Genomic DNA, 72,089 nt, shown 5'->3' with positions numbered 1-72,089 from the left:
TAGCCTTCAGTCCAGCTGAGTATGTTTCTATAAATTGTATTTCAATTTGTGAGGATAAAGACTAAGCTACTGGTTCCCTGTTTTCTGCTCTGAATCCTGTAGTTTAAATTCAAGCTTAAAAAAGTTCACACTCCCCGAAAGTGTGATTACATCTATTAATTCTATTGCTGAGTCTTGCCATGCTTTGGTGACATGGTTTGCTACAATTCAAAGGTCATGTTCTACTCCTATTGGAGCTGCAGAATAAATATGATGTGGATAACAAAGGAAGTCTTATATTACAATTAATTTTAGAATATATATGTAGAAATAATAACGACTAAAGCATGATAATGAATTGTAGATCAGTTTTATCGCTTTGGGCTGAAACAAAAGAAGTCTAAATAAATAGATAGTGCACCCATGTGCTGAGCTGCATTTAGCCCTGTTTGTTATGTGATTAGAACTCCAGAGCCAGATTCTGATGTCTGCCTCGACCAGAGCCCATTGGCCTCTGAAGGGACATGTACCTTCCCACCACGTGGGCCATGGAGAAGGAAGGGACCTCCCGTCCTGCCCTAAACCATGCAAAGGGGTTCCAGTTTGAAATCACTTATCCTCACCAGAGCACTAAGTACAGTAATTCCCCTCCTTACTACCTTTGCCAGTTTACCCAAACTTTCTGTATCCCTGCTTAGCTTTTCTTCATGGCACTGCCATATTTTTCTCTTAAAACTGTGGTTAATGATTCTAATTTTACAGAGCTCAACTGTGGATCATTTTAGATTTAGACTGAACAGAATAGGGTTACATGGTGAAGCTGATTTCAGACACAAGGAAACCTTTTAGAAGGCAAGGCACGCACTCAGAAAATCTCATGTCTCCATCAAGTGTGTTGTTACTAACGTCTCCTCTTTAGGGGGGCTTGCCAGAGCCCTCTGTCTCCACCAGGATGTATTAGACTCCTCTCTGGATACACCTGGGACACTGCTGCCTCAGCGTGTTCACTATATACAAATCTACTGCACAAAGCAGGCTGCAAGAATGGAGGGGTGTCACAGGCCTGTAGGCTGCCCTTGAAGGATTGCAAAGGGTCAAGTGCAGCCCTGGCAGGAAGTTTACCCTTGCTGTTCACCTTTCTAACGCTCAGTCACAGTTTGGCTTTTGTTAGGTCAATATCTCACACTCAGGACTAATCTCAGTTTCATGACTCTAAAAAAATGGTCTTCTGATAACATACATCAACTGAAATACAAAGATTCACTTCAAATAAAAAAGTAGCACCTTTTGTATACGTACCCAGAGAGGTTTCATTTCCAGAACAGCTGTACTTCAAGCAAAATCCCCGTTTCTGTGAAGACGTTTCTCTTCAGTCATGTTCAAAGGCTCTATGGCAAGATGTTAGGAGAACAAGTTGAGCATAGAAACCTGTGATAAAATTGGAATATTTTGTGGATTAGTTCCAAAATAATTGTTTACAGTTACAGCTACTTATATTTTGTCACTATGAATTGCAAATATAATAAAACTATAGAGCAGCATATTCAGGTAGGTAAACCCTAAAGTATGGGGAAAATAAAAGAATTAAAAATAAAAATTTTATTTCCACAATTTATTTTTCAAAGACCTTTCCTAGAAAGATGAGCATCTCAGTGTGGAAATACTATGTCATAACGTTCAAAAATTAAATTTACTATTCAAGAAAAACCAACTTCCAATAACAAAATTGACAAATTAAAGGTCCTTATAAATATATTTAAATTATAACTGCTTGTCAGTGATTAATTTCTTTTTAACAGCCATAATTCTTTCTCAAATAAATATTGCCTTTATTAAAAAAAAATTATATGAGCCATGGAGTTTCTGAAGTATGTTACATATTTATCAAAGTTTGTTTATGTGTATGAACTTCAACTTCCTAGCTGAAATAGTTAAACCAAATTCTATGCTGTCACTGAAAAACCTTGTAAGCTTTTATGATTTTTACCTGCTTTTTAAAGTCTTTGCATATACCAGGGTTGACTTTGCCCTCATGTCTCTTTTCTCCCAGTGACTAAAGGGAGTCATATTGTGTCTCAGTGCCAGCTCTCTTCTCTATAATGCTATTTTCACTAGATAAAATATTGGCAAAGCATAAGGGAGTCCTTAGATATCAGATGTAATAACATCTTTCCAAAAGCTCCACCTCACATCACTTAATGCAGGTTTGGGTATAAGTGCCAAATCAATCCCAAGAACAGCATAGTAGCAATAATAGCAATGACATAATAAAATACTACACAGAACCTGTCCTGGTCTTTCCTAAAAAGGCAGACACACTTCTACACTGTTTTGACTGATCTCTTGTATTGCCCCACTTCTCTCCTTGCATATCCGTGGTTTAAGTATCCAGAAAGAGAGGAAAAGAAAAAGGAATGGACTTCTAATTTTGTTTTCTGCATGATAGAAGTCTTAACCCTGAAGGAACTGTCCTTTCCATCCTCTCCTACTATTTAGTTAATTCAGCAGCATGACCACTAGATTTTGGAAGGCTGTCACTTAGCATCAAAAGTGATTTCACACAAACACAGAGAAACTTACAGTCTGGATATTCATTTTTGATTATCATTTCTCCTTTTTCCTACACCTTTTGCCCAGAGATATAAATACACATTTGAAATATTTCCTCTGTATGTTATGCTATTGTATTAATATTAATATGAAATATAACATGAAAAGAAAAATTTAATGAAGAATCCTTTAGGTGATTAGTAAAAGACATGCTGAGAAAGGAGGCAATAGTAGACACTGAATATTTCTGCAGTGAAATAAAGGTAATGGGAAGAATTACTTTTCTTTTATCTTTTTTTTAACAGGATACAGAAATTTATGACCAAAGGTGAATAAAATTTTTGAAGGATTATCAGGAACAGCTGAAATGTGCCTAGTTAATATCATGCTTCCATCTCTCACATGGAAATCTGTCTTTTCTTTGGATAACTACCCTATTCCTACAGTAAAAGAATCACTGTGGAGGAACAGGGTGAGAAGGAGAAAAGTGGTCCATTGAAATTACCAATTTGATGACTTAAAAATCACATGCAAGTCAAATTAACACAAAATTTTCACCCTTAAAAACATTATGAGCTTTAAATTCATGAACAAATCCTAATCAAGAAGTCCATAGCCTATGGTGACAGAGCATCCCTGCTGTACAATACAGTGACTTGTATTTTTTCATCTTGCAGGAGTCACAGATCTCTATCCTTATCCTATCAGTGGTCCCTATTTCTCCCCACTGATGACTCACCCAAAAATAATTATTTGGAGGAGTGAATGTAGCCTCACTGCCATGATAGCTGATAAATGTCTTTAGATATGAATTTTAGTTACAATTCTGAAAGAAATATTCCTGTATAAACTCATGAACATCTTGTAGGAAAATAAGCATGAACCCGAAAACATTGTAGTAATCCCACTGCAGTAATCCCCAGAGTTACACTGCTTGAACCCCATTCCAGAAGTTGAGCAGGAAACTCCAGGATCAACTCTGATTTTATGTCCAAAAATGGTTGCTTTCAGAAAATGACAGACCAGTTTTCATGATATTTGAAGTAGGTTGAGGAGATTGATTATGAAAAATGAAAATGTTTATTGTAATTCTGGTAGGCTACTCTATTATAGTTCTGGTAGCCTAGTCAATTGATTTGGATGTTATTTGGTTTTGTTTTGTTTTTTTTTTTTTTTATATTGGAGAATTAAGACTGAAGACCCTTTCTTTCCTAATATTTTCAGAGAAAGTAGGTCCCCTATTTTTAGATAGTATCACGATATTATGTAATTAATTTAGATGTGAGGGCATATAAGCACATTTGAATGTCCATGTGGACATTTAACTGTTCACACTAAGGTTTTTCTTGCATGCAAAAACAGTTTTTTTCACTGTTTCACTTTGCTAGCGGCTTCTACAATGTGGTTTTTTTTGTTTGTTTGTTTGTTTTTAACTAGGCCCAAGTGAAAACAGGTTCTGCAAACTCCTTCTCCAAATGAGTTCTGTTGTTTCCATAAATGTCAGTATACATCCACTACATAGTATATGAAATACAATAATGTCAGAAAACTCTAAAAGAATACATTTTTCTGCTAAAAAACTAATTCTACTCTGTATCCCTTCTATCTGCTTAAATCAAGGCAAGTAGTGTGAAAAGTAACCTTTATAGAAAGAACCAGAAACTAGAAGTGAAAAACTGAAGTTGAAAATATTCGAAGAGGATTAAGAAAGGACCTTAGTAGACTATGGAAAATAAGCAGGGGCATTTAAGTAATCAGAAAAAAAACCCCAACAAAATCAAATAGAAGAAAAATCTATGCAAAAGAGTAACCTGAAAAAATTAAATAGGAAGATAGTGTCATATTTCAAAAATATGACATTCAGCAAGAGTAAAAATCAAATTTATTTTCCTCTGAGATAGCAACCATTTAGAAAAAACTCCAACTTGTTTTAAGTTGGTCCAGACATTTTTATTAAGAAGAGTTGGAAAGGGAGGTAATTGAATAGAAAGGCCAAATAGTGAGAAATCTTTGACAAGCCCTAGACTTCACAGTGAAAAGTATCAGAAACAGGCAGACAGAATTTTAAGATACTAAGCTTCAAATATAACACCTGCTCAACATTTATTCACAAATAGAGAGCAGATCTAGGGAAGGTATACATCTACAGCTGGACAGCAATTTCAAAATCTTTCTGCACACAGTGGTACTTATTGGAGTTGTCTGATGACTTTATGTATGACTAGTGAGAAAAAATATTGCTAAATTCACAGCAAAATTAGTAAACCTCATTAGGAAACCCACTTTCTATGGGATTTGTCTGTATTTAAAGCAATTCATTGTCATGAGCTAGCCAAGCTCCACTGTTAAACAAGGAATGAGAAAACAAAAAATTGTTTCAATCTGAGGAGACAAAGAATATAAAAAGTCGGCATATTCTGTATTAGTTTTCCATTGAACTTGCAAGAGAGCAAGCAGCAGATCTCCATCTGGGAGAGACTTGCTGTTACTGGGTAGAAAAGAGAGCAATTTTGAAAAGCCCTGGAATTCTCTGTTGAATTCTTCTGGTTCACAGGAGGAGATAAATGCTTTGTAAAATTAAAAAGACACAAACTGTTTCTTTGTTTTATGAGAAAATATGCAGATTAGCAAATTAGTTGTTAAAAAAAAACTAGAAGGTCTCTATGTACATCATTATTCACCACCTAACATATAGCTCTGCAAAAAGTAGAGCCGCAGCTGAACCTAAATTAGCACTACCAGTTTGCTGGGCTTGATATTAATTAAAACACACAAACAAACAGACAAACAAAAAAGGCAGTACATCAGTTTTGAGTTAAAAAATATTTCAATGAAACCTGTACTTCCAAGTAGGATCCAGATACACCTCAGTTTTGGTTGACTCAGTTTAGTCAACCAAAATATTAAGTATAGAAATATTTTACAAATTATTATGACAATTATATTTTGGGCTAAATTCTTGTAAGAATGTTTAACAGTTCAGATCATGGAAATTTTATCAGAAGTTACCCTAAAAGCAAATTTCCAGAGATGCAATTTTATTTTAATATAGCATGCAAAGCAAGTTATTGGAAGGGAAATATTGATAAAGAAATAGAACTTGTTTTCTTAACAAATAATAGTTTTGTAATTTTGTAATAGTCTTACTTGGCAGTAAGAATGGTAGTAGACAAGAAAATCTTGCACTTGTCACTGAAAAGTCCCTCTGTAGAACAGAGGGATAAATCATTTGACTGGCAAGGGATTGTGGAAAGGAGCTCTGGAAGACCTCTCATCCAACCGCACTTTAAGTCACCACTAATTCAGAGCAGCTTGCTCAAGACATTCCAATAAATTTTGGTTTCTTTCTCCAAGGATTGAGTTTTTACCCAAGGTAAAACGTTCCTCAATGTCTTTAGGCAATGTTTTCCAGCTTTTGAATGTACTCATTGTGTAAGAAAAAAAAATTCCTACTATTAATTGAAGTTGGCTAAATTTAAGCTTGTGTCTGTTACCTCCTATCCTACAACAATGCACCCTAAAAATATCTGGCTCCATCCTCTCTGCTCTGAATATGCATCAGAAAGCAATAAGATTTTTGTCTTCTGTTCTAAAGATTAAACAAATTCTGTTCCCTCAGTCTCTATTCTCATGTCCTGTGGTAAAATTTCTGATCTTACGGTAGCTTTCTGTCAGGCTTGCTCCAGGTTGTAAGTGTTTTCCTTGCATTGTTTTTCTTATTCATTACTTCTTCATTAGATATAAAAGAGCTTCTTGCACCAAAGGGTCTATTAACTTTACCACAGAAATATTTCAACAATAAATTACAAAGAATTCTAGCTTTTTAAATAAAAACTATCCTCACAAGATAAGTGATTCACAAAGGGAAGAAGAAGAGAGTGAAAGAAATTCCTCAGTGAGTGGATTTCTAATTTTTTTAGTTCTAATATTATGTGAGGCTGTAGTAGAGCTATAAAATTTATACTGACTGAGGACTTAACCCCAAGACAGATCTAATGAGCATCAGAAAACTACTTTTCAAAGCCAGAAAAGAATCTGGTAGCCAAGCAACCAATTCATTTTACACCACAGAAGAGATTTGTGGCCTTTGCAGGATGCTTCCATGATAGCCCTGTTACACATGCTTTAGTTCCTACTGAATACAGCTTTTTCTTTTTCTTTTTTTTTTTTTGTTTTCATCGTGGAAACTAAATCAGCACAACAAATTGAAAAATACAATATCTAGTTACAGAGATTCCAGTTTGAACTGAATCTCAAATACTGCTTGAACAGAAACTGCAAATAAACCAAACAAAAAACCACAAGTGATGTTTGCAGTAAAGTTGCTGACCAAACATTTTAGTGACACAAATATGATTTTATGATCATCTTGGTAAAAAAATCTGTTTTGATGATCTTATTTTAAAATTGGCAATCAGTAATAGAAAAAACTAAATAAATTTTGATTAAAAAATATAAATCATTGTATATTTTCTTTAGAAAAAGAAAGACAGTCATTCATTGTCATAGAACACGTTACTGTCATGTGATGATGTTCCCAGGGGTCTTAGGATGAGGGAAGAGATGAGAATCTTGACTCCATATTTCAGAAGGCTTGATTTATGATTTTATTATATATATTATATTAAACCTATACTAAGAGAATAGAAGAAAGGATTTCATCAGAAGGCTAGCTAAGAATAGAAAAGGAATGATAACAAAGGCTTGTGACGGACCGAGACAGTCTGGACAGCTGTACTGTGATTGGCCATTAGTTAGAAACAACCACATGAGACCAATCACAGATGCACCTGTTGGATTCCACAGCAGCAGATAACCATTGTTTACATTTTGTTCCTGAGGCCTCTCAGATTCTCTTGTTGTAGTGCATTCTGTTAGTTTATTTATTCACTCCCCCATTTTCTGTAATGGTTCTGCCCTCACCAGTTCTTCCCGCCATGGTATTGTCTGTCATTTGGTTACCTTGGTTACTCCCGCTTCAGTTTATGTCAATCCTCTGTGTTATATGATTTCCCCTCCCCTGAGTTTCCTTATATGTGAATTTGTTCTCCTCCCCGGGCCCAGTCAATCACTCCCCACTCCTCCTAGTTTGCCAGAATCTTCTGTGCTTAGGGAGACTTGATTGGCTGTGGCTCCGGGGCCCCTCCTTTACGTTGTTTGTATTGGGTTTTCTCTCATGCCCGTTATCCTAAGTCCATTCCCTTGCCTTCCCCTATTGGTTCCTTGTAAATCCCTCCCATGAATTCCTCCCCCCTTTATAATTCTGTTGCACCCTTTGTTCTTGATCACTCGCTGGCAGACTCGCTGGATGCACCAGCTGGGTGTCTGTCACTCCCTGGTTGACAATAAATCTGACAAGTCCCCAGTGAGTGTCCAGACTCTTTACTCTCGTCGGCCAGCAGCGATTCTGTCCGCTGTGAGCACAGCCCGAAGCCTTCTGACGCCGAGGGGTGCTCACACATTTGCAGCTGGGTGTTGGCCACCCTTCTGCCAGCCTGACACCTGACCTTAAGGTCACACCACGCTGCATTCTCTGAAGAAAAATTCCTAAGGAAAGGATTTTTCAAAAAATATCATGGCTACACTGTCACCTTTAAATGTATAAAATATTGTTGGTTTCTCCCTCTAAGGGAATTAAGGCAGGCCTGAGAAGTTCTAGATTCGTGGTACAGAATGAGGGCAGAGTAATGAATACAAACCAGCAGTAAAATCATCTGGGTCAGGACAAAATTAAGTCCATTAAATTCAGTAATATTGGTCTGAAATTGATATCGGGGCACAGAAATGCTTAAGTAGCCTGGGTTATCAGGCAGGTGATCAGGAGGCAGGGCAGGGCTGCTTCTCTGGGCTGAGACTCAGGCAAGCCCCAAACGGGCTTGGGGAATCCAAGTTCCCCAAGCAGACTTTCCCCTCCTATAGCTGAGCCTGAGATAAACAATCTGGGCTTAGTTAGCAGCCATCTCAACCCACCCTTGCCCCCACACTGTGCTGCTTCTCTTCTTTGTGTGCAAGATGCTGGGACAGCACTTTCAGTGGTGAACCATCACCCCATGGATCTGAAACCATACAGAGCATGAAAGCCTGTGCTGGCTAAATGGAGCTATGGAGGTATGAGGGGTTGGGTCACAATGTGGAGAATTGCTGTAAAAAGGAGTACTTGTCCCATGATCTGTGAAGAGACAAAAGAGACATTTCTGAAGATGACAAATATGCAACTGCCAAAAAATTAATTTTTATTTTCAACAAATTAAAATTAATTTATCATCACTTCAACATTTATTATTTTGATGTTTTTCAAAGCCTTTTCTACTGGACGTGATGGAAGACTTTTATAGCATGCCTTCTTATTTCAGTTGCCAGCTTGAGGAAAGAACTTGTAAGTTACTCTCTTATTGAGAAAAGTAAAAGACATGTAACAGTCTTATGGCAGAGTCTGAAATGTCACAATTCCCTTTGAAATTTTACCTAAAGGAATAGTTTAAAACCACTTTTTAAATGTGACTTCATAAGACAGCCACCTGAAAGTGGACAGGATTTCAAAGTTGGCCAAAGGCACTGTTAAAAAGCACGTGCAGAGAAGTCCATCTGTTCCCAACAACAGCACTTACCACATGTGCCCCCCTTGTAAGCATTGATACACAGACTGGCCCTAAAAGAAGGAAATAGCATTCAGTTACCTTTTAAAATTGTAAATATTGCTACAAGATTATGGGGTCCTCACAGCAAGTGCGCGCAGGACATTGCTCTAGACCAGAGAGGCAGATCTCCTGTTTGATCCAGGGTCTGGCCCTTTCTCTGTACTTAGCAGATTACTTATTTTGTCCGGTTTGGTCCTTTGGAGCCAGAGGACAGTATATGTATGTCTCCAAATATCATTCTGAGAATTCCAGACAAAAGGATATTGAAGAAGAAGCATATTGACCTTTTCCCCACATCACCCAGTGATCATTCAGTGTATATGAAATCATCAAGCTCGTGTTTTGAGGAGCCTATTCCTATTTCCACATGAAGTGCCTAATGAATTCCTGTCCTCCAGCTGAAAAAGGACCGTCATTATGAACTAGGCTCCTCCATTCTTGTTTGACCAGTGTGTTTCTGGTAACACACAGAGGCACAGCCATGCACATGCAGCAGAAATAAAAATTAATGCATCTACCACTTGCAGCACTAATTAGCATGTAAGTCTTCAGTCCAACTTAGAAGACTTATGTCTTGATATGTAGATTTCAGAGTATTTAAAAAGTGTTCAGTTTTTAGGACAGATGTTAGAGTTATTAGAAGAATTTCATTAAGTTTCAAAGTAATTTTGACTTCTGAATTTAAATGCATATAAATTAAAAAAAAAAAACAAAAAAACAAAAGAAAAACAAAAAACAAACAAAAAAAAAAAAAAAACCCAACCAAAACCTAAGAACCTAAGTCCTTATTTCATAGAGATACAGGTCAAAGAAATAGAACATTTTCTAACATCTAGTCCATATCTATTGCAAAAATTGCTAAGGGTTGCATTATAGTATAGAGAAAAGACACAAACTGACAAGGTTCACTTGTTTTCCTTGAATATCCCCTTCTATCAGGGACAAGACAGCAGTCATGCTATGGGGCAGTGCTGTGAAAAATCCCAAAATGTGAAATGACATAGTTTATTTTTTTTGTTTTAAGCTCTCCTCAAAAGATACCTAGAAAGACCTATCAATATTTTTGATATTTAAGTAGATATTTACCCTATGTACTATCCACTTTCCATTATTGGAAACTGAATTTTGGTGCCTACATTTCAGCGACTTAAAGCCAAGTTTTTCCTTTCATAACAGAGGCTCACTATTCCTCAGATAATCCCCATTGTAGCTCCAGTGTGTGACAGAAACACATCCAAAAAATCTTCATGAAGTCTCAGTAGCTTCTGTATTACAAGAAACTCCTCACCTGATAAATACTAAAATTACACTTACCGTTTTCCCTAACATATTATTTTGGTTTCTCATTCATGGTGTCATTGCCTCATACTTCTTAAGTCTTTCTTCTCCTGTAGTTATTTCTGTCCTTATAGACTAATAACAGGAACAACGCAACCTTGGGCTTTTGCCCTAGTGAATATAATTATATTTCTATTACTGTCTCCTCCAGATGACCCTATTCTGCTATACGTTATTCTGATCCTCCTCTCTACTGAGGAGCACTCAGAGCTTTGTGTTATAAATAATGCTCTCTTATTTTGTGCTCCAAGATCCTTAATGAAATTAAATATTAAATTAAAACTCTCTTCAGATTCATCTCTTCCTTTTCAAATAATTGCCAAGCTGCTTTTGAAGATTTCATCCAAGGATGTAAATAAGTATTGCTTTGGCACACATTAATTTCAAGAACTATACAAGATTGTGGCATCACCACAAATGATGCAGAAAAAAAATGCATTACTGGAAACACATTTTTAAGGGATGAAATTAAAGTCCTTATCAAGTTAGCATTATAACAGTCACATTTAAATACAGAAATTAAGGGGGTAGGCATAGGTGGGAAACAAAATACCTTGGAATTTCATGACAAGACTTTGCACACATGAAAGGACAGGGAAATGCTGAGGTTACACCCATGAGGAAAGAAAAACTGTTATAATTATTTAAATTTTTTTTACTTCTGCAAGGAACCATTAGGCTTTTTCCTGGCAGAGATGTCATATTAGAAGACACAGGAACTCATCCAAGCCCAAGATATATCCCTTTGCTTGGGCACTAACTTGAAGGCACTTTGCCCATAACACCAAATTCCCCTCTAATGTCACTCCTAGAGGTGCTGATATGTGAGAGCAATCATCCCCTAGCTGCTTCACTCTACCACAAGGTAGTGACCCCAGTAATAGAGCACAAGGTATTTCCAGCTTCCCTGATTAGCACACAGAGTGCTGCTCTCCCTGCACTGGCAGCACCACATCCTCCCATGTCCTTGTGCAATTCACAGCCACATAAATAAGGAATACAATCACTTGTATGTCCCTGGGACATAGGCACTGCTTCCCTGCCCAAGTAAACCTCTTCCCCATGCACTACATCTAGAGGTTTTGTCAGCTGAAGTCAGAGGCAAGAATAGAATTATGAAAGAGCCCTGCACCACTTTTAGAAACAGAGAATATTCTCTCTTCTGTTGAAGGTAACAAGAGAACCAACAGCAGCTCCAGAGTCTAGAGCTTCCCCCAGCTAGAGATTCTCTCACCTCACCTTTGAAGTTGACACAATTTAGATACTATCTTTAACACAAAAAATCAGTTATTCATTTACCACGATTTAACCCATTGCAAATGAAAGAACAAAAAACCCAACCCCACCATTACGCCCTCAAAAAAAAGGGGGGGACAGGGCAATTAGGCAGTTTCTTGGGCACACCAATTAAGGGATGAAATGTTCAAGATGTTTAAGAGCCATCTGGACACAATCCTGTGCAACGTGCTTTAGGATGACTCTGCTTGAGCACAGAGGTTGGAGCTGATGACCCCCTGTGGTCCTTTCTAACCCAACCCATTCTGTGAGTCTATGAAATCCAGATTTTTCTCTCAAAATGACAGACATGAGTCTTTCCCTACAGAGAGATCACAGTATTTCTGATCTACCTTAATCTTTAGTTATGATTTGATTCCATGTACTCTGCAGAGCAGCTTGTTAAAAGAAAAGTTAAAAATAACTGAACTCTGCATTATGTCCTTATCATCTATTACTACCAACTCTCTCATGAAAATGTTTCTTCCCATTGCAATCAGACTAAAAGAGAGATTGACGTATCTTGCATTCCATTTAGTCTGTATAATCAGTATAGTATTAAATTGATAAATCATTCTATTAGGCCCAGAAAAATTCTAGCACAGGTTTTTGAAATATAAATAACTAGCACAGGGAAGAACAATTTTCAAGGAGTTTCAAATGATACAAATTATGTTTATATGCCTGAAAAATTAATAAAAATATGTTTGCAAGTGAAAACTGCTGGGTCATGCTATGTCTCCTATATCACAGCAGATAGAGAAATGGGCATATGATTCAGGAGCAGTGTTTTTCCATCTCTCTCTCTTTTAATTCCTTGTCATGAATAAACCATATGAAGGAACTATACTGCCAATGACCACAGAAATACACAATTACAATTCTGTAAGTAGAACAGATCAGGTAAGTAACCAGTTCTTTAAACAGAAATAAAAGTGAGTATGAAACTCGTAGCAAAACCAAAGCGAAGAAAATGGCAACACTGAAGAAAAATACATCTGAGATTCCATGGTCTACCACCACAAAAAAAAAACCTCAAAAGCAAAACATGGATAAGGAAAGCAGGAGGTGGGGAAATTCATACCTAGCTACAAGAATTTAATCACAGATATAGGTCTTGAGAGGAAGAAAAAATAGAACATGAATTAATCTAATGGGTTCATTTTAAATGCACAGTAACAGGGAAAAAGGACTTAGGAAGAGGAAGAATTCAGACATAGATATTGTGCCAACAGTAGCTACTACAAGTCTGAAAACTTTCTCACTCCTACTATGATCTCAGAAGTGTCCATTAACTTTATATTTAGGCCACAAGATACAACAAAAATTATGGAGCAAAAGAGGAGGCAGGAAAGAAAATTAAGAGTATTGCCTGGCCCTAAAAGATTAAAGTATTTCCAACAGAAATCATCATTTCAATATCTTATCTCTCACTGTATAAGCTTTAGAAAACTTCCAGGAAGACATTTTCCAGCTGTCATCACTGACAAAGGAGAGAGAAATAAAACAGAAGAAAACACCACCCACTTCCACACAAATACATTTCAACTGAGTAAATGAAACTGCAACAAACTCAATAAGATGTATCCATTCTATGTATGCATTTCAAGATAAAAATGACAGGTATGCACTATCATTAATCTGAAAAAAGATCAGTCATCGCAAAAGATTAGACAGCTGAATTACACTTAAACATAGAATAGATATATGGTGATCTAAGTCTGCAATTCCTAAAGTGTGGATAAGATCTGTTCATATCTAAAGAAATTACAAGACAAATTTTTAAGAACACTTTTTTTCTATTTTGGCCCTTTTCTTTTTTAAGTAAAGATAAATTTTAATTTTCTTCTCAAAACTTTTATGCCATAGGAGGACAAGAGAACATGATAGTAAAGACTGAAGTGAGAGCGCACTCCATTTTCAGAGTGTCGGATGCATGAGGGAGACAAGAGGCTGGCTCTTGCCTGTACCTTTCTCTCACTCCTCATGCCCTGCTGTAAATTGGTATAATCAAATAAATCAGGGAAAGCTTTTGAATGCCTAAATAAAGATAGGGCAAATAGAAACAGGTCAAAGAGCTGTGTGTCAATTTGAAGCTAAATCTTTCCATGTGCACCATTTATGTTTTGAGTGCAGATCTCCTTTAGCTTTACATAATATGCAGCTGTTCAGATCCACCACTGGCTACTGATTGCTAGAGGGCATCCTTGAAGCACTGACAATGCTACCGGTGGCATTTCTTTTGCACAACAACTTTTGAGTGAAACAAAATAAAGCTGCTGCATCAATTGCACTTTGTCAGTGAGTCATACAAATTCTCTTGTGATTCCAACTGGTCATTAAATACAGGATAAATCAGAGAAACATCTGCAAAACTTAGTGACACCAACAGGAATCCCAGCAACTTCACTGCACAGGAATTGTCCCAGAGAAAATAGGGTCAGGCCACTAGATTACGAAACCAGGCATCTAGAGACATATAGCCTCTATTTCTGGGTCTTGCACTGACTCATAGCCTGACAGCAGGTGTGTTACAATTGCCTCATTGTGCCCTGAAGACAGAGGCAACTTATTTCCCCAGCCTCCAAAAATTCCCTGAAAACAAATGAGCACCACAAATTAAATTTTTGAAGTACAGTGGTCCAAATTTTTCTGACAGAGTCATTTAACTCAAAAGAGCAATGTTAGAGTATGTATTCCTCTCACAATAACACAATTAGAAACATCACTGGAAAGAGAGACTGGAGATGAAATTAAATAGTATTTCTTGATTAAAATAAATGTATAAACCTCCCTGAATTGAATTTACATATCAAGTATAGTAAGCATTCATTTTTTTTTCCTAGCAGTATTTGCTTTCCAAACTTCTCTCTCCCATTTTGCATTCCTGCTGTTGCAAAATGGCTTTAGATTTTAGAGTTTTCATTGATGTTTTTAAAAAAAAAAAATCTTCTGAGCAGACCAACCGAATGGCTTCTTTAAAAATAAAAAGAACATATGTGCTAATATCTGTTCCACACAGGCTTCTGCTCATGTACTCAAACTTCAGTTCTTTTGGGGACAAAATTGTCACTACATTTAGTTCAAATGTGCAGATAGTATAAACACAGAATATCATCAGTTAAGTAGAGCATACATTGTACCCTTATAAAACAGATGTGAGGAATCACTGGATGATCTTAACTAATTTGTTTGGGTTTGTTGGGTTTTCCTTTTTCTGTTTCACTTTGTTGGGGATTTTTTAAGGAAGGAAACAAGATATAATTGATTTCTTTCATTTCACATTAGATTACAAATAAAACCATTAAGCAGAAAACATAATTCAGGGAACTGAAAATATAAAGTTAAATTCCTGCCTGTAAACTCACTGCTTTAAAATCAAGATATTGATTTTATTCTGGTTTTGATTGTGCATGTGTGTGTCTGGTATGATTTTTAATGGAATTCAAGTAATAGGATTTGCAGAGAAAAGGCTTTTTGACTGATATGTCTGGAAATTATGACTTATATTGATGTCAGTTAAATATCTGATCTCCAGACACACTCAGATTTCAAAAACCTCAGTTCAGATTCAGCTTTTACAGCACTGAATTGATGGATCTCTTTGGCAGCATCTCCAATTCTGTTTTATGAGCCAAGGTAAGAAATAATTTTGATTACATTCAAGTAGAAAGAAGTTTGACAAAGACACTTAATGGAACTAGCAAGATAGAAATGGTCCAGCATAACTTGCTAAAAATAAAACTAACATTAATAACAGTGAAAATAATCAGAAGATTCACACACATAATTTTAATATTTATTAAATTCCTCTGGCAACATATTAACACTCTTAAATTTTAGTAATAGCCTGTCTTGACTGAAAGATGTAAGAACTTTTCTAATAGACTGAAAGGCTTAACAGTTCCGTTACAAGTCAGAAAACATCTATCTAACCCTTGCTGAACTCTCATCTCTGCCTTACTGACTGGAGATCAAAAGTGTAACCCTGGTGCTCTGTGCTAAATCTTGAAGTTCAAAGATATTCTGTGCTTTGCTGCTGTTTCCATAAAAAGAAGAGAGGATGATATTTTCCCTCTTGGTGTCTACTCTGATGGGTGTGATGTCACCACTCATTCAACAAGAGCAGAGAAGTAGTGAAGTAAAAATAAAAGCGCTTCTGGGGCTCAGATTTCATCTTTAATTTTTTGTTCTCAAAGATCCAAATTGGTCTTTTTTCCTTAACTGATAGGGATTGAAATACCCTCTGTGGGCTGTGATATAAGGTTCTCCCCAAAATAATGTTAGCCCAGTAAAAACACATCCACTGCCTTTGACAAGGTCTCCTGTGAAGAATGTCTTGGCATATTCCGTGGATCTACAGATACAGGATCTTTTTCAAACTAAGGGAATAACAATGCATTTTTTCCAGGTAAATTTTAACTAGTTCACTTAAAAGATAGCAGAAGGAGAGCAATACAGCTTTTGTAGTAGAGTCAATCCCATACTGTTTGCCTTTCCAGTGAGTGAGCCTCCAAAAACCTCTCCATTCCAGGAAATGACCTGCACACTAGCCAATTGCAAAAGACTTCTGTGAAGAGAAGGCACAGGCATGCATCACTGAGGATCACAGAACCAAGTCTTTGAGTTTTGTAGCTTTGCTATCATTTGCACGCTGGGAAACATCTTTAAACCTACTTCTGATCCTTCAAAATAACCATCTATATTCACAGACAGCTACACACCTTCTTTTCATATCTTGTCTCTAACTTCCCTTTCTGTTTTATGTGTTTGTTTTGTTTTAAATTTTCTTCTGTAAATGGGAACATCTTTGATGTCACACTCTTCAACATATCAAGCCTTTTAATCTTAAAAATCAATAGCACTTAGTTAAGTGTTACTTAATGTCATCTTTGAGCAGAGATTCCAGTTCTCCACAACAAAGTTTCATTGCATATTGTTGGGAACTTGAGAGCATTTTAACCCCACTGCAGGTAAGATGCTATCATGGTTAAACATGCTAGACCAAGTTGTATCATCTATTTCAAATTTACTTCCTGCTAAAAGCAAAAGGCATAAAAGGATGACCATCCTTTGATGACAATCCAGTGATTTCTGTTACAAAATTTGGCATCTGCTGAGTAAAATGTCTACTTAAACCTTTATAATTTCTCCTCTTGCCTTTCATTTATTTCCAATCAACACCCTCTATCATCACCTTACTGGAGTTCTGTTTTAAACTTGTTTTTAAAAGGAACTTCAGGAAGGTTCTGCAGGAGTGATATTTCACAAAAAGGCTGGATATATCTGTCATTAGAAGGGAAGTTTTCAGAGAGGTCCGATCAATCTGGTAGGCTGCTCTGGATGAGTACAACTTCACTTCCATGTCAGTACCAACAGAAAAGTCCCATGGGAGCTGAGAGCTTCTGTCCTCCTCTTATTACCTTCTACAGCACTGTGATCATTAGTCCTTTGTGTGTAACCTACAACAGAAAGCCAAAACCAAAGGAGGCAAAAGCCCGTATAACAGCAATCCTTTGAATGTGTGAAGTATTTTCCTGGTAGCCTGATGGCAGGGCCCTGCTTTGTTGGGCTGTCAGACAGCCCAGGAATGTGAGAACAAGGTCTGCTCCAGGGCTAAAGAGTACTAAGAGCCAGTGGTCAGAGCTGGCACCAAGACTTCATGCTGATGTGGGATGAAACAAGCAGTAGAGTCCAGGTTAGACCTACCCAACAGGTTACTGAGCCCAAGGCCTTTCCTTGAAGTCAGTCAGAGTTTCAAGGCATCCACTTTGTTACTGAGTGGCACTAACTGTCTTACGCTGCTGATTAATGTTCCACTTGAAGACACTGAAAGGTTTCAACTTTATACCATGCCTCATCAAGCACCAGAGAGGTGATTAAGCAGTGCTGGCGCACAGTCTGTCTTATTGATTAATTGCATTGGCACACCTAGAACTTGATTGTTCCCTTCAATTGCTATTTCTCTCAATACCTTGTTGCTTCTGGGTGTGTGATATATAACAACATGACTTCATAAAGGGGGTGCGCTGTTTGTCATGTTAACATCTTAAACTACATATATCAGCACTGCTCATAAGAGAAAACATAGAAGTGAAATGTTTTTTTAAACTTCATTATTTCTTGCAGGTTCTTTACCTGACAGATACTATTATTTTACAAGGGAGTCAGAGGGCAGATAGAAACTTACATTTATATTATTTGTGATGGCAGTAGGCTTCAGTCCTTTCCACATTACTTTGTCATTCTCAATTCACATGGCCATTTCTCAAACAGTAGACATTTTATTACAAGAAAAATCCATCCAGTGACATACAACTAGAGCACCCAGAAAAGTCAATGCTGTGCCTGCTCAATTTTTCAGGGAAAAACTGTGTGTGAGATCTTGAAAAAATGTCATGATAACAGTGTCCCACCTGGTCCCTTTAAGAGTTAAAATAAAAACATCACCAAGCATTGTTGAAATGCATGAAATAGAAGCCCTAAGTCCCTCAGAGAAAGGAATGCAGGGATTGAATTGGAACCTTTAGAGAAGCTGAAATATATTAAGCCACATAGACATGAAATAGACATGAAATAGAAGTGTAAGTTTTACTTTTAAGCAGAAATGTATCTTAAGTGCCTTAAGAGACTGCATAGCTTGTAAGAGGCCCTAAAGCCTAGTTTAAAGTTCAGTAGTGTTATTTTTCACAAGTTTAACTTAGTTCCAGACATAACAAAAACTATTCACATAAATAGATAAAATCATATACACAAATTTTAAGTAAGAAACCAGATAGTACATTTGTGTAAATATGTAATATTATATATGTAGTTTTTGGGGTGAGAACTGACACTATTTTCATACTACGTTGGCTCATTAGAATTAAGCTTAGATTGGTTTAGAAAGAATGTTTTAGAATCATGTTTTTAGCCGATTGGAGGATTTAGGAATAAAAGGCCCTTGTAATGAAGAAGAAAAATCTGCAAGAGCTGCTGCTGCTGTTCTGCTCGAAACATCAGAACCCTACACCAGAAAGCTTTTAGCATGGACTTGAATACTTTGAACTCTTTTCCTTCAAGGCTGATGTGTTCATGCAATAAACAACTTTACTACAATCAACAACTGCTCTTGTGTCTTTGAAGACCCAAGAGCCAGGAAAATCTCGACAAAGCATTCACCCCTTGGAAATCTTATGACATTCAGGAGTCTGCAATGCCAATCTCCCTCACCACAAGTACTCTTAGCCTAATTTTGTGACCTCAACAGATTATTTTTGGCCTTCATGTTGACAGGAAAAGAAAGGGGAAAAAATGGGAAAACAAAAAAGAATATATAGGCTGCTGGTATGTTATATGGCAACTTTGGTCTGCTTTGTGAAACTTCTGACCTGCTGGCTTTATAACCAGGAATCTCTTTCTGTAAGTATAAAGTAGATGCCATGTATATTCAGCCTTGGACTTTACTAGGCATTTTGTAAATGTAATTTAAAAATCAATATGAGCTTTGGAATGATAACTCAATTAACATTAAATTGCTGAGTTTTCCTTGTCTATTTTATACAAGATTGATCATTGTAATTTTTTTTTTTTTTTTGCTTAGATTAGTGAGATAGAGCAAATTACTTTTTGTTGTAATGGGCAGTCCATATGGTACATTTAACTTGCACCTCCAATAGTTGAATTACACACCTGCTTTTCATCTAAACCTAAAATCTTGGCAATCCTTTCAAGTGTGTTTATCAAGAAAAAAAAAAAAAAAACATTATTGCGCAAATACTTCAAGGTGGGGCGTGGAATCCATTCAACTTTTCTACTTTTTTTCAGCAACCACCACTGACTGCAGAGTGAGAGTCTCAGATGCACTTACAAGTTTTGCTACCTTGAACACTATCTCTGAGCACAGTTCTCTAATGTGGCAGTACAAGCTCCAGCACACAAATTCCTGGTCACCAAGTTGGGAGGATAGCTGGACGAGGAGGGAGAAGCAGAGTGAGGAATCACCCTGAGCTGCTGCTCAGAACACCTTGTGCAGGAGCAGTCCTCAAAGATCCTTGGAGGGTCCAGGGATCCCCACTGAAAGTGAGCACTGCAGCTTTGCTATGGATGTTGTATTTTCCCAGGACTGTGTCCCAGGGTAATTCTAAGTATCAGGAAGAAAGCAAGAGACTTTCAGCAAAAAAAAGTTGGGCACATATTTTAACATTTATGAATTATTAGCTGAGTAATGCAACACCATAAAGAACATAATACTGTATTATTCTGAAATGGTATTTGTTATACTACTGTTGATAAACACAATCTAGGTAAGAACTCTTGTGATTTTTCTTCAGTAAAAGAGACCCAGGGCAGCCAAAAACCCTGCTTATTTGGAATGGCAACCCCAAATTTTAGCAAGATTAAAATACAAACCTGAAAAAGCTGGATCCCTACTTTTGAGTCCCATGGAGAGCTGAAATACCTTCCATCTGTTACTAGTGAGACATGAAATAGTTTTTGGCCTTAATACATTCAATTTTCTTTCAATGCATTGATTTCTCTAAGGTCTCCAAACACCAGTTACCACAATTACACTTTCCACTCAGAAATTGTGCTTTTGGTGAATTTAAGAGTTTTGATGGGGACATAAGATGTTGCTGTGCTGTTGCTGCCAAACAATAGTCTTTGTCCAAACAGGCTGCCAAATATCAAGAAACCCCAAGAATGTGGCTACTATAAATATTTTTTTAAAAATTTACATAGTAAACAAAATAATCCAGTCCTTCTAGTCTTTTCTGGATCACGTACAAATGGTCCATGGATATTCTAGATGAATCAATGATTTTTAATGCACCTGTACTGCAGGTAATCTCAGTATATTCACATAGCACAGATACATATGTTTGTGACTGAGAAACCTTTCCCACAGCTCAGTTTCCCAGCCTACAACTCTGTTTTTGCCCCAACCAGAAAAAAAAAAAAAAAAGAGAAATCAAGACAAAACCAAGTAAAATAAAAATTAAAACACCAGATATGAAAATACTCACTTCCTAATGTGCACTTCTATTGCCTGACACTTTAGTGTTTTAATGTTTTGAATACATAGATATTATGTGTTGCTGCTGAGATCAGTATGATCCCAATTTATATCAAGTATCTATTGATACTCTCAAACATACTCTTTTTCATTCTATTTCACTTCATGCTCCTTCAAGGACAGAGGTGATGAACTTTTATTTCAGATTTCAGGTAGATTTTCCTTCCTCAGGGTATGGAGAGCAGATTTTGAAAGCACTAAATTTTCATCTCTCAGGTGCAGCACTTTTGAAGAAGTTCAGCAATGGCAGAATGTTTATGCCTCATGAAGTTTGTGTTCACAGTCTCATAACTTCTTAAGTAAAAGAAACCAGCTCCATGACATTAACTAAAAAGGAAATAGCATGAAGTATTCTATTAGAACTAAAGAAGGTTGCCCAAAATTTCTACAAAACAACCCTTTGCCAAGCAAGTACAGTATGACCACTCTTGCAGTAAGTTTTCTATCAGTTTTTAATGAGAAGCAATTTAAATAACTCATCCCCCTCTATTACAGCGGCCTGAGTGGGTCGCTGCTGGTGAGAGAGAGACGGTGAATCTTGTATCTTGATCAGAAGGCTGAATTTATTAATATATGATATATAATACATTATTACTATACTAATAGAATATAGAGAGAGGTTTGCAGAGCTGCTAGCTAAGCTAAGAATAGATAGAAAAGAATCCACAACAAAGTTGTGTCCAGGGACTCAGTCCCCTGGCTTACACTGATGATTGGCCCTTAATTATAAACATAGAAAATGAGCCAATCAAGGTGAATCCTATTGCATTCCACAGCAGCTGATAACAATTGTTTACCTTCTCTTCGGGGCCTCTGGCTCCCAAAGACACAGAAATATGAAAGAAAAGGATTTCTGTGGAGAAATGTCTGCGACATCTCACCTTTCTAAATTGTATAAAAATAAAAGAAAAATGCTGATGTGGAATGAACAGGAAATTCCTTCACCTATAAAATATAGAATACTAATAATTCACTAAAACAATCCTACAGTATAAGAAAATTGCAAGAAACAATGCAAAGAGAGTTCAAGTCCATGCAGCTGAGTTTCAGGAACAGTCCATCAGCTGAAGTTGTTTCTTTTGGACATCTGAGAGTCCTTTTTGGTCCTGAAACAGCATAACACAATTTTAAACAATTTGAAACAATTTGGACAATTTTTAGAATGTCCTTTTCTGGCCCTTCAGTGCTTCAGCTCTTCAGAGCTGCTGCCCGCCTATTTTCAATCTTTTTTATTTAATTTTTAATTTTTTTTTTTTTTTTTTTTTTTTTTTTTTTTTTTGATCGAAAAGCAAAAGAGCAGCAGCCAAGCAAAGCAATGCCAGAGAAAGAAAAGGCCCTGGGGGCCCTGGCCCATACTGGACCAGGAACCCCAAAACTGGCTCACACAGGGGGACCCGGACCGGTAGGACAAACCAGAATCCCTAGAAACATCAAGAGGCCTTGCAGCGGGCCCGGCCCAGGAATTTCCTGAGCCCAGCATCCCAGGCCAAACTCATGAGGGAGGCTGTGCTTTCCCGCAGGCCTGAACTTTGCTGCTAGCACAATGGCAGCACGGGCAGTGAGACGCTTCCTTTCCCCTAAACCACTGAGGCATGCCAGCAGCAGGGAAATAGAAGCTGCCCCGAGAATCTTCATCTCGGGTCTGGGAATGTTTGTTTCCCACAGCATCACAGCACCACCCCCACTGGGCTGGGGACCCAAGGCAAAACCTTCGGGAGCCCCCTCCCCCTCGCCGCTAGGGCACAAGAGAGGCGGCGGCCTCCATGGGACAATCCCCGAAAAACCACCCCCCAAACCGCCGAGCTTGAAAGCCGGCAGCCGGACTGCCGCAAGAGTGAGTTGGCGGGCAGCCCCTGCTCCACGGAAGGAGAGACCCCCTGCCGGGGCGACTGCTGGGACATCCGGTGGAAGCATCGGGGAGGGAGCCGGAACCGGGGAGGGAATCGCGCTGAGCGTGGGATCCGCCGCGGGCTGCTCCGAGGGTCCCGCGGGCTCAACTCCGTTTTCTGCTGCTGACTCTGGGGTCTGCTGTGGAGGCAGCGGGGACACGCGGGAACACGCTGGTGCTGCGTCCTTGGGCTCTGAAAACGGCGGCGGACACGGCACGGGCACCAGCGGAGCTGGGAGGAGCGGCGAAGCGTCGCCGTTGCTTAGCAACAGGTCAATCGGCGGAAGTGCTGTCTCTTCGGCCTTCTCCGACACAGGCTCTGGCGGGGGCAGGGAGGCCGGTGCCACCGCGGGCGGGACCTCCTGGAGAGGCGGAGACGGGATCTCCTGGAGTGACGGCTCTAGCAGGGCCGTGGAGGAAACCTCGGAGACCGGTGCCGCCCCCGTTTCTGAAGGCGGAGTCTGAGAGGCCGGCGCTGGCTTGAGCGGCCGCTCCCATCCCCCCGGAGAGAGAGAAGGGGGGGAAGGAGGAGGCTCCATCTGAGCATGCTCCGGAGCAAGAGTAAAAAAAACTTCTTCGCGCCGCGAAGTTTCAGCCCCCCCCGCCGCGAAGCAGGGGGGGAAAAAAAACCCAAAGTCCTCCCCCACCGGGTCTTCTGCCAAGGGCGGTGGAAACGGAGCCTGGCCATAACAGTTAGAAATCCATTGAAAACAAGCTGCTCTGCGTTTCAAGACAGGGAAAAGCTTTATAAATGCTGGGTAGATAGAAGGCAACACGCGTCCCTTACTGAAGACGCGCTGGATAATCGAGTCCATGCACTCCCAGACAAAAACATCTAAAGCATATAAGACATCAGCAAAGAACCCAAAAAGCTTTGCCCATCGAAAGAATTCATAGATATCTGTTTTTGACAAAAAGCAACCATCTTCTCTGCACCAATGTTTCCAGAGGGCTATGATTTTTTCCTCTGCAGGAGAGAATGGAATCTCTTCTGGCAAGGCATGGGTCTGCCATACAAACAGTCACAAGCTACGAAGGGCTGGTTCATCAGGGATAGAAAAGTGAACAGTACCTTCTGAAAGAGTCCAGCTTGCTCTGGCCAGCTCCACAGGTCTGCTGCTCTTTTCCATCATCTTTCCTGATGGTTTTCCAGAAGAAGGTTCTCTTTGTGGTCAGCCTTGGCTGTGAACTCTGTCCAAATCAGGATCTTCGGTTCTTCAGCTCCTGGCTTGAATCCACTTTCTGAGGTCGCTTCAGAGCAACCATCAAATGCTACACATACAGGATTTTTACCCAGTGCAGCAATTTTGCTCCTCTGGTCTTATCAGATTAATTTTTGCTCTGACACGAGGGGTCACCAGATATTACAGCGGCCTGAGTGGGTCGCTGCTGGTGAGAGAGAGACGGTGAATCTTGTATCTTGATCAGAAGGCTGAATTTATTAATATATGATATATAATACATTATTACTATACTAATAGAATATAGAGAGAGGTTTGCAGAGCTGCTAGCTAAGCTAAGAATAGATAGAAAAGAATCCACAACAAAGTTGTGTCCAGGGACTCAGTCCCCTGGCTTACACTGATGATTGGCCCTTAATTATAAACATAGAAAATGAGCCAATCAAGGTGAATCCTATTGCATTCCACAGCAGCTGATAACAATTGTTTACCTTCTCTTCGGGGCCTCTGGCTCCCAAAGACACAGAAATATGAAAGAAAAGGATTTCTGTGGAGAAATGTCTGCGACACCCCTCTTTTATTTTTATTAATAAAACTGGATATCTGCCATCAAAGTAACCATTCAAATTACATTAAAAGGATTTCACACGCAGTCAGGTTTTGAACCTTAAACATCACCAAAAATTCCAGCAGTGACAGTACTGTATCTATGTAAAAAGAACAGAAAAACATGAACAGCTACTACAAAGATAAGTAAGCTGTCTATTAAGAGTAGACTATCACAATTGGCCAAGCACCTGAATTTAGTGTTTGATAAAATAGCATTTTAATTTAGTATTAAATTCAAGGCATAGATCATTTTGACAATTTTCCTTTTTGTATTTACTCAGTTTTTAGAAGTGTGGAAGGGCTTGCAGGCATGTAAAGTGTTTTAAAACATTGTATTATTAATACTACCTTTATATTATTAACTTTACTTGACATTCAATTTCTTTTCTCCCTTAAAATTTCAAAGGACAATGAGATTTAGTTCTTATTTCTATACCAAATAAGCCATTACTATTTTTAGCACAGGTGCCTCCTAGAGGTTAGAGTGAAAGATTTCATTTGGGCTAACATAATTATGTTGGGCTTCTCACTTATCACAGTGCTTATGGGAGTCCAGGTTTACCATCAGATCCAAGTTAGCAGCAAATAGATATTAATTTATAAGAGATCTAACAGCAACCAATAAGCAACCAGTCTTTTTAATGCCTCTCAGTAATCAATTTCCATTTTAATTAGATTTACTGTCCTGGAAGATTGACACATCAATTACTAAGTTGTCAAAAAACTTATGTCATCCCCCCCATGAAAAGCCCTCATGAAGTTATGTCACATCCCACCCACTAAATCACAGCACTGGAAACTGAGCCATGACCATCAGTGTCACCTCCTGACTGCACCTTGTGATGCTGTCACAGCTCATCCCTGACAAGAAAGCCACAGCCCCTTGTAATTCCAGCATCCTACCCACGAGCAAACAAATGCAAGAGCTACTGTGTCAGCATTAGGCATGGTCCCCAAACATGGACTCTTCTACTTCTCCAGAGCTTCTTTTGCTGACAGGCTGATAGAACAACTCATTTTCTCAATGGCCTCCATGTTGCGCTCCATGCAATTGTTATTAAATTCACAATACTTTACAAATTTTGAGTTTTTACTGTGCAGTCATTAAAGTCGTCATCCTACTGCACTGGAAAGAGTGCACACTCAGAAGTGTTTTCAAACAACATCAATTTCCTTCCTGTACTTATCAAGCAACGCATTACTCTTACACTCAAGAGATCATATCTTCACTTAGTTAGAAATTTCAAGACACTTCGAGATCCTTCCTGAGTTGTGAAAGAAACTCCTATTACAACTTCTGCTGGAGGCTGAAAACAGATTTCTTCTTCATTCAAATACAAACAGTGATAGCAAAACAGATTTACCATTTTTGAAAGGGGTTTGACCCCTTAGCAGGCTCACAAAAAGGCCACTTAATTTCATCTTAATAAAATGTAGTATACAGACTTCGAAATATAGGCCTTGATTCAGGATTCAGAATTCCTCCAAAGACCAAAAGAAGGCAGAAACCCATCCTCCTCTTCCAGAGTTCCAGAGCAGCAACTGGAGCACTGAATAATGCACTCTTGTCCCATTTGAGATAGTTTCTCGCTCAGAAGGGAAGCAGATGGCAGGTGGAAGAAAAAGGAAAAACCGGATGCATATAATGACCTTATTGAGTCCTTAAATCTAAATATTCTCTCAAGTAACACACCTGTTTTCCAAATTAATCAAAAAATATAGTAAATAACAGTAGCATGAGGAAAATCAGCTTGTGATTACTACATAAAATTGTGCAGCTTTTTTGCTGAATTGCTCATAAATTGGGAAAAATATGGTGTTCTGACATAAGACACTTGAAACTAAAACTAAATAAAACTCATATTACACTGGTAGGAGGTGAAAATTTGAAAGCGCACATTAAAGAATCCTGATGCAGATTCTTTCACTTGCAAATTCAGAATCAAATTACCTGAATCAAATTTGGAAGCATAGGTCATTCTTGATTTTACTGATGTGAAGGTTGGATACAGAGGCAACCTTGAGCACCGTGTATTCACTTCCAGTTACTATGAGAACTTTCCTAATTTATAAATAATTGCACAAATATTTGAGTTAATCTCATCTTCAAGTTAGGTTGTTTATCAATAGGTGCAATTATTAAAATGAGAAGAAAATTTTAGAAAAAAGTTTGATTTGTCCGTATAATTTATTCAATTTTTTAAACATTCTTTTTCAGCCATTGAAGAATGAGGAGTTTTCCTGGAGTACTAAGGCTCAAACATCTCAGTCCAAACATCACCTGCACCTAAAAGCAGACTTTAGGCACGGAGTCACATCCTGTACCTAACAGACATTCCTTGTTTTAAAATACATATAGAACACTAAATAAAAAATAGCTGTAGTTTTTTGGTCAACAAAATCTAGAATGTCTAATAAATACAAATGCAGTTTCCTAAGTTACTAGAAACATGGATTTCCCCCTCTTAATTACAGCTATAGCTGCTGAGGAATTTGTACCCTGAGGAATGTACAGATGATGTACAGATGTCTTACTGAGCCCACATTTTGCTCCATTTTTTCTCATAAACATTCACATAGTGGCTTCTGTATAATTGAATTTAGATTATTATGATCATGGTGTTTATTATGAAAGGTAAGATAACAGTCATCAGTCTTCAGGTCTAGTCTACAGTAAATTGGCTGCATCACTTTAAATCAAAAACTACTGTGAATTGATGCAATAAGACTTTATTTATGTGAGACCTGAAATTAATTGTGCTAGAACCTACTGATCTCTACATATAGTAGATCTATAACACCTCAAAACTATTGTTACAATTGGTCTTTGAAAAAGTCATAGTCATAATACTATTCAAATGGAAATGAGATGAAAGCAAATTAATACTAAACCTAACTTAACAAATAAATTCTGACATCACCATGGCAACTTCCGTGACATTAAGCATGAATTGTGTGACAAAATAATTATTACTTTCATTGTAGAAATTCAATACATTTAGAATTGTGAGCATACTCCTTTCCCAAAATATTTCAATGAAGATTATGTCTAAAAGATAATTTTATATTCTCTAATTTTGAGTCAAATGGAATTAATAGCAAAAAACAGTACAACTGGATCAGTGTAAAATGATCTTGGGCTACATGGTAGCAGGTTTGTAGTGTCTAATTCTGGAAAAAATAAAGACAAAGCCAAACAGACTCTTCTCTCCCTATCCTCCCTCAGGTCTAAGGACTATTATTGCCCTTGAAGTTCTGCCTGGAGTTATGGGAAGTGATGGATGCATCATATCTTCCTAAGTTTTCTACATGCCCTTCTGACTTTATCATGAATGCTTCATGCATTGCTCACACAACAAGTGCAACAAAGAATTTTAGAGATTAAGACAATACCAGAGATTGCTGCTCCCTGCTCGGCCTGAAGCTCTCCAGTGAACCTGCTTAGTCCCTTTGATTCCTGTGTCCCATTGGAAACTATTGAGAATTAGGTCCCTTCTAGAGTAAACCTTCCTCTGGCCCCAGGATAGGAGCTTCTACCCATGGACAACCTCTAACACTGGACATCCAGCCTCATATCCACCTGTAGAAGACATATTCTGTTTTCCAAAATCCCCATATTACCTAGTTGATCCTTCCTTTTTCACTATTTTCATTCCCCCAAAGCCAAAATTTCTTCATCTTCTTAGCCTCCTTCATAGTAGATAACACACTCATCTTGCTCCTTATCCATTCAGTCCTCAAGTATTTTGATATTCTAATATTCTAAGCTTAAGAGAAATAGTTTATGCATATGAATTTACAACTTCTACAGAAATTCTCATCAATTGTACAATTTGTAGCTGGTATTTCCATTATGTAATTACATAAAATAGAGTAGCTCCAACTGTTTCATTCTTTTTCCAAAGTCTAAAGTAGACTAACAGGGCTGTCACTTAATTTTAAACTATTTACATTCAAGCCTAATATTTGCTTAGTATTTCAAACACTCTTGAAAATCACTATTAATGAACTAGAGCTTTGGGTTTTTTTTCAATCCTTCTGCAACTTCTAGAATGAATTTGAGAAGGGCATTGCATTAAAGTAAGTGCAACATATCTGGGTTTCCATTAATTTTTTTCTACAGTTTTTAAATCTTAGATTTATGTCACTTAACACAAGAACCATCTTGATTTTGCCTAATATAAAACTCTTGCACTCATCTGGCCTCATTTGTCTTCTAACATGTTTGTGGTCTTGGTAGGCTACTAACAGTTTACAGTTCAAAAAAATAATTACAGCTACTTTTCCCACTTCGGCAGTTACAAGAAAAGACTTTCTTGATATCTGAAAAGCTTTCTTAAATATTTTTAAGCGTTATTCATACTTTGTGCTCTTTAAATAATGTCCAAAACTATTGGACTCTATTGTTTTCAGCTTTAGATAAGCAGCTCCTGGAATTTCCAAATATATTTACTGTTTGTTTGCATTGTATTCTGTTTGCTTAAAAAGCCATCTAAGGTCAAGTTTTGATGTTTTCAATTTACTCATCTGTGATAGTCTGTTCTAAAAATCAGTTTCTCCTCATTTGCTAAGATCAGGTCTCGAGCAGCTTAATTATATGTCAGATGCAGAGTGAAAACAGAAGGTGTGGTTTAGAGCATATTTTTGTATTAGCTGCATTAGCTGAAGTTTCCTCCATTACCACCTGAAGAGAAGCCCTGTTCTTACACAGCCTTTTTTCCTCTTACCCCACATTCTAATCTGTGATTATAAAGCAGACTGGAGGCCTGAAGCAGTCTCTAAATTATAATCCATCATGCATATTATCTGTTATGACATTTTCCCATAAGCAATTAAAGATTGTTTAAGCTTATAACTTGTCAGTTCCTTGAGCATAGCAATCGTTCTGGTTGTTGTTGTTGTTTTGGAAGAAAATACATCCTCCTTAAAAAATAGTGCAATGCTAACATGCTTGGGGTTTTTGAGCTCTTCAGTCCTCTTAGCCACCCCACCAAACTGTAGTTGCACAGAAGTCAACAAGTACCAAGCTGGCCTCAGGGAACTGACTGGACCCCTCCATCATCTCTTTAAGATCTCTTTCTGACCTCTGACGATAGCAAAAATTTTGGAAAAGCCACATGGTATTTAGCACTGCAAAGACAATGACACTTGTCTAGACTTCCAACTAATTTTAGGAAATTCTCTTGCTTACATTATCTAACCTTGCTCTGAAATTCTCTCTGTAGCAGCTGTGCAAACCTAGGATACCACATCTGGAGGAGCTCTTGATAAGGCAACATGCCTCAGTACCACACTCCAGACACCCTTCAGCCCAGTACATGTTTACAAGGGATGTTACAGACACTCCTGGATATCACACAGATACAGTGTAATGATAAAACATTCTAAAAGATGAAAGTACAAAAAATACCTTTTTTCCCCCATTTTTACATTGATTTTTATTGAGCAGATACCTATCTATTCTAGGAATACTAAATGGGAGACATAAACAGTTTATGTAAATAAGTTTTTAAAAGTTATCTGCAGAACTCCAACCAAATTAGATACCTGTCAAGAAGAGACTGGAAAAATTAATTACAAATACCATAAACTGCAAAATTTTTTCACTGCAACAACAATCTGGGCAATACCAGGCTTATTCAGAGCTCAAATAGAAGATTATGAGAAATGTCTCTTATATCTAACTTTTCCGTAATGGCGAAGCCGAATAGCTGTTTCTTTCTTTGGGAATGCTTATTTGGATATTAGAAGCTAAATTTATGGTACTAAAGTGAGAAAAGTGAAGGTTAGCATTTTTTCTAATCTACATTGTAAATTAATCTACCCTGGAACAATTACCACGTTTTTTCAGAACAAAAGATTATTAAAGCTTTAAAAATTTACTAAGTGTATGATGCTCACAACATAAGACATACAAAACATCCAGAGCACAGCAGGGTAAACACATCATGAGATGGGTGATCAACTGGCCCACAAGTTGGACACAAAGGGTTACAGTGAATGGGTGACATCAGACTGGTGACCGGTCACTGCTGGGGTTCTGCAGGGCTCCATCCTCAACTCTGTGCTCTTCAACATCTTCATTGCCAGCCTGGATGCAGGACTGGAAGGGATACTGAGCAGGTTCACAGACAGCACAAAACTGGGAAGTGCTGTTGGCTCCCTCCAGGGTGGGAAGGTCCTGCAGAGAGACCTCCAAAAATTGGAGGGCTGAGCAATCACCAGATATGTGAAGTTCAACAAGGGTAAATGTCAGATTCTACACCTGGGATAAGGCAACACTGGATGTGTGAACCAACTGGGGAATGAGATGTTGGAGAGCAGTGCTGTGGAAGGTGACCTGGGGGTCCTGGTTGATGGCAAGTTGAACAGGAGTCAGCAGTGCCCTGGCAGCCAGGAGTGTCCTGGGGGGCATCAGGCCCAGCATCACAGCCAGGCAAGTAAGGGGATTGTCCTGCTCTGCTCTGCACTGGGGAGGCCTCACCTCGAGTGCTGGGGGCAGTTTTGGGTGTCACAACATAAAAAAGACATTAAACTCTTAGAGAGTGTCCAAAGTAGGGCAATGAGGATGGTGAAGGGCCTTGAGGGGAAGTTGTATAAAGAGCTGCTAAGGTCACTTGGTCTGTTCAGCCTGGATGGGACTGAGGGAAGACCTCATCGCAGTGTGCAACTTCCTCGTGAGGGAAAGCAGAGGGACAGACACTGTCTCTCTGGTCACCAGTGACAGGACCTGAGGGAATGGACTGAAGTTGTATCAGGAGAGGTTTATGTTGGATATTAGGAAAAGGTTTTTCACCCAGAGAGTGTTTGGGCACTGGAACATGCTCCCCAGGGAAGTGATGGCAGCACCAGCTGGAAGGAGGTCAAGGATGGGTTGTACAATGCTCTCAGGCACATGGTGTGACTCCTGGGGATGGTGCTGTGCAGAGCCAGGCATTGGATTTCAATGATCCTTTTGGGTCCCTTGAACTCAGTTTATTCTGTGATTCTGTGAAAATAATCTCTTATTTGAAAAAAAAACCCCACCAAATCTACATAGTGTTCAGCTACTCTTGCAAATCTTGCATCCTTTTAAATATGTCTCTGACCGAGTCCAATATAGTGTATAAAAGCAGAACTTACAACTTACGGTGTAAGTCAGAAAAATTAATACTAGAACTCCATAAAAGAATTGTAGATGTATGAAGTCAGCAGAAAGACACATTTTACCCAGCCGTTTTGTACTGGATAGCCTTGCCACCTGACTTCCTGCTTGCAGGAATTTCTGTTCGGCTGGTATTGATGAATTTTAATAGTCTGTTTTAAATCCTCTTAAAAACTGATTGTTCCACTGAGTAGATATTTCAGACACACTGGACAGCTGTATTAAATGTTTTTCTTTGGGATTTGATTACTTACAGTACATTGAGTTTTAATGCATCAGCCTCTGTTAACACTTGAATTGATAGTATCTCAACTGTTTACAATCTGGAGTTATTACAACATGATTTGCGGGTTGCTGAGAGTAAGCTCTGGATTCTGCCATGTAAGTTATCAGAAATTCAATGTTCCTACATATCACACAAGAACAGAAAAATTCTATATACAATACAGCTTTATCATACAGCTCAATTTTCAATAGGAAACACTATCTAAAAAACCAAATAAACACGACACATGCTAAAGTACAGATGCATGAAAAAAACCCCAAACATTCCAGCTGTAAAAGTCTTGAATTCTATACAAACCTTTCCTTCTATGGTGCAGAGAACCATAATGAACTTTAATGGATTAGTCCTCGTTGTGAAAGAATTTTACTTAGTTCTACCACCACTAACAATATCAAATAGATCCACTGCAGCACAAGAACACTCTAGAAGGATGGTACCATCACAGTTCACCACTTTCTGGGTAAGAATGCTTCTCTTTACCATAAGCATTTAAGCACTTTTATCTACCAACTACCTATTTGTTTCTCCAGTTCAGTATTAATGTCATATTCAACCATCACTTATATACAAATTCTAAGTAGCTACCAATAGTATCAATAACACCACTGTCTTATCAAAGGGAAGAAAAAAACTGATCTCTAGTTCTGAAATGTCTGAATTGTTAATAAAAAATACATAAAATTTATATATTAGCCTGCCAAGAGCTGCTTATGGAATCATAGAATCATTAAGGTTAAGAAAGACTTTTAAGAATATCAAATTCAACCACTAACCCAGCACTGCCAAGTTCATTGCTAAGCCATATCCCTCAGTACCACATCAACGCATCTTTTAAATACACCCAGAGATGGTGCCTTGAACACTACCCTGGGCAGCCTGTTCCAGTGTTTCACAGCCTTTTCAATGGAGACATTTTCCCTAATATTCCATCTAAACCTCTCCCCTCAAGTCATAACTCGAGGCCATTTTCTCTCCTCCTATAACTTGTTATCTGAGAGAAGGGGCTGACCCCCACCTTGCAAAACCCTCCTTTCAGGTAATTGTAGAGGTGCTTCCATGGTTTCTAACCCATCAATAACCCTTGCCTCTTTGCTGCCGCCGGTATCTCCATCCCCTACTTCCACTGAGATGGCAGGCCAAGGGACCTTGCTAGCACATCCTCCCTCAAATATCGGCATGCTGTTCCCAGGCTTATCTCTATCAAAGTAGGTTTTATTCTATTTTCTCTTCAAAAATAGTTTAATACTCTTTCAGTGATCCCTGTTAACTCCTTACCAATGATGCTTTTCCCTCTTTTAGACAAGTGTACCCCCTCTCTTGCCAGCGGGTTTGGTGTCATGCAAACTGATCTGTCATCAAAAAGTTGCAGCAAGCCAGTGATACCAGGGTCAGAGACAGGTCTTGGTGTGCTGGCTCGTCCTGCATCACTCCCTGCAATGGGAAGGACAGAGGAGGACGCTGCTTGTGCTCCTGATGCCTTAACCAGTCCTCTGAAGGCCCTGAAGTTTCTCATTTCCCCTCTGACTCCCTGCTGGGCCTTCAGAGCTGTCTACCTGGAAAGTCAATAATGATAATAATCTGAGGATTGTACCAGGGTGAGGAACTTTCTTCTTGTGACTTTAATCTGAGCCCCAGGTAGGCAGCAGATTTCTCAAATCTGGTGTGCATACTAGTCCTTCTGTTCCCTCCAGAGAGGAGGCTCCTATGAAAATGACACATTCTTTTTCTGAACAAAAGGAGCTTTGATGCAGGCCATAGGCCCACTTAGCTTGGTAACCAAGCTGTTCTAGATGAACTGTCATGCTTATCGTTGTTTGGTTCCACTTGCATATGGAACCATTGTCTTCATGCAAAGGCACCTTGGAAGGTGGGACAGTCCTAGAGGAGACATCAGATGCCTGCTACACCAAGCAGTAGCTTGTAGCCATTACCCCCTACCCCCAAGTCTCTCTGTTTAGCCAGACAACAAAATAATAGAGAATCCTGCATATTGTGTACCCTTTCTGCACGTTGGGCCTATTTCAGGGAATGTCCCAGGTGTGAATGGTTACAAAATTTCATTTTCTATTGGGCTACTGGTAGCATCTAAAAGTAATGTAGATATAATTTTCAAGAATTCTTGTAAAGATATTTTAATCTTCAGAAACAGAGAGGGAAGCACATATTTAATTGATAAACCATCATAAATTTAACCAATTATGTTCTGCAAGATATGGGCTAAGTAATAGGAGGTAAAGAATCATTTCATTTTACTTAAAATGAAATGGTTCTTTACCTCCTGATTTCTAAGATAACATACTGTCCTGTGGGACAGGAAGAATGAGATGTCAGCATTTAAGCATCTCAATTGCAGCACTCCACTCATACAGCACAACTCTCACCATTGACTTACAAAACAAAACTTGAGATTTTTTATATTATGCTATTTTAAATCAGCATTGATTAAAAATACTTAGGTGACTTACTATGATTAGAAAAGATGTGTTAAGGAACTATTTCAGGCCAAAATCAATAGTATATGGTCAGCAGAAGAGAACAACATTTAAGTCCATTTCCAAGACAGGTGTTTTGCTGCTCAAATGGTAAAAATAAATTTTATTTTTCAGTGGCCATTCATCCACTTTCATTTCCAAATGCATTTTACTTCTTCAGATTTAAGGACATAGATATCTTCTGTTTCCTAGCTTTGAAAATTTGAGCTGTGAAAAACACAGAATGACATTTCACTGAAGTGATACTCCTTGGCTTATACCCTGAGCCATTAGGCTATTACACAGAAAAAGGGATGTCATTGATTCACTCCAGTTTCACTTTTAAAGTACTGAATGAACACTAATTATTTCTCTTAAATAAAAAGCCCTGGCCTTTGACTAGTTAGAAGTGTAGCCTTTGATCTGGCAGAAAAGCATTTCAGAATGCCAGACTAAGGTATGAGGGACTACAGAAGCTCTTTTGAGGAATTACAAGGCTCTTCTATCTCATTATTTTCCATTTCGACTAGTTCTGTACAATCTCACACTGAAGTACAGCAGTGTAATACATCTCAGGATTCACCAGTCTGATACTTTAAATACCCAACTGTGATGCCAATACTCTCCAAAGGCCACGTAAGGAGTAGAGGAGTTTGAAATAAATATTCTGCCCCACTATCATGTCTGTCCAGATCCTTCAAATTCAGTTTTTCACCCCAGAGCAGATAAATGTATGAAACTGCTGCCTACCTGTTCAGGCTTTGCAGTTCTGTAGCTGCATCACTCACCAGATCTGCAATACCTACCAAACAAAATGCTCAGTGACCCCAAGCAGAATGCAAAAACTTTCTGGGAAGCAAACCAAAACAGCTTTCATTACTAAAGTTTTTAAATTTCGCTCAAAAATATGAAGTAATAGGGAACTGGTAGATGATTTTACACCTTCTTTGTCTTACTTCATCATACATGCCTGTCCTGGATAAATGAAGTCAGGATGGTTCCTTTACAAAACACCTAGCCTTGCTGGCCAAAAAACCCCAACAAGGAGCTAAAAATTACCCTAGTGTTAATCAGCCAAGCTGTAAAATCCAGAGGTGCTTAAAAGCCACAGCCAAGCAACAAAGCAAATGTTCCCGAAGAGTTCTGAAGACACAATTTAAGTAGAACCTTATATGAAAATCAGTTTTTTTCAGTAAAAAACAGTACATAAAAACTTGCCAGTCTTCATATTTTTTGGCATTTATCACCTTTGCAGATGGAGAAAGCCCCATTCAAACTGAATCAATGCAGTATTTATAAAAATACTTCTACTTCACCAGGCTTCTAGTTGGTGAACAAAAAATATTATCATCTTCAAAAGTTTTGGTGCTTCTCTTCATGCAAAATTACTTTGTAGCACTGGAAGCTGTCAAGAAGCAACAGAGTATAGTCACAAAAGCAAAATAACCAAACACACAAGTTTCAATGTCAACTTCACAGGCAAATGCACCAAAGGAATGAGCATGCTTCCAAAAAATCAGGGAATTTGGTATTGACAAAACCCTTTCTCTACACAAACAGGAAATTTTGCGGAAAAACTCATTAAAAATGCTTTACCAGGAAATAACACCAAAGTAGTATTTCCACAATCTAAGTGCAAGTCAACATTTCATTTTTTCCTCTAAACAAAACTGACACTTACAAAAACAATAGCTTTGTTTTAACCATCTGTTTTTTCAGAGCAAAATAATTTGTATGTAGTCACTTCATCTAAGCCTTAGAGATTGTCAATATTAAGCTGCTTCCTCCCTTGTGAAACCTGGATTGCTATCAATGAGATGCAGAGAAATTTATATTAAAATTTCTTCCAGCCAAAGGGGCACATCAAGCTGCTTTATTGCCCTTGAAGGAGGAATAAGACATATTCCACCCATTCTCAAAAGGATATACACAGGTTTTCTATGTACCAGAAATATCAGAATACTTTACAACAAGAGTGGTATATTAACACCTTGCAGAACTAAGGAATGACTGCAAAAGAAAGAGATATTGGGGCAAAAAAATCTTTCGTGTCATTGAAAAACTTTTTCCTCTTCTTAGAGCCCCTTCCCTTCACCTTTGCTTAACTCACATTGAGATAAACATGCTCAAATCAGTAAAAGCTATCTTGGGCAAAAATTGAACTTCTCAGTTTCCAGATTTCCCCAAAACGGATTCACAGTCCAACAATCTGAATGACTAAAAACAAGTTGGCTTGGAGGGAAAAACAACCAATAAAACCCTGTCATTGAACAATTTCTCTTTAGACATATGCCAGATCTCAGAATATGCTGAAATTACTAAAAAAATATGACCTATTCAATTGAAAATAAGTCACTTCTCAGTTACTCAGTTTTGTTCAGAAGGAATGAGATAAGGAAACGCTTCCATTTCTGCATTCCTTCCACTGGATTTCCTATCAAAGGAGGACAGTTGCCTCCTCCTCACAATTACTGGCATGGAAGTACCTTTAAGTAGGATTTAACTCTGGAGCTCTGAACAAGACATTTCAGAATTGCCTTCCAGTCTATATCTTTCTGTGCCTCTACTGAGCTTTATGGGTAGCAGACATATCAGACAGTAAATAAATGTTTCACTTGGAGCCTTTCTAGAATCTGCTCTCACCTATAAAACCTGATAGATACTTATCTTCTACCTATGCACTATAGAGTGTATGCACTATATCACCTCATATAGTAGACCAGAGTTCAAATATTTTGAACATCAATCTCAACTGCAAAATTGATTTGGCCATTTGAGGGACTTTTCCTATCTTCACCTGACAATAAAATTACCAGATTTTTCAGTGAGACAGTGTTCAAGGTCAAGAAGCCACACTCCTATGGTACATGGCAATCCAAACTCATCTGTTTACTACCAGCTTACATTTCCCTCCCATACTTCATCTATCATAAATGCACACTAGCTGGCTACAAAAAACAAACCAAACCAATCAACAAACTATACCAACCAAATAAACAAGCAAACAAAACAAAAAACAAAACAAACAAAAGCAAACAAACCAGCCAACATGAAAACCCTTCCACCCACTCTATCAGCATTCTAATAGTACTGTTTTTATCATCAACTTACACAAAAATGTCCTGGTAGATAAAAATCACCTAAACATTTCATTCTTGACAATAAAAACTTCAAATGTTGTTAGCTTGACTTGAAAGTGAGACTTACAGACCAGAATTGTCAGCCCCTTTGTTAAAACTTAGCAATTTCCACCAAGTTTGAAAGAGTGGCAATTTAAGTCTAAGGTTTCCACTGCTAGGAAAAGGAATTATGTGAGTCTCTCTAACCACCCTTTCTGTTGAAGATAGCAACTATACTGCTTTGAAAAGCCTCAGCACCTCCTGCCTCTTGCAGATTCAGTAGCTCACATGCTTGCAGGTAAGGAAAAAAAGCTGAAAATACTGTAGCAAGAAAATACAGAGTGTGGAACATAATTGGGGAATGAGGTGGTACAAATGAAGACTACAGAGATTCATTGAGAAGATAAACACAGAGGTGGTGCAAGGGGAGAGAAAAAAAATTGTACCTGGGATTAGATTACTGCAGCTAGAGTGTGCAAAATAAACTGCAAATTAAAGGTCTTCTTTGAAAGCATACTCCAGATAACAGAAGCATAGATATCAGGTGTCTTAGATAACTTCTAAAGGAAACATTTTTCCAAGTAAGTTAACACAATTAACATGTCTTTTGAAAGTCTTAAGAAGTCTTCAAAACAAAATAATATTTTCTGAACAACCGAAACACTAAACTAATGCTACAGGAAAAGGACAATTTTAAAGCAATAATCTCTCACCATTCTTGCAATTTTACCAAGGAAGGAAGGAAGGAAAGACAATTGTTCAAATATATTAGGATCTTCAAATTATATTAAACAATTAAAGCAGCAGCAACATGCTCAGGTCTGGAGAAACAAGCATTATAGACAGAGACAGCTTTACAAATGTGAAACTCAAGTCAGAATTCTTAGCTGGGATACCACTGCATATATATTATTGCAGTTGGAATAGTCTAATTTCTCCTCCTTTCTGCACAAGGTACCAGCAGGATTTGAATTCTTGCACTGAGCTTCTTCTTACCAGATTCAATCACCTGGAAATTTAGCTTTGTATAAACCCTTTAAAAAAATTATTACTGTTCTCTCTTCATTCCAGGACACATGGCAGAGTGAGTGAGTGAGCCCTTTCCAGTCATGCCAGAGCTGTTTCACAGAGAAGAAATAAATACAAAACTTCCAGATCTAGAGTTTCACCTTTAACCTTCTGCTTTCTTCTCCTGCAAATATTTGAGCATCCCTGCTATTCATCAGGATAACAGCCCAGAGAGGTGATCAATCCTCAATCAATGCTTTACAAACCTTCTCCTTTGGTCAAACAGTTACGGCCTACAGGTACTTTCTTCCTACAGCAGAGAACACTCTGCATTTAATCCTCTATGTCTAGCCAAAACTGTTGTTCCAACAAAATAAATCATAATGAGAACACACTTAACTATTTAAAAACATCAGCTCTGTTTGTTCCTGAAGACTGATGTGAGGTCTCCCGGCATTGCCACCCCCAATCCATAAGGCTGTGCATATAGTACTCTGCAACATCAGTGTGACTTTGCAGGCTCCCCCTTTCAGTCACTCTGACTTGGAATAAAAACATTGTTTTACTTTTTGCTTCCCTATCACCAGTATAAACAGCATGTAGGAAAAAAAAAAAAAAGATGATTTAATATAATTGACCAGAGCAAATAATAGCCCTGAACATTTTTATTGTATAACGAGATTCCAATCATATAGTCCAAATTCTTACAAGACAGGTTGAGTCAAAGTTAATTTATCATGAATACCTCTGTAAAAGTGAAGTTTACAGGAAAGATGTGAACACTGAAAAAATTTCTGGCTTGCCAATTGTGTTTGGAAAAGACTGATAGAGAAACACTTGGAATAAAACAGAGGTACTAACAACAAAACACATTTGAATTTCCAAAGATGTACAACAATTAAAAGTCACATTGGTATTTGAGAGGACAAAAGAGATTAGACACCTGGAAATATACCTATCATATAGAAATTCCAGGGAGAAGGCTTTGACCTATTTTCTAGCAAAACTAGCCACCTTTCCCCTCCCCTTGTGATTCATCAAAACTGGAGCAATTTCCAACTGAGCTTCACATGAATTTTATCAGAATAACTTTGAATTCCTACAATTAATGTTCTTGCACACACATTTTGCAATTGATTTAACATCCTTATTGCTTCCTCTGAAGGCTATAATTAGCACCTCAGCATTCAGGGTTACTTGCAGTAAAATTTGCCAGCAGTAGGTCTTTATCTTTGTTGACGTATGGAAAGGTGTCCTTCCAGTAATTGGTGAAGGACAAAGCCATGGCAATTGCCATACCAAGAAAGGAAAACAAGCAAGAGGTAAGAAAGAGGATTGAAAAAAGGGTGAAAACATTTTGTGAGAGAACAGGAACTTTTTTTATTTCTTGCCTGATGAAAAAAATAAAAGCTACACAAGGAACTGACTTAAGGCTTGGGGTTCTCCTAGAACTTGCTGCTTGCTTTAAAACAGCAAAATAGATCCATGACAAATTTTTTTAATTTCACGGTTAACAGCAGAATGACAATGAAGAAGATCAGAAGGCCAAATTTACAGTTGTGATATCATGAAAGCAATGCTGGAAGTCACGGGCTTGAGTTTTCAGTCAGGCATACAGAGGACTCTCTCACCTTACTTGGGAAGGTATAATGCACAATAAGAAATATATCCCTGCCACATATGACAGATTTAAATAGCACAATTTAGAGTTTCAATGGTGAAATAAGTGCATAGGTAATTACAGAAATGGCATAAGAAATGATTAAAGTAGCTTTGTGTCCAAAGTTAAGCTCATGAGTGTTTTCCTTTTCAGGATATTTTGATGTCAATGTTTCCAGTACATCATTCAAAAGCCATACATTTTTGCTGTCCATTAAACTGTTGATCTTTAGGCACCAGATGTTTTTAGCAAAAAATTAATTTTTTTTAATTAACCACAATAATGTAATTGACTCTCCTTATCTTATTGTACATTCAGTTTTAGTAGTAATCTTATGCTGTTTTTTGAGAAATACTGCATGGTATTGATACCATAACTCCATATCACAGGTTTAGTAATGTAGTAACTTTTAAAATAGAGTATATAAAACAAAAACACTAAAAATCTGTTCATTCATGTCTCTGCAACATGAAAATAGATATTGGCTTAAGACATATGCTGTTTAGTTTTCATGTTCAGTATAAAGCAGTATTTCTTCATTCAAAACACTATTTTTAATAATTTATAATGATGAAGTGTAGTTATCCCCCTTGTATTTAGCACAGAACAAACAAATGGTTAAAATGAATGCAATAAAATCAATCTATTTTTAATTATTTCTCCAGTGAAAATCACTGGGAAAATTAGACACTGGGAGCAGATGATGGATGACACAACAGTCTTCCTAAGAAGTGGCTTGTGTGGGTTTTAGCACAGTACTTCAATTACCCACTCTCCTAAAAAAAAAAAGAGAAAAAAACAAGCAATCAGTGATTCTCAAGTTCTCCACTAGATATTTTGAGTGGAAGTCCCAGTTAATTTGTACTGAGCACAAATCATCACCAATAAAATGCTTTCTTTGTTTTTTACTGACAGATGACATCACACACAGCTTCTTAGTGCACAGGGCAGAGTGGCAAAAAACATCCCTGCTCATGGCTAACACTAACTTGCATTCACTCTGTCTACTGTTTCAGACAGAATTTTTCCCAGCAGAAGAAACTATTGAAATTAGAAAAAAAAAATCTAGACTACAGCAGCATGTGTCTGAGCAAATGAATCCTGAATGGCCTTGCATCTGTCTTTTCATATATAATTTACTCTGTGAAGTATTTGTTAAGTACATCCCTAGAAGTTACTTCTCCTTTTCAGCCATTCACTTCTTACTTTATACGTCATGGCTGGGAGATTTTTTTTTATCTCTGCTTCCCTTCACTACACTAATAGAACATATGCACACTCAGCATTTCACTTTTATTTTGGGGATTATGTTTTTAAACTTCACTTTTAAGTTCATAAAGAAACAGATAAGACAGTTTGAGTAGAAATTTGCATAAGTCTTTCAAAGATTTCTCAAGGTTGTCTCACACTAAATAAGCTTTCTTTGCTCAAACTATTTAAACTGTCGATTCAGTATCATTTCAAGCAACTAGGTCAGGAAGTCTGAACTGCAAACAGCAGATATTAAGGAAACAATCTGCTGAAGAATAAAATTAATATGCACAGATTTTATATCCCACGTTCATTTTCCCTTTTTTGTTTAAAAAAGGAAGATCCATCTTGAACTCTGCTCTGGTCAGACATGCCTAAGTGGCCGTCAGCCACTTAGACATTCTGTAAATGTATCATGAGGTTGAACTTAAGGGAGAGAGAAATTTTGAGTGCACACCTATTCTCCAAAAAGGCAAGAGAAAAACAAGCAAACTCAACTTAATTGCAGCCAAAGCAAGAAATAAGCAATGCAGTTATTCACAAAGAACTTTTCTCTTTTCTAAATTATGTTCTATAACTAACTCTATTAAAATGATGAACCCAGAGGAAGAAAACTGATCAACAACCTACAATGGAACTTAATGACAAAGATTTTTCTTTTTAAATAATGAAGAAATTGGTTTATCTCAAACTCAGTTATATAGAAGTTATTAACTTCTATAGAAGTTATTAGAAAGAAAGAGGTTATTTAAAAAGTTGCATGTGCGATGCACTTGGAAAACCTAACTTTGCAAATAAATTTGCTAGATTAACTGTTACAATTGTAACAGTTGTTTATACTGTATATTGTTGTTTATACAGAAAAAATGTTTTTAATCTGTTGCTACTATTGGCTATACCTCTAAAGAGCAGCAGTAATGACAGAATCAGCTTCTACAAAATCAGTGACGGTGCTCTATTAAATTAGCATCAGACTAAGAATCATATTTAAAACACAGCTTGATAAATATATTTTACTCTGACTTTGTCCAGGCTAAGAGCCATACCTGCTTGAAAAACACAATGGGAGACAGATGCAAATAAAATTGTCAATTTTAAGCTGTCTGTTTAAATTTCATCATCTTCTCTCCACTGCACTGACAGATGACCGTGGTCTTGCCACCAAGGAAAAAGCTGAAAGGGAGCAAATAACTCTCTGTGGGGCTTCACTATATATATTGTAAGGTTAAAGCACAGAGGGGAAGACAATAGCAGAGGGTCAATACCCCCAGGAAAGCAGGCTCAGCCCTACAAATTAAAATCAGTACCATCATTTTACTTGGACTCTGCTAGGGAAAATATCATGCACTCCGTATCAGCCCCCAGTGAATTTTACAACACCAGAACAGATTGTAAATATCAAATTATTACTTGTTAGACCAACTGGCATTATATTTGATTAGTTCCAGTTTTAATTGCTTTCTCTCACATAGTTTCCCTGTTGGGGCACATCCCACTTGCTATAGGATTATTCCAAAAGTAGCTCCTGCATATCAAGGTTTTCCCCCAGGAGTTTTATTTCATTTGCAAGCATTGTCTACGCTGTCAAGTCTGAAGACATTGATTACCAGTGTTTTCAGGTGCAGCAGATCCTTTTCATTGGCTGCATATCTCACTAGGAGCCATGACACTTGCCAGGCTAATCCCATATAAGAGTTGGAGTGTTGCAGGTGAACTACACTGCCCATGCAGGGACAGGCATTCCCAGCGCTTTTGGGATGTGCTGCACACCCATGCTGAGCACCAGCCACCTGTGCTGTGCAGAAGCAGTGTCCACGTGTGAACATATCTCACTTTGTGTTTCCTGGAACAAGCTGCTTCTGTCTTTGCTAAATATTGCTCACTTATGTAATATAGGTATAAAATACGCAAACTGAAAAAAACCCCTCCTGTTTCACCAATTGTTTCTACCCTCCCTGCCAACACAGCAAAATCATTAGTCTTGCAAATTGCCCATTGTTTTAGGAGAAGCACAGAAAAAAAAAATAGAAAAAAATATCCAAAAAAGTACATATAATAGCTTAGAAAGTGCGTCAGAAGACCCAAAACAAACAATGTTCCCAACCCAAGATAAGATCTACACTATTTAGCCAAAAGGCCACATTTCAGCTTCCAGCAGCAGGTAATTATATACTTGTGATAATTCTTCTTGAAAATTAGATATTTTTTTCCTTTCTACTTTCACTGACTGAAAGTAGAAAGATTTTTCTGCAATTTCACAACCTGTACCCCCCTTATTAAGTTAAAGAAATTATTCTTAACTTGCTTTTTGAGGAAAGCAATGCTAATTCCAGTTTAAAAGGAGTCAGTCACAAGGCTGCATACATGATTTAGTCTCTTAAAACAGTCACAGGATAGGACCCAAGATCCAAGATTCATTCTCTGCATTAATCATAAATTTTAAACTGCAAGCCTTGCAAGATTAAAAGCTGAATAATCTGCTCCTCAGCATGAGCACCCACTGCATTCCATAACTGTTAGGAAAATCCCTTGTGCTCATTATTTTCTGCAAGCTGTCTACATAAGGAAACAACCACATGCTTCTCTTCCATGAAATATTCCAGCTCTAGAGAGGAAGCATTATGAGGGTAATATTGTTCAGAATGAGAACACCCTATTGCAATGTACCTGTTGCAGCATATGCCACAGCAAACAGTACAGTTGAGACAGCCATGACATAGTGTCAGCAGTGTCAACATCAGAAAGCTCCAACCACAGAGAGTAACACCGTACTACTTCAGAAGGCTTTGAGCATCTGTTCTTCTTGGTCTTTAGCCCAACCTTTTGTACCCCTCATGTTCTTGCATTGCACCTGTGTGCCCTCTGCACCCTTTGGTGATTGGTCAGTGCACCTTGGCACTCCAGGTCTCATTGCCTTCAGTGCTGCTCACCTGTCCTGCACAGCTGCAGCACATTGGGGATGAGGCTCAGTTGCAGCCCCACTCCCAATTAACACAAACTGTGTGCCTACATGTGCCTTTTTAAGTGTGAAGGGAACTGTTCAGCAAAGCTGACAGTAATTCCTAATATTTGAAGGCTAATTTCTATCTTGAATTCCTTTAACAGCCTTTCCTGTATATTCAGACATCTGCTAAATATTTCAGAAATTTGCTATTATTTCCAACAGGAAGGTTGATAATTTTGAATACAAGCCAATCCAAACAAATTCATTTGGGAGCAAAATTTCCCGGGTTGCCTGTTGCCTGGAGGAGATGTGCCTGTCTATAAATAAAAAGTATGCAGACTGGATGATTTCTCACACCCATGACATACAGTCTGGCATGCACTGTGAAACTCAGCCTCAGATACGATGTTCCTGTGTATCCCTACATCTGATTTTTAAAAATAGCAATAATCACCCACATTAGGATTGCCAGGCTTGGTTTGGAATAATAACTGGGTTCTGATGCACAGCCAGCTGACACAATAGGAGGTGTGTGGATTTTTTGTGAGATTTTTCTGAGACAGAGAGGGAAACTTTGGCATCCACCAGGTCCCCTGTAGGGCCCAAGGTATTCACTTGATCTCTGTTCTTCAAATGGGGTATAAGTCAGCTCAGAACATCTTCTTTTATAAGCTATGATCTAAATGTATAGGAAATCCTTTTCCACCAGGATGTACAGATTTAAAACTATCTGGCATTTACTCTTTCCTAGTAATACATTTTTAGAAGTGTTTGTTTTAATGAGTTGTCTTAAATAGAGAAAATAATATTAAACTGAGAACAATAATCATATCCGAAGGAAAGAAAATTGTAACTTGAATAATGATTGAATTTAAAAAAATACCTCAATTTTCAATACTAATATGTTTAAAATATTTGAAGGGGACTGAGGCATCTTAACTACTTTTTTTTTATGGAGGTCAGGACTGCTTTTTAATGTTTTATGGATTTTTAAAGTGGTTGGGCTTTTTTGTTTTGTTTGATTTTTTGTGGGTTTTTTCCTTTTCTTTTTTTTTTTTTGAGGAATTGCAAAAAAAAAATTGTGTTTGGGCAGGTTTTTCACAGAAATACTGTTACTAATGTTATTTCAATTCAAAGCAGAGTAATTGAATAATCGTGAATATGCGTTTAGATTTCTGACATAAGCTGTATATGAAGATTCCAGGAGAGACTTACTGTAAAAACTCATTACACAGAAGGCCATTTTAGATTGCTGTAATTTATAAACAGTAAAAAACCCCTAGGAGAATGTCTTCACTGTATTTCCCAAGGACAATATACTAGATATGATTCCTCTCAAGCTTCAGTTTTTTCTTGCTGTTTGACTGAGACTAAAAACAGGCAATACATTAATTGTTAAATGACTAAGCTGGAGAAATCTCTGCTACACAAGTTTGAGAAATCCTTGACTGTCAAAACAGACTGTTACTTTGCAATCAAGGAGGGTCTGGTTTTACAAAAGAGAGCAGCCAAACTGTGAAACGCTTATACATGCAGGCAAGTTATACCCATGTCTGACACATTTGGAGGAGGTGAATCTGCATTCTTCAAGAGCACCAACCATGTACCTACATTGGAAGCAATAGATTATTATGAGTCCTTGTTGTTTGTAGGAACATTTCAAAAAGCCATAATATGCACTGAGTACTGTGACTAAAAATTCAGTCTTCCAGCTTACATAATTCCTTTATCATTCATTTTCTAATATACATGAATGGCCATAAGGCTTTCAGGATGTACATTCAAAAGAAAAAAATCCTGCTGCTTTTCCAGTCTATCTTAAATTCCACAACCACAAGCTATACAGTTTTCCTTATTAAATCCCTTACAATTAGTTTATGAACTAGACTCCTATGTTGAATTGGAGCAAATTCTACAGATATGAATCCACCACGCCGATAAATTGACGGAAACATGTCACTAACCTGTCTATCCTAAAAATGATAGTTAAAACACATGATGGTTTTGTATGTTTCTTAGGTTAAAGGACAAGCAAGGTAAAAACATATGCAACAATAGACCCAGAGAACTTTAAAATTAGACAAATTACTGAATACTACTAAAATTTGAGGTTTTTCATGAGCTGCAAGTGAAAAGACTGCAAATCAATTCAACTTTTGCATTTTGAGGATCAGTTTAAGTAATTCTATTTGGTTTTTTTGCATTTGGTATCACTGGTGTAACTCAGATTAGTTAAATTGCATTGATAGGATAGGAGACACCATCCATTAACTGAGAACATTGCTCTTCTCTACCTGTGACCCAACTAAGATTCAGCTAACATGCATGACAGATTCTCTCCCAGTACACTTAAATACTGAAATACAGTGCAGAAGAGTCCTATGGTAACTCAGGCTTCACAAATCTATCTGGAGATCATGCCCCTCAGGAGACAAAACAAAAATAAATGTGATATACTGAGTATCTTGACTTCTTCTTTTAATGTTCAAAAGAAACTTTAACCTGCTGATTTAAACAAAGCTACAGGACAAGTACATTCTATATGCAAACTACTCCAATAAAATTTGATCTATCCGCTCTACATAGGATTCTGTCCTGTGAAGCTAATGCTAAATAAAGTAAGCATTTACTTTTAATCACACCAGAATCCATTTGCCCATTTTATTAGCCAAGAGACAGGCATATAGTATGAGAGGAAATAATTTCCAGTTTTTCAGTGAAAGCCCTGAGACATATCAGTTGGCACTAATATAGCGAACAAGAAACTTTTCAGACCTGAAAACTTTTCCCTTTTTTCAGTCCCCTGAAATTCTCCTTTTTCAGCAAGCACACTAAGATCATTCACAGATGCATTTATCACACCTAATGATCTTCTTCCAGCATTCAACTTTCTTTCAACTTGGATTGATTTTCTTTGAGGAATACAGATGTGTCTGAAAAACAATATATCTGTTCTCCACCAGTGATAAATTAATGTGAAATCAAATACTACTGTTGTTGAGCTGTCATGTTTACCAGCATCCTCATTAAATGTTTTCTGGATCTGGCTTGTCTAACAATCCAAATACAATGTAGCATCTCACATCCCATTCTTATAGACTACTAACACACTCGGTTCACATATGTAGGTGCTTGCTTTGTGGGTCGTGCAATTTCCGAAGTCCACCAGTGAAAAGAGACATTCCACTGGGAAATGTCTTTGTGTGAACAATATCCTATAAATTTCTGTAGGAGCAGCCAGGGAGCAACCCTTTTTTATTGCTTTTAAAGGGCTTTGTTCACTGCAGTCAGAAGTCTCCAAGTGAAGACATGGAAACAGAGATTAATTGCCTCATCCGCTCGGGATGTAATTCCCTTTTGGGGAGCACCATAAAGCTTAGAAACCTTATTGATGGAGCTGTGTTTTTCCATGGAAACACTGTTAGCTTCTTTTCAATAGAGTTAGTCAGTTAAATTGGGTAGTTTCAGACTGGCATTTTATTAGTTGGAAGAATCACATGCTGTATCAATATTTCTGTATCAGGACAGATTTCCTTATTAATCTGCATATGACTGCACAGTCAGAGTCTTTCAGGAGAAAGTCGATGAACGTGGAAATTTCAGCACTTTAATGAAAGGATGGTTCTTCTTTCACTCCAGACAGGGTTTGAGATTTTGGGTTCTTGTTGTTTGATTGGGTGTTTGGGTTTGTTGTTTGGGGTTTGGGGTTTTTTGGGGGGTAACGGGTGCAATGGATCTAGGAGGGTGCCTCAGCCTTATAAGTCCATAGCTATGGCTATGCTGACTTTGAAAATAGAAAATGGTATTTTGGGTAGTGCATCCAGCTCTGGGATCCCAAACACATGAAAGATATCCACATGTTGAAACAAGTCCAGAGGAGGGCCCCAAGGATGAAGTGTCACAGACATCTTTTCATGAAAAATCCTTTCCTTAGGATTTTTCCTCCTGAGAGGCTGAGAGGCCTCAGGAACAAAATGTAAACAATGGTTATCTGCTGCTGTGGGATGCAACAGGTGCATCTGTGATTGGCCCATGTTGGTTGTTTTTAATTGATGGCCAATCACAGTCATCTGGCTCAGACTCTCTGCCCCAGACAGAAGCTTTGTTGTCATTCTTTCTGATTCTACTCTTAGCTTAGCTAGCCTTCTGATGAAACCTTTTCTTCTATTCTTTTAGTATAGTTTTAATGTAATATACGTCATAAAATAATAAATCAAGCCTTCTGAAACATGGAGTCAGATCTATGTCTCTTCCCTCATCCTAAGACCCCTGTGAACACTGTCACAGATGAAGCTTTTCTCCTATGAGGAAAGGCAGAGTGAACTGGGTTTGTCCAGTTTAGAGAAGAGTAGACTTTGGGGTGGTCTCATTGTGCCCTTCCAGGAGCTGAAGAATACTTACAGGAAAGATAGGGAGGGACTTTTTATATGGGCATGTAGTGACAGGACAGGCTATGGTTTCAAGCAACTGGCTATGGTTTCAAACAGAAAACAAGTAGGTTTAAATTAGATATTAGAAACAAATTCTTTAATATGAGGGCTGTGAATCACTGGAACAGGATGCCCAGAGAAGTTTTGGACGCCCAGACCCTGGAAGTGTTGAAGGCCAGGTTGGATGGAGCTCTAAGCAACCTGGTCTAGCAGAAAGCATTTCTGCCCATCACAGGGGGTTTGGAGCTAGATGATCTTTAAGATCCCTTTCGACCTGAGATGTTCTCTGATTCTGTTTTTCTATACAGTATCTGTAGCACAATCAAACCAAATTATACAAACCTTTTTTCTGAGCAGAATATTGAATGTCTGAAAATTAGTGCAAATCTAGACAGTCTCTTAACCAAAATAGCCCACCGTTCTCTGATTCCATGGTTCTTATCATCTACCAGAGCTCAGCAGCTTTGCACACATCATCACTATTAAGTCAAAGACTGCAGTCATTGTACAGACTAAAAGCTGAATAAAAAATAAAAACAATGAACCTAAGTATTTCTCTGTAAGTCTTCTCTCTTCAAAATATTTAATTATTTTCATTGATTTGATTGTGCAATATAAAAAAATACTGCCAATTCATATTATAAAAACTAGAGTTAAATACCATTTTCAATAATAGAGAGCAATTGATCTCTTCAGGAGAGGATAAACAATTTGCATTTTACATGACACCAACAAGTCATCTTCATTTCTATTATTTTCAAACTATTGATCAATGAGTCTTGGATAGGCTTTTCTGACCATCTGAACTGAAAACAGTTTTCTGAAGAGATGATTACCTGCAGGAAGTTAAATTAAATGTATTCACAATTCACAAAATTACTCATGTCTTAAAGCCCAAGAGCAGTATCATGTTCAAATAGCCTCCACTTACATTGCTACAAAAGAGCCCAGCAGGACTAGACCAGCTCCACTAGACCAGCAAATATTCTGATTGTTAGGTAAAAGGAAAATTTAGCAATATCAGCATATTGCAGAAACAAGTAAGACATGCCCCTGCTTAAGCACCAGGAAATATATTAAGAGAAAAAATGTGTGTCTGTTATTCAGGAATATTTTGGAAACTATGTAAAGCACAGTGCTTTTGCAACCTGATTCTGAAGATCAGCATTCACCTTTGTAATGGGCTGTAAGTATGAAGACTTCATTACCAGGGTGAGATTGACTTCTGCTTTCTAAGCTGCTACTGTTCAACTGATGAAACATATCAACAAAATCAGCATACATCTGGAGCTGTTATACTCTAACTAAGTTCTCCTTGACATACTCTCCTTCATTCACCATTGAACATGTTATAATGTCAGACCAGTGAATAGTTAATGGAGTTATAAAAAGAACAATGACAAGGGAAAGTCTTGGACTTTCACCCTTTACTAAACTCATTACAATACTCTGAAGTGGATTAAAATAGCACAGAAAGCAACTCTGATCCTCTTTCAGTCTCAGAAATGACCTTTGAATTTTATTGTGTTTACAATAATCTTCCATGCAGATAGGTGTGAACTTTAGCTAAATTAGTTTGACCTATTGCAAATAAAGAAAAATGATTTGCATTTAGTGTTTCTTCCTGGAAACTAAGGGCAAAATGAAACCATAGAGCAGCATATCTAGAAAATACTTGAACAGTGTCCCCCATTCTACAACAGGAATATGTAAAATTCACCAGAGAATCATAGAATTTTATGGGTTGGAGGAGACCTTAAAGATTCCTTAGTTCCAAAGTTCCTTCCAATGGCGGGGATGCCACTCACTAAATCCGACTGCCCAAGGCTCCATCCAACCTGGCATTGAACATTCCCAGGGATGGGACAGACACAACTTGTCTGGACAACCTATTCCAGTGCCTCACCACCCTCACAGTAAAGAATTTCTTCCTAATATCTAATCTAGGCCTACCCTCTTTCAATTTAAAATCATTGCCTCTTGTCCTGTTGCTATTTGTTCCTATAAAAAGTACCAGGACAGGGTACTCCTTTTAATAAATCACATAATGGTACTGGGAGGCTGAAAACAAGTTTCTCTGAAACCCTCCCTGCAAACAAGTTTCTATGAAACTTTCCCTTTTTGGGATTTTGAAGAATCCCGAATCTCAGCCTGTCTTCAAACAGAGTTTTTTTAGTTCTCTAATCACCTTCATGGTTCTCCTCTGGACCCACTCAAATGTGCCCACATCTTTTTTGTGCTGAGGGCCCTGACATGAAAGCAGAATTCCAGATGGGTCTCATCAGACTGGAACAGAAGAGCAGAATCACCTCCTTCAACCTGCTGAGAAAGATGGAATTTCCTTCCATAGATTTTTTCATATGCAAAATTTCAAATCAATGACCTGTCCTATTTGCATTTTGAATGAGTATATTCAAGACATACACAGTAGCCTTTTCTCAGCCAATATAACAGGGATGATGCACAGCTGCAGCCATACAGTGAAAATCTCAACTGAAGTGCACTCAGAACCCCTAGAACAGCAATTTCGGAAGTGGGATGGTCTGCATCCCAAGCACTTTACTTATTATGCTTTTAATCCCCTGACACAGTTTCACTATCTGAGTGCAAACTAGAATGTGAAATTGAGTTTTGCTTACTTCTCTGAAATACCATTCATTTTACCCATATGCTTATATACAGACAAAGTATATATATATTCATATACATATACATACATATATAGATATAGACATATCCAAAGACAGAGGTTGGCAGAAGTTGGATATATTTTTTAGGTGAAGGAGTCATCTCTACCTATCCTGCCTTCACATTCTTCTCTGAGGGATCTTCTTTTGTCAGGGATCTGCTATTAGGTTTAAGACAGAGCTTTGTCCCAGATGCGATTCCATCCCTTACGTCCCTTTACCTGTCACCACACACCCCTCAGGTATTCAGACAATCCTGCTGCTCTGCTGCAAAGCTGCCACCTTCATCTCATCATACCATCTTAATGAGGCCAAAGGCTTCTCTGAGTCTAAAGGCTTTACAAGCTTTATAAAAGGAATTATATTGTCCAATCTAATTCTTATAGATGCAAATGAATAAAAACTTTATTGACACTCAAACTGTCCTCTATAAACTGTCCAGAAGTCTTTATCACTGAACAGTTTTAAACACAACCATGCAGGAGCTGAGACATTTTACAGTCATTACTTCAAACTCTGCATCAACAGACCCAAGAGATCATAAATATTTGGATGAGAATTTAGTTTTCTATAAACAGGCCTACAAATTTCTATCACAGTCGTACACTTAAACATAACTAAGATTCTGAGCAGTTAGCTGCGGCCACATATTACCACCTATCCTAAGAGACTCATTTACTTGCTATTAAAAGAGAATACCAACAATAACCTGTAAACTTCCTCACATTCTGTACAAGAATACAAAACTTAGAGATGTGCATTAGGTGATCACAAATGTAGCTGCTGAAGAAAAAAAAAAAGCAAACCAAACCAAACCAAAAAGAAAAAAAACAAAAGAAAAAAAAAACCAAAAAAAAAAAAAAAAAAAAAAAAACCAAAAAAAAAAAAAATCCACAAAAAAATCCCAACCTAGTGACCTAGTGGACTCTTATACCAAAATATAAAGCTCAACTGCTTAAAGTATACCTGCTTTTGGAACTCATAGGATCATAGAAATGAATCAGAGAATCTCAGGTTGTGTGAGACTTTTAAGATCATTGAGTCAAACTATTAACTCAGCACTCCCAAATCCACCCCTAAGTGCCACATCCTTAAGCACCACATCTATGCTGACTCAAGCACTAGCATAGGCAGCCTATTCTAATGTCTGACAAATCTCTCAGTGAAGAAATTTTTCCTGTAGCCAAACTAATTCTCCCCTGGTGCAGTTTGAGACCACTTCCTCTGGTCCTGTCACTTCTTACTTGGAAGAGACCAAACGCCATCTGGCTCCAATGTCTTTTTAGGGACTTGTAGGCAGCAATAATGTCACCTCCTTTTCTCTAGGCTAAGCAACCCCAGCTCCTTCAGCCTCTCCTCATCAGACTAGTGCTTCAGACCCTTTCCCAGCTCCATTGACATTCTCTGGACATGCTCCAGCCCCTCAGTGTCCTTCCTGTATTGAAGGGTCCAGAACTGGACGCAGGATTAGAGATGCAGCCTCACCAATATCGAGTACAGGGGGACAATCCCTGCCCTGCTCCTGCTGGCCACACTATTTCTAACTCAAGCCAGGATGCCAGTGGCCTTCTTTGCCACCTTTCTTTCTCTCTCTCTCTCTCTCTCTCTCATATTTACTATCAAATAAAACTCATACTATTATCACTGGCATATGGTCTCATTTGCGCCTTAATTTGGGCAGAGACATTTTCAATAACCCTTGATAACCAGATCATAGGTGGCAGCATAGTCCCATAGGAACTTTTTCTTGGTGGTAAAAACTGTCAAATCAACCCCTCTGGAACACAGGCAAAGTACAAGAAGCAGTTTAACAATTTTCTTCCACAGTCTAAAGTATTCTGAAAATTAAAAGGGGGAAGAAAGAGCATATTATTGGTACTATATTACTATGATAACTTATACAATTGGTAGAAGCACCACTTTGTCCTACAATGCATTCATACTTTCCTTAGCACCAGGTGCTTCAAATCCATTCTGAAAAGCCTGAACTATTGCTAAATCTGCAGGTTATTCATCCATTATTTACAGAATTCATAAACATTCTCAAAGTGACAAGAGAGAAACTGAACACTCAGGTCTTTGCATGTCCAGAAATACTAAGAGATGAAAGAAAATTTTTTGCAAGGCTGGATGTTTCGTTCTCTGCACAATGGAGTATTGTGCTCTTACGTGTGTGCAGAAGGTTTTATTAGCTTAGGTATAGCTTAATTCACAGATATTATTTGAAGTCCAGTGATATAAAGGACTACATTTTTAATGTAGCTTCTTTTTCTTTACAGGATAGAAAATTAAAAATAAATAAAAACCAGGCACAGAGGAACTTAAAGCAAGCCCAGATAGAATTACATTAATTCCACAGGATTAAGATAAAATTTTCCTATATTTCTCCCTTATTTCCTCATCATTATTGACAATTGAGTACTGCACATTCACAGAACAGGTTACTAACTTTAAGGCTCCTTCCGTTTAGACCATAGGGTTGTCTTAGCACTGACAGATGCCTAGTTGGAAAATTAGATTATTATCGTGAACATCTTGATTCATCAAAAAAGCATGAAGAGCTGTTACACAGCATTTGGACAGGGACCCAGAGATGGTCATGTAGCTACAAGAAAAATAAACAGAAAATGTGAAACTATCTATGCACTACTGTGGAAAAGAAGCTCGTAGTGCAATCCTTCCTTCTCCCCTCTGGAGCTGAAGTGATGGTGGAAACCTTAACAAGGTGTTCCAAGTAGCTCATCAAAGCAGAAGAAACAAGATGAACAAAGATGTATTTAAATTTTAGAAAGAATGTTTTCTTTAGTCACATTCTTATATTGGCCCTGGCTGGGATGGAATTAGGTGTGTCAGTGACACACCCATGTTTTGGCTAGTGCTGAACAGTGTTTTCACAGTTTTTCTCACTCTGCTACCCTTCCCATGCCCAGACAGTGGACACCTGAACTCAAATGGCCAAAAGAATACTCCATACAATGTAACACCCAGTAACAATAAAAAAAATTTTGTCTTCCAGAATAGCCATTACTCGTAGGCTTGGCTGGCATCAGTCTGCTTTTAGGAGGTAATGAATTATGTCCTTTGCATTATTATTGCGCCTGAGTGGGTCGCAGCTGGTGAGAGAGAGACGGTGAATCTTGTTTCTTGAATCAGAAGGCTTATTTATTAAGATATTATATATTACATTATTACTATACTAATAGAATATAGAGAGAGGTTCGCAGAGCAGCTAGGCTAGGCTAAGAATAGATAGAAAGAATCTACAACAAAGCTGTGTCCAAGGACTGAGTCCCTGGCTTACACTTTGTGATTGTCCCTTAATTATAAACAAAGAAAATGAACCAATCAAGGTGCGTCCCTTTACATTTCATAGCAGCTGATAATAATTGTTTACCTTGTCTTCTGAGGCCTCTGGCCTCCAGAAGACACAGAAATCTGAAAGAAAGTATTTCTGTGGAGAAATGTCTGCGACATCTCACCTTTCTAAATTGTATAAAATAAAAGAAAAATGCTGATGTGGAATGAACAGGAAATTTCTTCACCTATAAAATATAGGATACTAATAAATCACTAAAACAATGCTACAATATAAGAAAAATGCAAGAAACAATGCAAAGAAAATTGAAGTCCATGCAGCTGAGTTTCAGGAACAGTCCATCAGCTGAAGTTGTTTCCCTTGGAATATCTGCGAGTCCTTTTTGTCCTGAAACAGCATAACACAATTTTAAACAATTTAAAACAATTTGAACAATTTTTAGAATGCTCTTTTCTGGCCCTTCAATGCTTCAGCGCTTCAGAGCTGCTGCCCGCTATTTTCAATCTTTTTTATTTAATTTTTAATTTTATTTTTTTTTTTTTTTGATTGAAAACAAAAGAGCAGCAACCGAGCAGAGCAGTGCCAGAGAAGGAAAGGCCCTGGGCCCTGGGGGCCCTGGCCCATGCTGGACCAGAAACCCCAAAAACTGGCTCACAAAGGGGGACCAGGACCGGTAGGAGAAACCAGAGTCCCCAAAAACACAAGGAGGCCAAGTGATGGCCCTGGCCCAGGAACCTCCTGAGCCCAACGACCCAGGCCAAACCCATAAGGAAGGCTCTGCATATCCACAGGCCTGAACCCTGCTGCCAGCACAATGGCAGCACGGGTAGTGAGATGCTTCCTTTCCCCAAAACCACTGAGGCATGCCAGCAGCAGGGAAATAGAAGCATTCCCCAGCAATCCCATCTGGGGTCTGGAAATGTTTGTTTCCCACAGCATCACGGCACCACCCCCACCGGGCTGGGGACCAAAGGCAGAACTTTCAGGAGCCCCCTCCCCCTCGCCACTAGGGCACAAGAGGGGCGGCAGAGATGGCAGCCTCCATGGGACAGCAACCGAAACACCACCCCCCAAACCGCCGCTGATCTTAAAAACTGGCGGCTGGACTGCCGCAAGAGTCAGCTGGCGGGCAGCCCCCGCTCCACTGAAGGAGAGACCAGCCTCTGGGGCCACTTCCTGGGGCGGGCCCGGGGCTGGCGGGCCGGCATGGGGGGCACCAGGCCGGGGTGGGGGCCCGTGGGTTCAACGCCGTTTTCTGCCACTGACTCTGGGACTGTCTTGGCTTGAGGCGGCGGGGACGCACGGGAACACGCTGGCGCCACATCCTCCGGCCCTGAAAGTGGCGGCAGGCACAGCACGGGGCCGGCGCCGTCCCCCGCAGCTGACTCCGGGGTCCACTGCGGAGGCGCAGTCGCAGTCTCCGTCGGAGCGGATAACGGCAACAGTGGAGGCGGGAGAAGCGGCGGAGGAGCATCGCTGTTGCCTAGCAACAGCTCAACCACTGAAAGCGCTCTGTCTTCTGCCTTCTCCGACACAGGCTCTTGCGGGGGCGGGGAGGCCGGTGAAACCGCGGGCGGGACCGCCTGGAGAGGCGGAGACGGGATCTCCTGGAGTGACGGCTCTGGCAGGGGTGTGGAGGAAGCCTCAGAGACCGGTGCTGCCCCCATGTCTGAAGGCGGAGTCTGAGAGGCCGGCTGTGGCTTGAGCGGCCACTCCCATCCCCCCGGAGAGAGAGAAGGGGGGGGGAAGGAGAACACTCCGTCTGAGCATGCTCCGGAGAAAAAGTAAAAAAACTTCTTCACGCCGCGAAGTTTCAGTTCCCCCTGCCGCGAAGCAGGGGGGGGAGGAAAGCCCAAAGTCATCACCCACCGGGTCTTCTGCCAAGGGCGGTGGAAACAGGGCCTGGCCATAACAATTAGAAATCCATTGGAAAAAAGCTGCTCTGCGTCTCAAAACTGGGAAAAGCTTTATAAATGCTGGGTAGATAGAAGGCAACACGCGTCCCTGACTGTAGACGCACTGGATAATCGAGTCCATGCACTCCTAGACAAAAACATCTAAAGCGTACAGGACATCAGTAAAAAACCCAAAAAGCTTTGCCCATCTAAAGAATTTATAGAGATCTGTTAATGACAAAAAGCAACCATCTTCTCTGCACCAATATTTCCAGAGGGCAATAAGTGTCTCCTCTGAAGGAGTAAAAGGAACCTCTTCCGGCAAGGCATGTGTCTGCCAAACGAACAGCCACAAGCTACGAAGGGCTGGTTCATCGGGGATAGAAAAGCCCACAGTACCTTCTGAAAGAGTCCAGCTTGCTCTGGCCAGCTCCACAGGTCTGCTGCTCTTTTCCATCATCTTTCCTGATGGTTTTCCAGAAGAAGGTTCTGTTGTGGTCAGCCTTGGCTGTGACCTCTGCCCAAATCAGGATCTTCAGTTCTTCAGCTCCTGGCTTGAATCCACTTTTGTGGTCACTTCAAAGCAACCATCAAATGCCACACATACAGGATTTTTACCCAGTGCAGCAATTTTGCTCCTCTGGTCTTATCAGATTAATTTCTGCTCTGACACGTCGGGTCACCAGATATTACCGCGCCTGAGTGGGTCGCTGCTGGTGAGAGAGAGACGGTGAATCTTGTTTCTTGAATCAGAAGGCTTATTTATTAAGATATTATATATTACATTATTACTATACTAATAGAATATAGAGAGAGGTTCGCAGAGCAGCTAGGCTAGGCTAAGAATAGATAGAAAGAATCTACAACAAAGCTGTGTCCAAGGACTGAGTCCCTGGCTTACACTTTGTGATTGGCCCTTAATTATAAACAAAGAAAATGAGCCAATCAAGGTGAGTCCCATTACATTTCATAGCAGCTGATAATAATTGTTTACCTTGTCTTCCGAGGCCTCTGGCCTCCAGAAGACACAGAAATCCGAAAGAAAGTATTTCTGTGGAGAAATGTCTGTGACATTGCATCACTTCTTTTTTCCTCTCTCCACATATCTGCACTTATTAAGCTGACCATAATCAACTATCAAACTCATGTCAAGCACAGATAACTCTCATGAGGCCTATAAATTTTATTTGTTTTTACTGACCACAATATATCATATGAAGATAGAACAAATTATAGCATTGTCTAAGTCTAAAGAAAGACTGAAGGGACTAGTAAAACTCCTCGGTAAGTGTACAAATGAAGTCCCCATTTCTTTGGGAAACAAACAGGAAAATTATTTCTTCTGTATAATGGCTTACTTTTATTCTGAATAAATGAATAACTATAATGAGAAGGGGGATATCTTTTTTAGCATGTCAAAACTGGGCTGACTGGATAAACATTGTTTACAGAAAAATTAACTGATGTCTTAAGTCTGATTAAATATACAAAATAGCTAAATTCTATGAAGATATGTGGACAGCTGCATCATTTTTTCATTTCATAATGCTAATTAACTAATATGATAAATAAGGTCATATTTATGCTACCATTTGTAAAACAAAGCTACTTGTAACAACTTCTTCCAGTGTATGACACTTACAAGAAAAAAATGGCTAATGATAACCGTTTTCAGAGACAGATAAATATAAAAACCTTTATTATTTTATGCTGGATAGAGATATCTATAAATACATCTTGATTAATAATTATAAAAAGACAGCATTATTTTTGTTAAAGCTTATAGAAGGATATTTGAACTAGATTAACTTGTGCTTGTTTCAAAGCAAATAACTACTTTGATTGCAATGGCAGGATTTGCATAAAACACAGTCAGTAGTATGTTGCTACCCAAGTAAGGTTTACTCAATAGTTTCCTTTTCAAGGCCTCATTTTCAGTCACCCATAGCTCAGCCAAATGCAGCCATTTAGACATTTCAGTCAAACTACCAAATATGTGATTTGTAAACTGAATTGCAAAGGAAAAATAGTCCAAGTGTTGTCAACAGGGATGTAACATAACAAGGGTTTGACTCCATGGTAGAAATCTCCATGTTTCCTCATCTTGTGGAAAACATTTCTTCAGTTTGGGTAAGCTGTGTATCTCAGACTTTAATCTTCAAAGATTTTAGCAAATTTTTACAGCTGTATTATTCAAAAATTTCTTTGTGTTTTACTATATGTCTTTGAGAGCTGCAGCATCCTATGTCCACTGTATTCAAACCATACTTGCAGTGATATAGAACAAAAAGCTTTAGAATCACAGAATCATAGAGCCATTTAGGTTGAAAAAGATACCTAAGACCCTTCATTCCAACCATCAACCCAGTACTAAACCACATCCATAGGTGCCATATGTACATAGCTTTTAAATACCTTCAGGGATGGTGGTCCAACCATTTCCCTGAGTAGTCTGTTCCAATACTTGACTGCTCCTTAACTGAAGAAATTCTTCTTAATATCCAAACTAAACTTCCCCTGGCACAACTTGAGATTGTTTTCTCTTGTTCTAGCACTTTTTACTTGGGAGAACAGACCAACACACTTGCAACAAATGAAAGAATTGATCTCACTACAGTCTGATCACACTTTGCTTTTAACACCTTTTCTCCATCCTACACCCCCAGTATAAAAGAAGAAAGTAAAGATATATCCTGCACTGAACAATCAATGCTCCCTGCTGCAGGAGCTCAGGTAGTGTGGAAGCAGAAGCTTGGTGATATAGTTCAAAGGCAGAGGGAAAACAGAAATTCAGGCAAATAAGGATCCATATTAAAATGGGGGTCAGAGGAAGGCAGGACAAATGAAAAGAGGAAAAAAAAAACAGAAAGAAAAGGAAATCAAGTAGTGCTTTCTTCATGGCTAACTGGATCATTTAGTTTATGGCTAATTCTCACTCCAGCAGTTAAAGAGCTCTAGAAAGAAACTACTGCCAGTGCTCCCACTGCATAAATCTGTGTGCATGACCTCTCTGCAGGTGTGAACACAGCTTTGCCCAGCTCCAGAGCAGGGAGAAACATTATTGCTGCTGTGTTACCACTTCTGATCCCATCACCCACCTGTGTGCCCAGCTGCATCAGTCACACATCTTTAGTGCAGACCAGGCTGACAGAGGTCTAGTGAGCCATACAGATGATGTAATGGCCGATAAACCTAAAGCTGATCCTCAGAAACCATCCAAAAGTTTACGTCTACCTTATAGTCACAGCTGCATAGTACTTACAGAAAATGACTTGGAAGCAGGAGAAGGAAAGGACTACTAAAACTTAATTGGCAGATTGGTACAACTGAGATACAAAAGATTCTAGGTTTTCCTTCCTTTAAAAGCATGGCTGCCTTAATAGTTCTATTGCTTTCCCTCCCTTTTGCTCCTAACTCTCTCAGATGGGAATGGTCATATAGCAAAAAGATTTAAAAAAAGAAAAACAACACATCTTTCATAGGTTGATTTGAAGCAATAAGAGTTAGATCATCCTGGCATCCTCACATTTTTTCTGCAGTAGAAAAGTTGGGATGAGAAAGGATGGATTTCTTGGGATATATAGAATATATTAGTCTGTGGCAGACTCAAATTTACAGAGATTTATGCAGAATGATGGCTCTTACTTTAATAAGGTGCTATATTTTTAGAAAGTATTAATGACATGTTTTGATCAGTTAAACTCTCCTCCCTTTACCAGAAAATATGTCAGTTCATGATAAAACTTGATGCCAAAACATGTCTTTATGGAAAAATATTTCCCAACATCTCTCAATGTATATAACACTCGCAATGTGTATAACCTTCTTCCTCTGTAATACTTATAGCCATACAGGTTTAAAAGTAAATGAAATTTTAGATAATAAAAAAAAAACTAATACTAGCTGCCTACATTTTAGCCGTTATATCAGGACTCTAAAAAGTGGTGTTTACACTTGTATTGTTCTATGAGTTAATCAGTCACCTGGAGGGACCCCATTTTTTTCTTTTTCTTTCCAAAATCCACTCAAATAGAACACAGTTCTCCTAATTTTTTCTAACTCCATTAAGAAAAGTATCTTTTTAGACTGGGGAAGGGTAAAATTCAGGATAATAAATCATGTTGGTCAATAACCAAGCCCTGAAAAATCAGCACATTAGAAAACACCAAACTAGTAGCCCTTGGTTTTTTTTGGCCTACATTTCTGTGGATACAACTTTACAACTTGTCATTCTGGACTGGGGAACAGTGATAGTCTGCCTGTATTGTTTTCCGTTGTTGAATTATTCATCACTTTCTGCTGTGGAAAAAGTTCCTTCCTGTGATGCCTGCAATCAGTTTCCAATTTACACACATGCATGTACGTACAGTCCTCTCCCCATGAATCACCTTGGTTTAGTAATTTAGGGACCAAAAATGAACTTTTGAAATCATCACCTCTTAATGTCTTCTTGGATCATTTTCGGATTAATGCACCCAAAATCAGTTTAAGGTCATTTAAAATTCTTCACTTAATCATTATAAGGCAAAAAATAACGAAAAAAATTCAACCACTGCCAACAACCACCACAAAACACAACTCTCTGGAAATCCAAGGGAAAAAATGAACAAAAACCACCCCAAAACTGACTACACAAAAACCCCCAATCCAACTAATTCCTTCCCCCTCCAGCCTAATTCTGATGCAACTGCAAAACTGTGAATTGCTCATAAACACACAAACCAGTGACTAAGAAAGCAAACAGATGGGCCAATGTTCAGTCTTACCTTTTAGAAATAAAACCACTGCTGGAACCCCTATAAACAGTACAATTCAACAGTATTCACTTTTTTTTTCTGGGCATTTGATGTGTTGAAACTTGGTTTCAGCCATCACTTACAATTTTCTGCAATGAGTTTAAAAGTGCTTTACTGCATCTTTCAAAAGACGCCAGGGAAGAAAAAAGACCCTTTCCCAAGAGCCTGCCACCCACTGCCGCACCACCTAGAGCTGGGTACACAAGGTGGGGAAGGGGCGTGACTGCCAAAACAGTCAGACTGCTCAGACATTTTAAACTTGCACGGGTAATTGGTAATTTTGTTCTCCCAGTCACAGGGCCGGGACCAGAGTTTCCTGTCATTTTGTGGGGTCTCCCTTATCTCAGACCTCTTCTGCTGTGTCTTTTATTCATGGAATAGTTCTGACACCTGAGAGCCCCTATGCTACCCCAAGGAATCATTTTAGGTTAATGAGATCCAGATTGAACACTCAATAAGGTATTTGCAAATAAATACAGAGATCCAATTGCCACTATCCACGGATGCTGCTTGCACTTTAAAGTAACAGCTGTCTGCAGGCCCACTGGGAGTGTCAAACTTGCAAACAGAGAAGTTATGAAGGCATGAGAGGAGGAAGATCTGAGCAATATTGCACTCACCAAAATTACATTTCTAGGAAAACATGAGGGGGAAAAATAAATCTCAAATATAATGTTTCATTTTGACATTTTATTTCAGAACTGGTCTCATTAGTCTTCAGCAGCTCTCAAACATTTCCCATTTCAGAGAGAAAAATTATTTTTTTATTACTTTAAAAAATTTTCCTTATTCAAGAATGCTGAGGTAGCATATTCAGGTAACTACCCCCCTACACACACCATTTATTTGTTTTTTTATTTATCTTTATTCTGTTAGCAATAGTTGCAAGGTCAGCCTTTCCTTATCCTATCCAAGTAGCCCTTCTGCTGCAAGATCCTCTAATTCCACAGCAATGTCCACTACCTGGGGTTGCCTGAGATAGTTGGTTGATTCCCAGTGACTCTGAAAGCTCTCACCATAAAATAGACCTCACCAATTTTTTACTTTTAATATAATATTTTCTCATGTCTAGTTGTACAGTAAGCTTACAGTTCACCAGATTTATAACATAAAGTACAGATCTACAGCTACAGTCTTTTTGCTTGTTTTCTTCCAAATAATTTCATTAGCTACACACTCAAAACAAAAATAAGTCCCCAATAATTTTTGGATTCTCTCCATGACATCAAAGACACCTTTGGTACCACTCCCCAAGGTAAGATTCTCACCAGTTTTCCCTATTTTTAGGTGGAAATAGATGAAAATAAAATATTCAATATTCCATTTTAAATTGAAAGACTGAAATTTAATTTGAAGATTCAAAACACCACCAAGCTGGAAACTTAAAGAGGAACTTTAAAACAAACATCTGCCCAATGCACTCATCCTTGATTGTGCAGGAAAATGAAAATTAGTTACCTGCAGGTAGAAATGCAGTCCCTATCTCAGAAGGAAATGAATCACAGGATACTAATGAATACTGAAACATTACAATGGGAGAAATTTTGTTGCACTCTTAGCTGTCTACTGGACCTTATATTTTATCCAAATAAATTTTGTGTTGTGACACCTAAGAGCATATATAGGTACAGATTTGAACCATAATGCAGGCTCCAAAATAACAAAACCACACTAACAATGAACTCGGTAACAGAAGAAATTACAACCTGTATGCAGGGTAACCCAATAGTAACATACACCAGACCAGGTCAATTTGACCACAGAAAATCACCCATCTGTTTGTCCTCCTGTATCAGTCAAAATGCAGAAGAAGATAGAAACAGGACTGGCAGCATGCTAGACTTGTTGAAGTGTTTAACAAGGCAAAGAACTGATTGCACGCAGTGATTAGAAACCTACTAAAAGCAAGTGATGAGGACAGGAGAAGAAAAAACAGAAGAAAGATAGTTCTAATAACATCCAAAAAATATTGCAAGGACCTTGATGGACACCAAAGCATCAGCCTTTCCAGGTTATGACTTACTTTCATAAGACTTTGCTTGTTTTTAACACACTGCTAAACATATGAAGTGTACCCTGCTGGCTTTGACAATGCTGCTGGAGTGGGAGACTCAGGAAGGAATATGTAACTCTATTCAATTCCTTACTCCTTTTTGCAGTGAGCATGGCAGATTTCTCCATCCCTGTAGGGATTGCTTTGGTGTTTTTCTGCTGGCAGTGGCTGGGGAGCAGCTGAGGGGCACTTCCCCAGGGGCTGCAGGGACCCAGGCTGGGGAGTGTCCCCAGGGCAGCAACCAGGGCTACCAGCCCTTATTTTGCTCACATCCTTGTAACTTAGATGTCAGTCCTGCCACATTTTAGCAATAAAAAAAAGCTTTCCCCAATGTCCTCTGCAACTATAAGCTGAAAGCAGGCATTTTCTCTAAGCACAGACATAAAAATAACAAAATGTCTACTTCCAGTGGGAGCATGAGCAAAACTGCAGTTATTTGATAATTTAAAAATTATATTTATCAGCTTTTGCAAATGCAATTAGCATTTCCTTTATTTACAAACGATCATAAATACACCTAGATGTGTCTACAAGTAAGTGTACACTAGACATATTAGCTTTAAATATAATAGAATATCAGAGCAGCATCTTTTTCTGAAGAAAAATAGCACTGAATTTCATATACATGAAATATATATGAAATCAAAGTGCTATACTGCTGAACACAAGGGAGAAAAACATGGAGAATTAGATGGAGCTTTATCTAAAAAATAAAGTTTATTTTAGGATGAAAAATCATAATACTCAGAATTTTCTTCCTCCCTTTAAGACCCATTTCCTTGCAGCAGCAGCTGCTCATTCTCCCCCATCATGGTTTCACAGCTTCTTCCAAAAGTGTTCTGCATCTTCTTATCAGTGGTGCCTGAATTGGGATCGCTACCAGCCCCAACAGATCATCTCAGGATGCAAAATCATCATCTCCTTTCCTTGACCTGAAGGATAAAATAAACATTTATACCAGAGTTTTAACCCAAAGGAAATCAAATAAATTTTAGTTTGGACACAGGACATTATATTTCTATCTAGTAGCAGTCCCCATTTCCAAACTAACACATATATGGGCAGAATTTATAATATCTACTTCATATGAAAGGGAAGTTTCTGGGAAGGACATGTTTAAATCTGGGCGACTCAAATACAAACAAATCCGTTCCAAATTTTTAGGCACTGTTTAATGTGTAAATAACAAGGGATGACTTCTTAATTTTTTTTTTTTAATCCCAGTTAAAACTTCTCAGCTCCCATATTCAATTTATATTTCAAAATTCACTTATTTCTTTGGTCAGCCTGGCTCAGGAGTGCCTGGCATCTCAGTAAAAGTAGATACTAGAGGAAAAGATAAAGCAATAAGCCATGATATTATATTTGATATTTAATTATAGTGAAGCTAACTAGGCAGGAAGTTGCTACAGAAACCTGGGCCACTACTATGGAAAAAAAGAAAAATGTATCAAAACATGTGCATGAAAGAAAATCTATCAACAGACCAGACTGTGAAACTACTACTTACTCTGGCAGCAGGTGGTTTAAAATTACAGGTTTTAAAGCTGTCATTTGGAAATAAAGAAAAGACTACTATCATTGTTTAGCATCAAAGAGTTTTATAGGATTGACATGCCTTCAGCAAGTGAAGCATGCTTGCCTCAAAGCATATCAAATATAATGCAAAGCAGTCTCCAATTTGGGGGAGGTAGGGAGTGGACAGGGGTTCAGAAACAAAAAAGTACACAAAGCCACATTAGGCAGCTCACTATGTTATTCTGGAAACACAAATGCAGCTGTCAAGAACTGTATTTCTCAAAGGAATCAAAATTTCACTGCAGAACCTAGGTTTCTTCTAGAAACCTAAAATAATGGGCCCGACCAAAGAGTCAGATGATCTTTTGAGGTAAAAATCCAGATTACAAATAACAGAAAAAGATTTTTCATTTGGACAGTCCATACTATGAGATATTCAAAAGCATTACTGAGATGGAAAGAGCTGGAAAATGCCTGCAATTAATGATGGACAGATTAACTGTTACCGCATTTTCCTCTGTGTACACTGAATACTTTCTATCCAGGAAAAATGCTTACAAACTGAAATGCAATCCTTGCTATACTTTCAACCACCAAAGGAGGAATTTGGTGTGGGTCTGTGTTGACACTTTAAAACCAAAACACAAATGCATTTACTAGTTATTCTAAGTAAGGGACTGTAACTTTCAGAAAGAACCTGTGAAAAATAAACGTTAGACTATGAGTGCACAATGCTTTATAAAAATATATTGCTCTCTTCATTTCCATATTGATAGTGAAAGTGAAATACAGAAGATATGCTTTTAGTAATAAATTACTCCTTTAATTATAAGCATATTTCTAGGTTATGGCATTTACAAGACTTTCCATGACAGTTGCATTCAAGTTTGAAAAGAAAGACCTGGGAAAACAGTTAAGCATTGGCAGACAACCATGACTACACAACACAATTAATTACAAAACTCAGTAATTAATTCAGATTTTGTCTCTGCTGAATTCAAAATTCTCTGAAGGGAGATACTGCTTTTCTCAACAAAAACAATCACCAGTGAAAAAGTATTAAGGTCTTAAATTGTGTTCACTTTCTATAGTAAGGATTAGGGTTACGTGGATTCCTTTTTGCATCCTGTTTGTGCTGTGCTTTGGTGAATAGTTTTTTTTTTTTTTTATTTCAAATCCAGGTTATGAGATTTCCCTCTCAAATTGCATGGTTTCTAAGTAGCACCATCAAGAGTATTTGAAATCCCACTTGAGCATTTCTCTACTAAAATTACCATGAAAGTACCTTGAGGAAAGAAAGAATCAATCAGAATTCCAGTTTAACCTCCACTATCAAGAAGGGTGGAAAAAAGTGAATTGGCTGCAAATTGAGAAGTTATTAGTTGCACATTAGTAGAGGACACATTTCCTTTTCTTCTGGGACTTAAAGAAGGGGATCAGTATTAACTTTTTTAAATCTGAAAATCTGATTTTTCTCAAAATGTAAAGGATTTTTCTCAAAATACACTTCTGATATCTACATATCCCATTACTTTTCTACTACATCTAAAGACCCTGACTAACAGAGGTGTTAGACATTACCAGTGCACAACACAAATATCTGCTTTACATGGCAGGGCAGAAATGAAATGAAATCTCCCATTGTGGTGTCCATCTGCAACAGATCATTCTCCTCCTGCAGGAAAGCAAGCCTTGGAAGCAAACAGGGCTGCGCTTTTAGTGGCAGGATTGTCCTGTGGGCTGTGGGTGGCAGGTAAGGCTGTTCTGTTTGTCAGGCATTCAGTGTTTGCCGCTCTACCAGGTACTGCCCCATTAACTTGTTGGTGAGAAAAGGAGGAAGCAAAAACTCAAAGACAACCTCAGGATATATCTGCAATTTTAACCAAAGATTGCAAAAAACCTACTACTGACTTACTATTGAACTTTTATTTTGTACCCAGTCATTTTATGTAACCTCTACCTCAATTTGAGGCACATTTTAGCTGAGTATAAAATACTGCAGGACAAGAAGCCCCTGAGAAGGGCAAAGGTTAGCATTCTTCTGCCTGCTTTAATTAAAAAGATAACTTGCAATGCGATGACTAAGTAAATACCAGAGGCAGCAGGATAAAATCCCTGTAGTGGAAGGACATCTTGGAGAATTCTTTCAAATGTCTCCAAAGCTGCTTGGATTTATTATTCCAATATTTTTCCAAGAATTCTCCAAGTTATTCATAATAAAAATTAGTGAACATGATGGGAGATTGTAAGCATCCAGATGAATGAAGAAAGAATAAATATTTCCTCCCTTAAAAAAAAAAAGTTTAGGAGCAATGAAGATACTGTAGAACAGCCATATGAACTTAAATTTATAAAAAATACAAAAGCAAATATTTAAACATGATAAAGCTTTTGGAGAAGAAAAAAAAATCAGGTGAAAAATCATGATAAAATAATTTTATCATGACAAATAAGTCTAGTTTACTTCTATGAAACAAGTAACATGTTTAAAATGTGGACAAACAACCAAAGTCTCATCTCTATCTTAGCAAGCTCTTGATGTGGTCATGTCTGAGACCTACCTATAAGTCAGTCACGTCCTTCATGAGGCCATTATAAGGAACATGCATAACAGATTGGAAATATACACTATCTTCCTTTAGCACACTTAAATGTAATGACTCATGACAGACATATCGGAAAAAGTCTTTTCTACGTCCAACCTCAGTTGTTTTCACAGGACAAAAATGGAAAAGGACCTGGAGCTGAAGTGTCTTCAGAAAAGTAAAAAACCCACAAACTACTAGATCTCTTGTAAATTGCAAATGTGAGGAAATTTTAGTCTTATAAAAATAATTCAGCACAATTGGCTAGGTGAAAGCCCTTAAGGGTCATAAGTTACAATGGATCCCAAGATAACCTTGAGTAAAGTATCATGACTGAAAAGTCAATCAGCCTGACAATGCACAAAAGGTGAAATACAATCTTGAGTACACCTAAGTTACTCTTTCCTTTTTACCAGCCATTAATAAAGCTATCAGAACAATAACATCCGGTTTGAGGTGTCACATCTCAAATCAAAGGAGTAGTTGGAGATATCTTAACCCATTGGAGCAAGAATGTTGAAAGGATTTCAAGGACACAGTCTGTGAGAAAAGAGAATATACATCTCAGCCTGTAAAAAAAAAGGAAGTCTTCAACACATCTCTGCTAGAGAATGCAAATTACATATTCTTCCAGTCTGGAATATAAATAAAGAGAAACGTGAGTTTAAACTAGAACAAAGGACATTAGGGTGAGCTAAGAAAACCCACAAGCTGAATAATCAAACAGTTGTTTCCAAGAGTGTTGTTGTAATATTGTATTTGGGGCTAACTAAAGCAATTAGATAAATATTACAGCAACCTGAGGAGGTCACTTGGGGTGAGAGAAGGATGAGAATCTTGTTTCTTGATCAGAAGGCTGGATTTATCGATATATGATATATAATACATTATAACTATACAAAATAGAATAAGAGAGAAGTTGCAGAGGCTGCTAAGCTAAGCTAAGAATAGAAAGAATCTATAACAAAGTTCTGTATCCAGGGAATCTGTGCCCAGCTTGCTCCTGTGATTGGCCCTTAATTATAAACACATGGAACATGAACCAATCACAGGTGCATCCTATTGCATTTCACAGCAGCTGATAACAATTGTTTACATTCTTCTTCTGGGGCCTTTGCTTCCTGGAAGATGCACAATTCCAAAGAAAGGATTTCTATGAAAAAATGTCTGCGACATCTCACCTTTCTAAATGGTATAAATTAAAAAAAAATGCTGATGTGAAATGAACAGGAAATTTCTTCACCTGTAAAATATACAATACTAGCAAATCACTAAAACAATCCTACAATCTAGGAAAATGCAAAAAACAATGCAAAGAAACTTCAAGTCCAAGCAGCTGAGTTTCAGGAACAGTCCATCAGCTGAAGTTATTTCCCTTGGAATATCTGAGAATCCTTTTTGGTCCTGAAACAGACTTCTGCAAAGTCCCATCAATAGTTATCACAAACCATTGACAGACTTACAACAATTTCAAACAATTTCAAACAATTTGAACAATTTTGGAATGTCCTTTCCTGGCCCTTCAATGCTTCAGTGCTTCAGAGCTGCTGCCTGCTATTTTCAATCTTTTTTATTTAATTTTTTTTTTTTTTTTTTGATTGAAAAGGAAAAGAGCAGCAGCAGAGCAGAGCAGTGCCAGAGAAGGAAAGGCCCTGGGGGCCCTGGCCCATGCTGGACCAGGAACCCCAAAACTGACCCACAAAGGGGGACCAGGACCAGTAGGAGAAACCACAATTCCCAGAAACACCAAGAGGCCAAGTGCTGGCCCTGGCCCAAAAACTTCCTGAGCCCAACGGCCCAGGCCAAACCCATGAAGGAGGCTCTGCATTCCCACAGGCCTGCACCCTGATTCCAGCACAATGGCAGCACAGTTGGTGACACGCTTCCTTTTCCCAAAACCACTGAGGCATGCCAGCAGCAGGGAAATAGAAGCAGCCCCAAAAATCCTCATCTCGGATCTAGGAATGTTTGTTCCCCGCAGCAAACCAGCTATGGTCTCCTCCATCTGTGCCCTCTTCCCCTGCAATGCATCGGGTTTGTCTCTCATCCGCCCCATGGCATCATCCCCACCCCCTCCGGGCTGGGGATCAGAGGCAAAGCTGTCGGGATGCAGCTGCCCCCCTCCACTAGGGCGCAAGAGAGGCGGCAGAGATGGCAGCCTCCATGGGACAATCCCCGAAAAACCACCCCCCAACCCACCCAAAATGCTGATCTTAAAAACAGGCAGCCGTACTGCCCCCACAGTCAGCTGTCAAGCACTCCCCGCTCCACGGAAGGAAAGGCCAGCCGCTGGGGCCGCTGCTACAGCAGCCGGTCCGGGATGGTCCGAGCTGGAACAAGCCGCCAGTTCCAGGGCAGTCTCTGACGCCGACACAGAGGACAGAGCCTCCGATAGCGGCAGAACCGCTGGGGCAGCCGGTGCAGGCGGCGGGAAGACCGGAACCGGGGAGGGAATCACACCACGAAGCAAAGGGGGCTGGGAAGCAGAATCTCATCCCCCACCGGGTCTTCTCCCTCTGAGGACGGTGGAAACGGAGCCTGCCCATAGCAGTTAGAAATCCATTGAAAAACAGCTGCTCTGCGTTTCAGAACTGGGAAGAGCTTTATAAATGCTGGGTAGATAGAAGGAAGGACACGTCCCTGGCTCCAGACAAATTGGAAAATGGAGTCCAGACATTCCCAGACGAAAACATCCAAAGCGTATAGGACATCAGTAAAGAACCCAAAAAGCTTTGCCCATCGAAAGAACTCATAGAGATCTGTTTTTTCAAAAAAAAATCCGTCCTCTCTACACCAGTTTTGCCAGAGGGCAATAAGTCTCTCCTCTGAAGGGGAAAAACAAACCTCTTCTTCCAGGGCATGTGTCTGCCACACGAACAGCCACAAACTACGAAGGGCTGAATCGCTGAATCCTCAGGGATAGAAAAGCGAACAGTACCTTTTGAAAGAGTCCAGCTTGCTCTGGCCAGCTCCACAGGTCTGCTGCTCTTGTCTACCATGTTTCCTGAAGGTTTTCCAGAAGAAGGTTCACTTGTGGTCAGCCTTGGCTGTGACCTCTGTCCAAATCAGGATCTTCAGTTCTTCAGCTCCTGGCTTGAATCCACTTCCGTGGTCACTTCAAAGCAACCATCACATGCTACACATACAAGATTTTTACCCAGTGCAGCAATTTGCTCCTCTGGTCTTATCAAATTAATTTTCTGCTCTGACACGAGGGGTCACCAAATATTACAGCGACCTGAGGAGGTCACTTGGGGTGAGAGAAGGACGAGAATCTTGTTTCTTGATCAGAAGGCTGGATTTATTGATATATGATATATAATACATTATAACTATACTAAATAGAATAAAGAGAGAAGTTGCAGAGGCTGCTAAGCTAAGCTAAGAATAGAAAGAATCTATAACAAAGTTCTGTATCCAAGGACTCTGTGCCCAGCTTGCTCCTGTGATTGGCCCTTAATTATAAACACATGGAACATGAACCAATCACAGGTGCATCCTATTGCATTTCACAGCAGCTGATAACAATTGTTTACATTCTTCTTCTGGGGCCTTTGCTTCCTGGAAGATGCACAATCCCAAAGAAAGGATTTCTAGGAAAAAATGTCTGCGACAGATAAACATTAGCACAGAACAAGTTTGTTTTCTATTTTGGTAAAAACTGAATGCAGATTTACAATAGAGACAGCAACATACGTCTTAAGAGCTCATTTTACTGAAGACTACAACCTTGACAAAACATTTCATTACTGCTTTGTAACCATGAGGCCATTGAGCACAGTATTAAACTCTCTCAGACTTAAATCCCAAGTGCTTTTTTGTTTTTAGATGAGCTCCATTTTCTGTACAACCCAGAGTTAAATAATCACAGTCATTAATTTACCTGTGAGCATAGATTTCTTCTTGGTTTTACTCACATATTTGCCTGTTCATAGTCAACATACTCAAATAAATGAATTTTAAAAACAAATTAAAGAATAAAATAATTTTATAAAAAAGAACTACAAGCATTAACATTCAAACCAAGAAGCCTAAAACATACTCAGAACTGTAAAAGTAGCTGCTACAAAAGTGGTATGCAAAGGGCTTACCGTGGGGGCAAATTTCAAAATAGTTACAAAAGTTAAAGGATTGAACAACTGTAAAACTTGAATGCTATTTTATAAGATTAAACAACAGAATTTAAGCAAGAAAGAAGCCTGTGTTCTTTCACAGAAGAAAGTATACAGAATCGTTCAGATTGTATACTTTCGGTGTTTACCTCCTTTTTGCACTTCTTCCCAATGTACTCCTACACCCAACATCCATTCCACATATTCCAACAATCCATTAGAAACAAACAGGACAAACAAGACAAACATACAAACTTGCAGCTTTGTCTGTTTTTGAGAGACAAATGAATGCTTTCTGACA

The sequence above is a fragment of the Ammospiza caudacuta genome, chromosome 1, assembly GCF_027887145.1.
Source record: "Ammospiza caudacuta isolate bAmmCau1 chromosome 1, bAmmCau1.pri, whole genome shotgun sequence".
Lineage (NCBI taxonomy): Eukaryota > Metazoa > Chordata > Aves > Passeriformes > Passerellidae > Ammospiza > Ammospiza caudacuta.
The sequence above is the reverse complement of the archived record's forward strand: the minus strand, read 5'-3'. Positions refer to the sequence as shown.